The sequence below is a fragment of the Natator depressus genome, chromosome 3 (assembly GCF_965152275.1).
Source record: "Natator depressus isolate rNatDep1 chromosome 3, rNatDep2.hap1, whole genome shotgun sequence".
NCBI classification, from domain to species: domain Eukaryota; kingdom Metazoa; phylum Chordata; order Testudines; family Cheloniidae; genus Natator; species Natator depressus.
The window spans coordinates 5271917-5344005 of NC_134236.1; positions in this window are offsets into that span (position 1 = coordinate 5271917).

Consider the following 72089-nt stretch of genomic DNA (forward strand, 5'->3'; position numbering starts at 1 on the left):
TGGGAGCTGCCCCAGGACAGCGCTCCACACGCCAACCTCCTGCCCCAACCCTGAACCCCCTCCCTCATTCTAGCTCCTGGCCAGACCCTGCACCCCAACCCCCAGCCTGTTCCTGCACCCTAACTCCCTTCCAGACCCTGCACCCCCATCCTCAGCTCAGTGCAGAGATATAGCTGAAAAATCTCATCTGAAAAGTTTTCAACATAACTTGATTCCTCTTCATTCCCCAGGGGGGGCTCACAAATATGTTTGGCGCCGGGCCCACAAAAAGTTAATCCAGCCCTGGAAGAAAGGGACATGGCAGCATAGGGACAGGGGATCATAGAATATCAGGGTTGGAAGGGACCTCAGGAGGTCATCTAATCCAACCCCCTGCTCAAAGCAGGACCAATCCCCAATTTTTGTCCCATATCCCTAAATGGCCTCCTCAGGGATTGAACTCACAACCCTGGGTTTAGCATGTCAAAGCTCAAACCACTGAGCTATCCTTCCCCCCGTCATGAGGAGGGAAGGGAGGAGGGAGGAGCAGGGAGGGCAGGAGAGTGAGACTGTCTGCGGGAGATGGTGCAGAGGATGTTGCCACAAACAGCTAATCAGTAGAGAGGAAAGAGTCTCCAGAGTGCATAGGTAGAAAGCAGAATTTGGTGCCATTCTTTTGGGTCCAGGAGGCTGTGAAGATGTCTCCCCCACCATCGTCCTGGTGCTGCTCCCCCGGCTCCTGCTCTGGGGATGGGAGACCCGTGATTACAGGGGCTGGCTTCAGCCCACAAATAACTGGGAGGGGACAGTGGGGCTCTGGTTCCCTGGTCCCCCAAACCCTCCAACCCATTTCATGTGGCTACCTAAATATCCAGCCCCAGGTGTGGGGTTTAATAAAAAGCAACATACGGAAATAAGAGATGACCCTACAGTTGAGATCTGAGGTTGGGGAAGAGCCATCAAATGGGGTTAAAACCCCCTAATTCATAGGACTAAGGTTGTTCAGAGTCATGGTAAGGGATCCTTTCAGCCGGGTTTGTACATCATTCTGTCTCTGCAAAAATCAAATCCAATTAAAAGAGGGTTAGTCGTTTCCAGAGGAGTGTATTAAAAGCAGGAGTTCGGGGAGTGACGCTTTGCTTTACCTATTACTCTTTTAACATAGCGATAAATATTATTTCTCCACCATGGGCAAAGCAGACAAGTGTGGGTGTTGTCCTGGTGTCAGCTGACGGAGGTTCTGCTCTAGCTTAAGGGGTGGTGTTTTGTGCTGCAGGGCTCCAAATCAAGCACCCAGTCCTGGATTTTCCTCAACCCGTGGACAGTCCAGAGAAATCATTTGGTTTGTTTCTTCCTTTAAAGACACCAAAGCCCTTCACAGCTTATTAACTTAACTGGGGGTAACTAGACTCTTCCCTTGAAACGCAGCCCTGAGTTTAGGGTAAAACTGAAACGAGTCTATTAACAAAACCTATATAGGAGTCATCGAAGTCAAGTATAAGGAATGCAGATAGAAAGAGTTACAGGTAAAACAAAACAAGCAACACTTTTAAAGGTCTGAAACTTAGTCTAGCTAGACACAGGCTCCGTTCAAGATGGTTTCTCTCATCCACAGTCCCGCGGCAAAATGGGGACTGGCTCTCCCCTTGCTCAGGCTCTCTTCCAGGGGCCCAAAGGTGCTGGTGTTTTTCTTTTCTTAGGTGAAAGAATGTGGGGTTGTCTGCCCCTTCCTTTTATAGTCCATTGACTCTTGGAAGTTGATTCTTCAAAGCAGTAGTTTAGACAGGGGTACGGGGTGGACAGAGGTCTGCTTGGGAATACAGCAACTCCTGCAGATATTTGCCTTGTTTTCCAGCAGGCTACATAAAAAGCACGAGCGAAATAAGTACAAACTAACATTTCGTACAGACAAAAGGAGAAAGTCAGCAATTTTTCAGTAAGAGTGTGCTGTGACACATCTGTATTTTATGTCTGATTTTGTAACCAAGTAGTTTCGAAGTGAGGTGAAACTTGGGGGTACACAAGACAAATCAGACTCGGGAAAGGGGCACAGTAGACGGAAAAGGTTGAGAGCCACTGTTCTACAGTACACCCCTCAAAGGAAAGTTTATCCAAGCTGTGAGGAAGGCGACCTGAAGTCTGGTGGTGAAGGCTCCATGTGTAACTCACACACCTCCTGGGTGAGGTGTCCTGTCCCATCTAGTGGCACCAAGACCACTTACTGAGCGAGAGATCAAATGAGTCCGCGCTACAGCCTCAGCTCAGAGCCAGTCGGCTTTTAGCCCATGCGGTAGAGACTCATGCAGTATGTTCCAGAGGCCCTAGGTTCAATCCCGCTCGCCGCCAACAGGGGTCTGTCAAGGGTACAAGTGGGGGCTCGTCTGGGATTTCAACCGGGAAGTCTCTGAGCTCGGGACGTGCTTCCTCAGCGAGGGGAAGTATGTAACCCGCACGCCTCCTGGGTGTGGTGTTCTGTCCTATCGAGTGGCACCGAGACCATTTAGAGACAGTGAAATGAGTCTGCTCTACAGCCTTAGCTAACAGCCAGTCGGCTCTGAGCTCATGCGGTAGCGGCTCCTGTACTAAGCTCCAGAGGTCCCAGGTTTGATCCTGCCTGCCAATAACCAGGGTCTGTCAACGTTACATGTGCTCTTCTTTCCCCCCCCCCACTTGTGTTTGCTGAAATGTAAATTGCTCTGTTCTGCACCATCTCCTTCCTCTGCTGTCTTGAGGACCCTGTTTGCTGCTTGTATAAACCCCCACTCCTTTGCTTAGGACAGACATCTTTCACAGCGTTTGCCAAGGAGGGGCTGTCGAGTTTTCACAAGTAATGTCGTAGAGGGGGAACTCATAACTCTATATGTGATGTTGCAACATGATCTTATTGACCAGAGAGTTGTTCCTTTTCAAATGGTACCTCACAAGGCATATTTCGTACAAAGATTCTTACCATAGCATGTAGGGTGTGAATAGAGGGCTGCTTTGGGTCACACATGCTCAGTAGGGCATCTCCAAGGGCGGAGGGCCAATTCCACTCCCAAATTGAAAAAAAGGGGGGTGCCAACCTGTTCCGCCAGTTCATCCAGCGCCAGAGGGAGACAGCCGTATCGGAGGGGCAGTGAAGATCCCTGCCCTGAGGGCTGATGTTCGCAGGCCTGCTTTGACTACCTGCAGCAAGCAGAGAACTGCCAGGAGAAGGATCCCAGCCCATTCAAAGAACAGGGTGCTTGCTGCTTGCTCAGCTCAGGAGGGTGTGAGGACATAAATGCCAAATAAGCAGCGCATGCTTCAAATGCATAGGCTTAGTGGCCCGTGTACCTTTCAGTACTGAAGAAATCTGTTTGCTGGATATTATTATTTTTCTTTGACCGCTAGGTGCTGTATTGCTGTAATGATAAGAGCATGTTTAGATTTATGAGGCGTCTTAGTTAACCCACAGATTTTCTTCTTAAAAAGGGATGGATTTTTTTGTTTAGTCTGAGCAGCTTTACTACACTGTGGTGTCTTTCCTCCAAATCGGAGCAACTCAGGTGACTGGCATCCCCAACTGCCCCAATTGGCATATTTGTGTTGTTCTCCACAGGTGGGAGTTCCGCTGTCAGAACAGACTGAACCTGCTCACTAGCCCTGCACTAAAGTGGAATTATTATGGGTACGGGTGTAATAAAGTTTGGTGGGTTACACTGAGGCCAGGCCCTTGTCTCCGGCTCTTTAACGGAGCACTGACTCTGCTCTCCCAGGAGCCCCTCTCTGCCTGAACACAGGTTGCTCTTACAGGCCCAGCTCACGAGGTGACATCTCCCCTGTCTTTCCACCCAGACTCCATGGAAGGCTGGAGAACTGAGCAGGATTATGACATCACAGGTATCAAGGAGACTGAAGAGCTGTAACAGAAGAACGGCCACGCTGGGTCAGACCAAAGGTCCATCGAGCCCAGTCTCCGGTCTTCCGACAGTGGCCAATGCCAGGTGTTTCAGAGGGAATGGACAGAACAGGGAATCAGCAGGTGATCCATCCCCTGTCGCCCATTCCCAGCATCTGGCAAACAGAACCTAGGGACACTCAGAGCGTGGTGTGGCATCCCTGCCCATCTTGGCTAATAGCCATTGATGGACCTATCTTTCATGAAATTATCTCATTCTTTTTTGAACCCTGTTATAGTCTTGGCCGTCCCAACAGCCTCTGGGAAAGAGTTCCTTGGGTTGACTGTGCATTGTGTGAAGAAATACTTCCTTTTGTTTGTTTTCAACCTGCTGCCTCTTAATTTCATGTGGTGACCCTGAGTTCTTGTGTTATGAGAAGGAGTAAATAACACTTTCTTCTTTACTTTCTCCACACTAATCATGATTTGGAAGACCTCTATCATATCCCCTGTACTTGTCTTTTCAAAAATGAAAAGTCCCCACTATTTACCTCTCTCCAGTGTGAGAATGGATTATTTATTCCTACCCTTTGTTTCCTATGTTTCAACCAGTTACTGATCCATGAGAGGACCCTCCCTCTTATCCCATGACAGCTTCCGTTGCTTAAGAGCCTTTGGTGAGGGACCTTGTCAAAGGCTTTCTGAAAATCCCAGTATGTCAGTGCACTGCAAGGCCTTCAATGGCTTCTAAACTTTCTCATGGGGACATCGGAGACATGGTCCAGTTAACTTGTGTTCAGGCAGAACAAGAACTCAGATGCAACCTGCTGTGAGAAACTCGTTTTAATAATGATACCCCTGTGCCAGCACAGGTCACAGGTCAAAATGTGTAACTTCAATAACAATTTCAGAGTAACAGCCGTGTTAGTCTGTATTCGCAAAAAGAAAAGGAGTACTTGTGGCACCTTAGAGACTAACCAATTTATTTGAGCATAAGCTTTCGTGAGCTACAGCTCACTTCATCGGATGCATACTGTGGAAAATACAGACGATGTTTTTATACACACAGACCATGAAAAAATGGGTGTTTATCACTACAAAAGGTTTTCTCTGCCCCCACTCTCCTGCTGGTAATAGCTGATCTAAAGTGATCACTCTCCTTACAATGTGTATGATAATCAAGGTGGGCCATTTCCAGCACAAATCCAGGTTTTCTTCCCCTCACCCCGCCCGGTAGATGGAACTCAGAAGGCTTAAGTGCTAGTCCTGGCTCTGCTACTGTCTTTCTGCGTGACTTTGGGCAAGTCACTGCTCTTCCCTGTGCCTCAGTTTCCCATCTCTAAAAGGGGGCTAATGTTCCAGGCCTCCTTTGTAAAGAGCTTTGAGATCTACTGATTGAATATGTTAGATAAGAGGTAGGGCTCTTTATTATCTTATGATAGAGGGTGCTTTTCCTAAAGCTTCCAGTCCTGGAGTCAAGTGAATTATTTGAGAATCTCTGCTTTTTATTTTATTTGTTAACCATTTTCAAGCCCTCATGGCTGGAAAGAGAAGCTGGAGAACGTGAATTGAATGCACCCTAGCAGCTCAGACACCAGCAGGCAAATGAAGAGTTCCCCAGAGGAATTTTTTTGGAAAATCTTACTATTTTGAAAACAATCTCATGATTTTGGTGGGGCCTAACTCATGGTTTTGGAATGCTTGGGCTGGCGATACCGTGAAAGTTTGTCTGCACTCGTCGCGCTAGATAATCACTTCAGGGCTGCTTCTCGCTTCAGGCTGGGAGATTCTGCCTCAGTCACAGGGATTTTATGAGTTCCCACAAGTAGGGAAAAAATGTCCCTTGCCTAGGGGCTTGAGAGTCGTAAAGCTCGGAAAAGACCCAGGGTTATCCTGGGAAATCGGATGCCCTCTCTCCTGCCTTATTCTGAGCTCAGCAGCTCAGCCCCCTGGGGCGGTTGCCCCATCCTATCTCCTGATGTAAGTATGGCATTGACAGCTCACAGGCGAGAGGGGGATTGCAGGAGGGCAGGCCCATTCTGACCTAGAGACGACATCAGCGCCTGCCTGATGCCAGAGCAGCAAGCTGCAGTCAGGTGTAGCCTGGGTGCTTGTTGCTGGTTTGAGAGTGTCTTTGGTTCTTAGTGTATGAGCCCGGGGAAATGAGTTCACTCCTCCTATATTTCAACTGGGCTTCCTGCCTAAGCATCCTGAGATGCACGGTGCTGTTTCTCGTCTTTCATGCTGTGATGAGCCTCGCCAGATCTGAGGTGAGTGAGAATCCGAGAGAGATGGAAAGGCTGGATTGATGCCAGTTGAATGCAGGAACCAAACATAAGTATTATTGAATCAGCAGGCTCAGATTATCTACACCCAAGAGTCCTCAAAGAACTGGCTCAGGAGGTTATTGGCCTACTGACAGTAATTTTTAACAAATTTAGGATAACTGAGGAAATTTCAGAAGGCTGGAAGTGTGCTCATGTTTTGTCAATATTCAAAAAGGTACGGGAGGTTGACCCGGCTTATGATAGGCCAGTTAGCCTGAAATAAGGAAAAATTGATATGGGATTCAATCACTAAAGAATTAAAGGATGGGAGTATATTTAAAGCAGGTTAACAATGTTTTATGGAACATGGGTCATGTCAAACATAGATGTGACAAACTTAGACTTTTGTAAGGTGTTGTTTTTCACAGATGCCAAGGCAAGATGGGCCCATTGTGATCTTCTAGTCTGACCCTCCTGCATAGCACAGGCCAAAGAACTTCCCCACAGTAATTCCTAGAGCATACCTTTTATCAAAATGTCCAATCTTGATTTTAAAAATTGCCAGTGATGGAGCATCAATCCACCAGGACCTTGAAAATTGTTCCAGTGGTGAATTACTCTCACTGTTAAAAATGTACGCCTTATTTCCAGTCTGAATTTCTCTAGTTTCAACTTCCAGCCATTGGACCATGTTAGACCTTTCTCTGCTAGATTGAAGAGCCCATTTGTAATTATTTGTTCCCCATGTAGGTATTTATAAACTTTTAATCAAACCACTCTTAACCTCTTTAAGCGACATTGACTGAGCTCCTAGAGTCTATCACTACAAGGCATGTTTTCTCATCCTTTATTCATTCTTATGGCTCTTCTCTGAACCCTCTGCAATTTATCAACATCCTTCTTGAGTGTACTATACAATATCACTGGAGCACAGGTTAAATGGATTGAGAACAGGCTAATGGCTAACTGACAGATCTCAAAAAGTAATTGTCAATGAGCTCCTTGAATGTGGGTGTTTGTAATGTGGCTCTGCAGGGATCAGTACTCGGTCTGATGCTACTCACTATTTTTATCAATGGCTTGGAAGTAAATATAAAATTGCTGCTGATAAAAATTTGCCGATGAGCCGAAGATTGGCAGGATGGTCAATAACGATGAGGACAGGGCAGTCACACAGAGAGTTCTGGAGAGTTTGTTTGAAAAATGGGGCCCATTCAAACAAAATGTGTTTTCATACAGCCCAACACAGAGTTACACATCTAGGAACAAGGACGGCATATTCAGCTTTGCATTTAACTAGCTTTAGTTGTGTATCATCTGCTAATTTGGCCACTTCACTGTTTCCCCCCTTTTCTAGATCATTTATGAATATGTTCAACAACTCTGTTCCCAATACAGATCCTTGGGGGATCTTGCTATTTATCTCTCTTCATAAACTCACCATTTCTTTCTACCTTTTGTTTCCTATCTTTAAACCAGTTACTGGTCCATGAGAAGATCTTCCCTCTTATTCCGTGATAACCAACTTACTTTGCTTAAGGGATCTTGTTCAAGGCTTTCTGAAAGTTCACGTCCACTATATCCACTGGATCACCCTTGTCCACATGCTTGTTCACCCCGTGACATTACGTCCCATATTCTTCATAGAAATATTGTTATATGAATATGGCATAAGTAAGATATGTTTTATGCAAGATGGGTCATGTGAGATATCATTGGAAAGGTTATGATTTACTGAATGTGATTATCCTATTTGTATGGATGTATCATTTCTGTATCCGAAGTCAGGAACATGGGCTATGTATCAATTACAGAAGTGCTTGCACCAGGGGAATGCCCACCAAATAGTAGGCAGTCAGCCTGGATGGGCTATTAGGAAGGTGTCAAGGTTCCTTCCCCACCCTGAACTCTAGGGTACAGATGTGGGGACCTGCATGAAAACCTCCTAAGCTTACTTTTACCAGCTTAGGTTAAAACTTCCCCAAGATACAAAATTATTTTACTCTTGGATTTTCACTGCCACCACCAAACTTTATCTGGGTTTACTGGGAAACCTAGTTTGGACACGTCTTTCCCCCCAAAATCCTCCCAACCCTTGCACCCCACTTCCTGGGGAAGGTTTGGTAAAAATCCTCACCAATTTGCATAGGTGACCACAGACCCAAACCCTTGGATCTTAGAACAATGAAAAAAGCATTCAGTTTCCTTACAAGAAGACTTTTAATAGAAGTAAAAAAGAATCATCTCTGTAAAAACAGGATGGTAAATACCTTACAGGGTAATTAGATTCAAAACATAGAGAATCCCTCTAGGCAAAACCTTAAGTTACAAAAAAGACACACAGTCAGGAATAGTCTTTCTATTCAGCACAGCTATTTTCTCAGCCATTTAAAGAAATCATAATCTAACACATACCTAGCTAGATTACTTACTAAGTTCTAAGACTCCATTCCTGTTCTATCCCTGACCAAAGCATCATACAGACAGACACAGACCCTTTGTTTTTCTCCCTCCTCCCAGCTTTTGGAAGTATCTTGTCTCCTCATTGGTCATTTTGGTCAGGTGCCAGCGAGGTTACCTTTAGCTTCTTAACCCTTTCCAGGTGAGAGGATTTTTCCTCTGGCCAGGAGGGATTTTAAAGGGGTTTACCCTTCCCTTTATATTTACGACAGAAGGAAGATTTTGAGCCATGGGAGAAGTCCTTGCTCACAGAAAGAAGCGCACTCAGTCTGGGCCTGGGTTGAGAATACTTGTGCTACAGAAAGGACCTAGAGCTGAGCAGACTGATGCTCTCTGAAGTCAGGGTGCTTGGTCCTCTTAGCACTGTCTTAACAGTCCCCGGTCAACCAGGGACACTTTGTTGTGAGTTAATGCCTCAAGAGGGTGAAATAAGACCTGCAGTGGGTATGTAGCGAAGTGTTTGAAGCCTGAAGTTGGCAGACCTTCATCAGCCCTGTGGGGGCTGGCAGGTGTGGTGCCAAGAGTGGGATCTACAAGGCACCATATCCCAATGACTGCTGCTGTGCTGGGCAGAGAACCAGACCCAGCAACAGCACTGTTATTCCTTTGACAAATGGCATCTCGGCAGCGTCGGGGGGCATGGATCAATGTTCACATTGCACTCCCTGACCCCAGCAGTACCCAGGCCGGGCCGGGGAAGCCAATGATCCAACCAACAGACCAAATTCATTGATGAATCCTGGTCACGTGCCACTTCAGTCACGTTGTGCATACTCTAAGAAGAAGAAGCAGCAGCCTTAAATGTGAGATAGCAGCTTTCTCCAGCCTCCGGGTCAGATGACACCCCAACCTGCAGGACTAGCCTAGGACTGGCCACCAGAACCAGCACCACTGACCCAAATGGTCCTGATCATGATCCTGAGGTCACCATCAAAAGCGCATCAGTGCTCAGCAGCTCCCAGGCAAGTGGGCTGAACTCACGCCAAACTGTTTTCTTTTGGTGTAAAACAGCTGCCGTTTCAGGATGATATCGGGGTTATATCAGCACTTGTTTGGGAGGATTTCTATAACCCACTCCTGGCTTCACCACTCAGGAGTAGCATGGCCATCCCAAAAGCATGCAGATAAAACCCCTATATCATCCATTCCCTAAATATGGAAATAGGAAACACTGTTGTCCAGATGTCGGATTTCTCCCCCATGGTCTGAATTCAGGGGCTGGTATCTGTGGTTCGTTGCATACCCTGCAGTCCTTAAACCTGCAGAGTTTTAGAAGCTCTGCAGGAAAGAAAACTTTGCAGGCTCTCTCCTTCAACGCTGATAAACTCTGCAGGTTTAACTCTCCTGGTACCAGCAATCCCTGTTTCTCCAACCCCTCGATGATTCCAGTGACCCCTGTGATGGGTTGTGCTGTGTGCCCTATATGGGCTGAATCATAGGAAAGCTGAATGCCTACCCATGATGCCTCAGAGTGCAATACTCTCCCACAAGGAAAAACTTCCCTCTGGCCCCACATGGCAATCCCCTCTGGCTCCTTGTTATCCCAGTTTTATTGAGGAGTTCTCTCTAACCCTGCTGCTTTTTCTGTGTGTGGCAGGCTTCTCAGAGGAAGATGAGGCACAGACACAAAAAGAAGAAAAAGAAAGGTAAGCAGTCCCTGACCCCACAGCTGTGGTGGCAGACTCGGGCCCCATGCAAAGCAGAGAAATCGGGTCTATTCCCCCACTTGCCTCTCCTCTTCCTGCGAAGGCACAGACATGCCCAGAGTCGTGCAGAAGCACTGGCTGGGGCTCCATTCACATGCTGACCCTGAAATCTGGGGCTCTGGGGTGCTAGGAAGCAAAGGGTGCCCAAGCAGCTCAATGTCTCCTTGATGTCTCACTTCTGGCAGCTTTTGGAAGTCGTTACAAAGAGTTGGAAGAGGCTTGTGCATCCCTAGAGACATGGTAAGCAATGCCCCCCTCCATAAATCTGCAGTGGGTCAGTCCCCTCCTTTACCATCACACAATTCATCCCCACCCAGGGGCAGTAGCCCTAGTAATCCCTCCCCTGCCCCAACCTATATACCAGGCAAGCAACTATTCTCCTTTAGAATAATGCAATTCATTCTCACCCAGCAGAAGTTGCCCTCTCTAATCCACCTCCATGCATCCTACAGCGGGTCATTCCCTTCCTCTAGCATCATGGGGCTCATTTAACCTGGGGTGGGGGCGGGGCGGTAGATTGTGTCGACTGGACTGGACCATCCTCCCCTCCCAAGAGGGGGAGAAAACATTTTATGGGAGCAGCCCCATGTACACCAGGGAGGGGAGAGTTCACTGAGGAAGGCTGGCCTTTCTGGAACAGTGAGTAGGGTGAAAGGGATCCGGCAGCACTTGTGTAATGGCCCCTCCTCCACCCCCGACTCCAGTCCCCCAGCATGGGTTCCCAGTAGGATTTGAACCCTGGACCTTCAGCTCTGCAGCATAAAACACCCCTTTGAGCTAAAGAGGTAGCTGCATTAGTTGGTAGCTGGAGTAGGCCGTTATCCTATATGTTGATTAGCTTGTGCGGAAGGGACATGACCCACACGCTGCCAGCAGGACACACTCTCACCTTCTCAGCACTAGACAGGGATCACCTAATCATAGAATCATAGAATCATAGAATATCAGGGTTGGAAGGGACCTCAGGAGGTCATCTAGTCCAACCCCCTGCTCAAAGCAGGACCAATCCCCAATTAAATCATCCCAGCCGGGGCTTTGTCAAGCCTGACCTTAAAAACTTCTAAGGAAGGAGATTCTACCACTTCCCTAGGTAACGCATTCCAGTGTTTCACCACCCTCCTAGTGAAAAAGTTTTTCCTAATATCCAACCTAAACCTCCCCCACTGCAACTTGAGACCATTACTCCTTGTCCTGTCATCTTCAACCACTGAGAATAGTCTAGAACCATCCTCTCTGGAACCCCCTCTCAGGTAGTTGAAAGCAGCTATCAAATCCCCCCTCATTCTTCTCTTCTGCAGACTAAACAATCCCAGTTCCCTCAGCCTCTCCTCATAAGTCATGTGTTCCAGACCCCTAATCATTTTTGTTGCCCTTCGCTGGACTCTCTCCAATTTATCCACATCCTTCTTGTAGTGTGGGGCCCAAAACTGGACACAGTACTCCAGATGAGGCCTCACCAGTGTCGAATAGAGGGGAACGATCACGTCCCTCGATCTGCTCGCTATGCCCCTACTTATACATCCCAAAATGCCATTGGCCTTCTTGGCAACAAGGGCACACTGCTGACTCATATCCAGCTTCTCACCCACTGTAACCCCTAGGTCCTTTTCCGCAGAACTGCTGCCTAGCCATTCGGTCCCTAGTCTGTAGCTGTGCATTGGGTTCTTCCGTCCTAAGTGCAGGACCCTGCACTTATCCTTATTGAACCTCATCAGGTTTCTTTTGGCCCAATCCTCCAATTTGTCCAGGTCCCTCTGTATCCTATCTCTGCCCTCCAACGTATCTACCACTCCTCCCAGTTTAGTATCATCCGCAAATTTGCTGAGAGTGCAATCCACACCATCCTCCAGATCATTTATGAAGATATTGAACAAAACCGGCCCCAGGACCGACCCCTGGGGCACTCCACTTGACACCGGCTGCCAACTAGACATGGAGCCATTGATCACTACCCATTGAGCCCGACAATCTAGCCAACTTTCTACCCACCTTATAGTACATTCATCCAGCCCATACTTCTTTAACTTGCTGACAAGAATACTGTGGGAGACAGTGTCAAAAGCTTTGCTAAAGTCAAGAAACAATACATCCACTGCTTTCCCTTCATCCACAGAATCAGTAATCTCATCATAGAAGGCGATTAGATTAGTCAGGCATGACCTTCCCTTGGTGAATCCATGCTGACTGTTCCTGATCACTTTACTCTCCTCTAAGTGCTTCAGGATTGATTCCTTGAGGACCTGCTCCATGATTTTTCCGGGGACTGAGGTGAGGCTGACCGGCCTGTAGTTCCCAGGATCCTCCTTCTTCCCTTTTTTAAAGCTAACCCAAAACCAGAACATCCAAGGCTGGGTATTGCAGGGGAGGAGGTTGCCTCAGTGGAGCATGGGACAGGGAGCCTTTCAGTGCCGCACCCCTGGGTGAAAGAGGGCCTGAGGGCAGGGCCTGCCCTCAACTATCTGCTCTCTCTGTTCCGCAGCTGCCGTGTGCCCCTGGAGAAGCTCACCTTGGCTGACAGCCTCAGGCTGGTTGAGAGGAGGACAGAGTACGTGGCCAGATACCTGGATGAAGTTCTGATACTGTAAGGCAACTGAATGGGGGGCACCAGACTGGGGTCTGCGTGGGAGGGGATAGTGAATGTAGAAAGGAGGGAGCAGAGAAAACCAGACACTCCAGGATCCTAAAATAACAGGGAAAAAGCGACTAAGAGGGTTTCGCTTCAAAGGTGAGGTACCAGTGAAAGCGAGGTGAGGGATTGTCAGAAATTAAATGCAGAGAATACAAGATGGGGTTGTGAGTAGGAACAAATCCTTCTGTATGGCAATATCTCCCAGCAGACGACTGTCTAGAATCTTCCCCTGCTATGTTTGAAAGAAAAAGCAATCAAATGACACCCTGTGATGGGGTGTCCAGCCTACATAGGACTGGAAGGGGTTAAGGTGGGCAGCTAGCCCTATTAACTCCACAGGCTGCATCTGGAGGAAGAGTCAGAGAGCAGGGAATTGATTGCAGGCAGGCTCAGCTGGGCAGCAAGAGGCCAGGCCTATACAGCCAGGAAGCTGGCAACAGACAGGGGCTGCCGCTGGGAAAGGGCAGTCCCTCCCTGGGAAGAGGGGGGAGTGTTTGGAGCTTGTACACCCAGCAGGGGAATGAGGAGTAACAGGAAGCAGTGCAGGGAAGAAGTGGTGAGGCTGGGAGAGGAAAACCCAGAACTCCTGGATGGAGGGTCCCTGGACTGGAACCCGGAGTAGACGGCAGGCCCAGGTTCCCCTACCAGCTACTGAGGGCGTGGCAGAGACTGGCGAGACAATGAATGGGAAGCCTGCCTGGGTCACTGTGAGAGTGATAGAGAATTGAAGGACTGTATCCCAAAGGGGAGAAACGCTGAGTGACAGGGCCAGCGGGCTGAGTCATGAAGACTGAGGTTCCTGAAACGAGAGAGGAGCTGCACACCCAAGAGAGAGACGGAGTGATGGTGTGCGACATGGGAAGGGGTATTGACCTCGAGTGCTAATCCTCGGAGTGACCAGGAGGAGGCACCAGAGAAGCAATGAGGGGTGTCCCCCGTGACAATGTGGTGGGAAATGCGGGTACTCGGTCACCTCTGTGGGAAAGGGATTGTGCAGAGGACTGTAAACCAAACCAGCCCCTGTAATCACGGGTCTCCCATCCCCAGAGCAGGAGCCGGGGGAGCAGCACCAGGACGATGGTGGGGGAGACATCTTCACAGCCTCCTGGACCCAAAAGAATGGCACCAAATTCTGCTTTCTACCTATGCACTCTGGAGACTCTTTCCTCTCTACTGATTAGCTGTTTGTGGCAACATCCTCTGCACCATCTCCCGCAGACAGTCTCACTCTCCTGCCCTCCCTTCCCTCCTCATGACGGGGGGAAGGATTGCTCAGTGGTTTGAGCTTTGGCCTGCTAAACCCAGGGTTGGGAGTTCAATCCCTGAGGGGGCCATTTAGGGATATGGGACAAAAATTGGGGATTGGCCCTGCTTTGAGCAGGGGGTTGGACTAGATGACCTCCTGAGGTCCCTTCCAACCCTGATATTCTATGATCCCCTGTCCCTATGCTGCCATGTCCCTTTCTTCCAGGGCTGGTTTAACTTTTTGTGGGCCCGGCCCCAAACATATTTGTGAGCCCCCCCTGGGGAATGAAGAGGAATCAAGTTATGTTGAAAACTTTTCAGATGAGTTTTACAGCTATATCTCTGCACTGAGCTGAGGATGGGGGTGCAGGGTCTGGAAGGGAGTTAGGGTGCAGGAACAGGCTGGGGGTTGGGGTGCAGGGTCTGGCCAGGAGCTAGAATGAGGGAGGGGGTTCAGGGTTGGGGCAGGAGGTTGGCGTGTGGAGCGCTGTCCTGGGGCAGCTCCCATTCGGTGCAAGGGGTGCAGGTGGGTATGTGGGGGGGAGGTGGGAGAAGCTCCCGTTTGTTGCTCAGGGTGGGGGGGGGAGATGTGGAGGGGGGTGCAGGAGTCAGGACTGCGGGCTGGGTGTGTGTGAGGGGGTGCAGGAATCAGGTCGTGGTGTTTGGGGTGGCTGGGTATGTCTGGCGATGCAGGAGACAGGGCTGGGGTTCTGGATGCATGCAGGAGTCAGGGCAGAGGGCTGGGGGGCGTGGGGGGGACGGGAGACAGGACTGGGGGCTGGGGGTAAGGGAGGGGGTGCGGGAGTCAGGGTGGAGGGTGGGGCAGGGGGATGCTGCAAGACCCTGGCCCTCAGTGGCCCACGGCAGGGGGCTGGAAGGGATATGCCCCGATTCCACCCCCTTCCCAAAGCTCCCCGCTTCTCCTCCCTCACCCCACCTCGCGCGGGCATACAGCAGATCGGTGGCAGGAAGGGCGGGGGTCACAGTGCGCTGGGGGAAGAGACGGCGGGCGGGGGGAACTTGGCTGCCACGTAGCCTGCCCGGCTGTAGCAGGACAGAGCCCGCGGAGCCGTGGCACCAAAAGAGCCCCCTATTCCAACCCCTTCCCCAAATCCCCTGCCCTGCCTCCTCCCCCGCGCCGTGCTGGGGGCCGCGTCTCCTTCCACTGCGCATTCGACACACACAGCTCGCGGAGAAGGAGAACAAGGGGGGAGAGAAAAATCAGACAAAGGAGACGTCCTCCCAGCCCAAGGCCGGGCAGACGAGACAGGCCTCAGCTGGAAACACGGCCTGTTCCAATCCTCACACCTGCGGATCAGCGTCCATCTCGAGCGCTGCCCTCCAGCGCTGCCTTTTCTCTTGCATGATGGGGAAGCTGGTTAATTCGCGCCAGGGTGGCCAGAGGCTTCCTGTTATGTCACAGAATAGCAGCTCCACGTAGGAGGTCACTCTACGCGCTGACACTCACCTCTCCGGGCCCTTGGCGATCGGGTCTTAGGCATGACGGAGCAGCCCGGGACCCCGCTATGAAAAGAGGCTGCGGGGCAGCGTGGTTGGGTGTCTGGAGCCAGACCCTCCGTTGGCATAAAGCAGGAGAACTTCATTGGTGTCACTGGAGCTGGGCTGATTTACATCAGCTGAGGATCTGACCCATCGTTACCAGGCTGAGCGGTCTCTGGGCCGCTGGTTCTGACCCACGTTAGGCTGGCAGTGAAGGGAGTTTAGGCCCAACTCTTCCAAAGTGGCCCCTGGTTTGCGGGGGGCTCTTCTCTTTTCTATGCCCCGCTGAGATTCCTGCAGGCCACTTTTCCAAGATGCTGAGCACCAGGGGCTGCCGTAGGAGACAAGTGGAGTTGTGAGTTCTGAGTGCCCAGCACCTCTGCAGTTAGCTCCAAGGTGTAGCATGTTGGATGCCCAGAAACAGGGACGCCCACCAAGCGGGGGTGCTTGGGGGACATACAGGGCTGAGGGATTATCGGCTTCCTTCTGAGCACCCAGATTTCCTATTCGTTTCTCCTTTGAAGAAGAGGCCAGAGGATGTAGGATGACATATTTCTTTTAGTTCAGGCCACGGGGCTGTTTAGGAGCAGTCAGAGGTGACCAGGGACACTGGGAGCCTGACCTGAGACCCTGATTCTCACCCTCACTCCAAAAATTAGATCCCTTTAAGGAGAGCCAATCTGGGCCCTCAGAAAATGGAGGCATCTGAAATCACTAGGCCCGGCTGAAGATCTTGGCTCGGAGGATGAGAGTTAACATCTTGTGAAAGCCCCAGAAGTCCTAGCATGTAGCACGCTGCAGGCCAAGAACGCGGGCGGGGAGATCTGTTGTGGTGTTTAGCGGCCACATTGCAGCCTATGCTCATGCTTCTCTCGGCCACGTGTAACTGGTGCAGATTTGCTTTTGCTGAAGTGTTTCTGCCTAATTCCACTCGTCCAGGTTCCCCCGGTCTGTTTTCCCTCGGAGTGAATAATAAGCCCGCTCCTTTGCTCACCACCCTGCCTTTCCTAGGGCGGCTGAAATACCTACTTCCCAAACGCTGGCCTTTGGTCCTGACTGCTCCACGCCTGAGCACATCCCCGGCCTCCTACAACCTAGTGCTCAACACACGCCAACGCCAGCTGCTTTCGGGTACAGGGTCTCTGTGCGATCGGCCCAGAGCGACTTCTCCAGGCCCTGAGCAGAGCCGTTCTGGCTCCTGACAACTCACATGGGAAGCTCACCTGGCAGAGCCGCTACCTACAGGCTACGAGGATCCCAAGTGCTTTGGGAAACTGAAAAAAAAAATCAGACCTCCCCCATGTATGCCTTGCTGACCTTTGGGAGATGCTTATAAACATAGTGATCTCTGGTGGTAACTGGCTGGTGGCCCACTGAACTGCCCTCCTCCTGTGGGAGAGGGCGGGTGCCTGCCTCCTGGTTTTGCCCTCTGGCCCACCTGGGGCTCTGACTTCCTGCTTGCTAATGTGGCCTGACTCCTGCTCTGATCACTAAGTTAGACGACCCATGCCCTGCTCATGACAACAAGTGGTCCATACTGGAGGGGGAGGGAACTGGCGTAGGGCAGACAAGTGATCAAAGGCTTCACAGAAGAAGTGAGTTTTTGCTCTGCACATACAGCACCTAACACACTGGGGCCCTGATCTGTGACTAGGGCTCCTAAGTGCTACCAATATACAAATAATAATAATGCCTAGAATCCAGAGGTGCTGAAGGCAGAAAGGGCTACCCCACCTACTCCCAGTCTGAGCCTTGTCACCGAGAGCCCACTGATCAGGCAGGATGAGGGGCCGATGCAGACACAGCCAGGGGACAGTAACTCTTCATCCTTAGCTGAGCGATCTCTGCACAGTCTGCTTCCTAGAGCTGCTGTTCTTGTGAGAGCCAGGCTGCCTCATGAGTGCATCAAGCAGAGTCAAAAAGGGTAAAGTTTACAGTGTGAAGGGAGAGGAGGAACCCAGTGGTTCCTGGTCTTGTTGGCTGCCCCTGTTGCCGGCACCCAGTGCCGAGAGGCTGAACAACAGCTGAGGTTGGTTCGCTACCCGGTGTGCTACACCCAAGAATCACAACGGGGTGGAGAAGCAGAAAAGTTTATTTGCAGCTGCAAAAAGGTACAGGGAGAATAGAATCTCAAATCCTGCACCCAGAGCAGGAAGTTACACAGGCTTTTATACATCCTTTTTCCCAGCATACTTATCCAATAGCAAGATGCCCTAAGTATCCATATAGCCAGCCAATCCAGTTCCCAGCTAGTTCCCTTCTTCTCTGTATCATTTGTTAAACCATACATAAAGCTGCTTTATTCAGCATTGTTCTTCCATATCTGCCCTGTTTGGCCTTGTTTAGTTTCAGGCAATCTGACTCTGCAACATATTGTTGCAGATCCTCAGCATAACTGCTGCGAGTGCCTCCAGGTCGGGGGGCCAAGGACACTTGGGCCTAGTACGCAGAGCTGCTGCGAGTGCCTCCAGGCGGGGGGGGGGCAAGGATACTTGGGCCTAGTGCGAGGGGGCTTCATCGACACTCGTGGTCTTCCATCCCCTCGAGTTACCTAGTGGCCATGCCCCAGTGTCCCCAACACCCCCAAGGAAATCTTTCAGAGCGATTTCTGTGTGAACCTGTGTGGGTAACTCTCTGCCTTGCCCTGTTCCCTGGCTTTGCTTCTTACTTCACATCCACTTAGCCCCTGAGCCAGGCTGCTCCCCACCTGTCTCTTGCTGTGTTTGCCCAGCCCTGCGGCCCTTCCCTCCCTCCGCACCGGCCCTTCCCTGAGCCCTGGTCAGTGCATTGAGTTCACACCAAAGACAATGTATTAAACAGCAACGGTGAGGAGAATAAGGAAAAATGGAAGAGGGTGAAGGGGAACAAGGGACCCGCCCTGTGGGCTCGGGGGCACCACCACCGGCGTCTCCGGGACGTAGGGAAAGTTCACCGGCTCTTCCTCACACCCCCAGCCTCCCTCCCAGGCCCGGGCTGGGCGCGGTGACACCGCGGGTCGCACCCGGCTCTGGCGCTGGCCACGGGCCCTCAGGCGCGAGCTGGCCGGGCCCCCGACGGCGCGGCTGGTCTGCACGGCCCCAGCCCCCGGCTGCCCCGGCTCCCCCAGCTCTGGCCCCGCTCCGGCTGCTGCTCTGCCCTTAGCTCGGCCCCGCTCCCCTCCGCAGCTCCCCTCACACGCAGGACGGGACCCCAGGCTCCGGCTCCCTCGTGGGCTGGCCTGCCCTGTCAGTCGGGCTGAGCTGGAGCGTTGGCATCTCCCCGTTGGCCTGGGGACTGTTAGTCTCAGGACCCTGATTTCTCTCCCTCCATTCCCCTTTCTTTGGGGACTGGGAGAGGCCAGCCAGAAACACCTCTGAGGGTCAGTGGGGGCCAGCAGCCCCCTCCCGCCAGCCTGGAGCCAATCTCCAGAGCAGGCCCCATGGACTGAACCGGAAATCGGGTTCAAAACGCACACAGGGATCCCCTGAGGCTTGGAGCTCCAAACAGTCCTTCGATCTGGGGGAGGTTCCCCCTTCCAAGCTCTTCATCCACCCACCCTCCAGTCCCTCTTCCGACTGCACGGGAAGCCCGGGGCTGCCCTGAAAAACCTTCAGCACATCTGCCAGGGACCGGGTTGGAACGGTTCCCATCCCATACAGCTTGATATCAGTCTGTTTGCCCCGGGGGCCTCTGTCTGGGCTCGGTTGTGGTGGGTTTGCTTCACTGTGGAAACCAATGCAGATTGCCCCAGCGCCTCCTGTCTGAAGCTCAGGCTCCCCTGGGACATGGGGTTTACTGCAGGCGAAGGGGGGATGCCCCTCGATCACACAGTGGCCCAGACTCCCTGACTGGACGCCTAGGCACTACCACAGTGGGCTCTATCCAGAGCTAGAGCTGGGCAAATAATGGATATTTCCGTTCAGTGCCACTTATGAGAAATACATTCTTTTGTTTGGGGTCAAACTGAATGTGAAACTTTTCAGTGACTCAAGGACAGGCTGTGGTGGGTCTATTCCAGAGCAGAGATTTGAACTGCTGTCTTTTACAGCAAGGGGAAATGCACCCGAACCACTGGACTAAAGACAGTGCAGTTGCAACAATACCAGGGGAACCACGTTTCTCCTTCTCTCCTGGCCCTTTTGGGACTGGCCAAAACTGTGTGTGTCAAATGCGCTATTCATTTCAGGTCAATCAGAAGTGCATTTTTCATGTAATAATCCTCCTCATCCAAAGAATGACACCCAGTTTTACACAGAACACCAAGAGCTAAATTCACAATGGACTGAGGTGCGGTGACGCTGAACGTCACCATGCCGATCTTTTGGATGATTCACAAACCCTGCGTTGGTGCCTGGGCTCCCTGTAGAACAACTGGAGAGAGACAGGCACCTGAGAAAGGGAATCACAAAAGCTGGTGATGGAGAGGACTCCAGATGGAAATCCCACCCTCTAGCTGAGGGGAGAAGAATTTGAATGAGGATCTGCCACCTGTCAGGTGAACACAGTGGGCTTTGGGACAGCCTGACAGGGGCTCCCTCAATCACTCCCGTTGAAGCTATTCCATCGTGGGGGAAATAAGTAAAAAAAAGCCTTGGTTCAGGGAGATTGGAGATTGGGTCTTTCACCTCTCCATCCTTCCTTCAACCTCTGTAAGCTCACTTAGAGGAGCCTGATCGGGCTCCACAGCCAAATTAGGTGGCAAACTCCTACCGTCCCTGGTGTGGGTGCTCAGAAACACAGATGCCCTGTGAACTTTTATTACAAAAAATGTTTCGGACCCTGCAGTGGTGAGCAGCAGCTGAGCGGGGGGTTGGAAATCCCAGTGGGGCCTGATTCTGGCAGTTAGGTGCCTAAACGAACAGTTAGGCACTGAAGCCCTTTGGTGAATCTGGCCCCAAGAAGGAGGCAGAGCTGGGAAGAGATATGAGCTCATCGGAAGAAGAAATCACAACTGGGAGGGGCTCAAGAAGGTTAGGGGCTTACTACCCGGTATCCCCTCGGAGCCATTCCCATCTTTTGGAAAGCAAAGAAATTCCTCCTAGACTTTAAGGCCAGGAGGGACCATTGTGATCATCTAGTCTGACCTCCTTCACCATGCAAGCCAAAGAACCTCACCCATCCCCTCCTTTAATAGACCCATAACCTGCCCGGGCCCTTATGGCTTGGGGCAAACCAACCAGGACTTGGTTTTGTCATCAGTTGATCTCATCAGGTTCCTTGGGCTAGATACCTCAATAATCCCCAGGCTTCAGAAGCTCCTTGTAGAGGTATCAGCTACAACACCTTCCCTGGGCCCTAGTGCCACCCCATCCAGCCTCTCCCCACGCCCACTGATGCTGAGGATGGCTAGCCAATGGGTTGCCTGTACTTGAGGTTTGTATCCCTTTAAGACCGGAGAGTCCTGCTGTAATAGTACCTGCCTCTCTCAGAGGGTTAGCAGAACCTTATCTCCAGCCACTTGTCTGCTCCCAGACACCAGGTAGATGGCCCACGTTCTGCTCTCCAAACCTTGGCCTTGCTATGTCCCTGTGCTGCAGGTCATTGAGCCCAGGAAGCTCAGCTAATAAGTGCAATGCAGGCACAGTGGACTGGGGTTTAAGTTGCAGGGCACCTCAATTATCCAAGCCTCAGTTCTTGAGATCTCTGTTTTTCCACAGCTTGGCCGTGGCCATTCATTATGCTCAAGCCCCCTTTAATTATTGGTATCTATCTCCCCAGCTCCGACACCCCAGGCCCATGACATCTCAGCTCTTGGAAGGTGTGATGTAGAGAGGGGAAATGGGGGTTGGTCATCACTCCAGGTGGATGGCACTCCCCTCAGGTCTGTGGCAGATCTCTCCTTCTTTCTCTCTTTGGTTCAAGGGCCTCACTTCCTGCCTACCCCAGCCCCTCCCTAGGGTTTTGGGTCTGCCACCTTGGAAATTCCAAACTCTGTCTTTCCATCACCCCAGGAAAGACCTGCCCTTTATCTCCCAGTAAGTTTCTCTTCTGAGCCCTGTGCAATCTAAGTGCCCCATGGAGTCCCCTGCTTTCCACCCTGTAGCATAAACATCTCTGGGGCTTTCCCCCCACTGCTACCACCCTTCCATGTCTAGCACCAGGTCAGTTTCTGAAAACTTGGAGGGTTTGCTCTTATCCTCCTCCATGGATTTGTGGCTTTTCTTCACACTTGTGGCCAAAACATCTGAAAGGACGAGACTTTGGCCATGAATCTGCAAAGGAAGGATTTATTCTCGAACTAAATGAGGTAACGTAACAAATCTAGTGAGCTATTCACACCCTCAGTCTCATCCAAGCCCCAGGCCTGCCTTTCACCTTGGAATCTGGGGTTAAACGTCATACCCCAAGGACAGTCTCTTATACACCGGTCTCTGTGTCCCAGGACAACATGCAATTGTTCTCAGCCACTTTGGTCCATGCTTACCAGGCCCGCTGGATGCGAGGGAGATGGTGGAATTTGTGGGCCCCTTCTGTGAGTGGGAATGCTGGCAGGGTGGGATTCAGTAATATGGAAACTGGAAGTAGTAGAAGGGCCCTACTGTCAAACAAACCCTAACCCCGCCCCTTGTCCCCTGAAACCCCGCCCCTTAACCCCTTAAGCCCCAACCACCTGTCACTGGAAGTCCCACCAATGGGGAATATTACTACCGGGATGAAGGCGGACGTATGACCGGATGCAAAATGTGTCATGTGACCCCTCTAAGAACTCCTCCCACTGCCCTCTACCAGTCAGGATGGGTTTCACCCCGATACGCCCGCTGCAAGAGGAGATTTGACCAATCAGTGGTGTTCCAGGGCAGGGTGACCCATCTGGAAGTGGTTCGTGTGACCCCTCTAAGACCTCCTCCCACCGCCCTCTACCAGTCGCGATAGGTTTCAGCCGCATAGGACCACCCCGAGAGCAGATGTGACCAATCAGGGGTGTACAGGGGCGGGTGACCCGCACCGAAGAGGGCCACGTGACCCTTCAAAGAACTCATCCCAGCGCCCTCTGCCAATCAGAGCACAGCACCATCACCCCATAAGTCCCAGCGCAGGGGCAGAAGAGGGAACCTTTTACCAAGAATGCGTGCTTTAGAAATCGTGGAAAGATGGACTCCTTCAGCACCCCCGTGAGAACTTTGGAGTTTGTTTTAGCCTCGAGGGCCTTTGGACCTATGTGGAGAAAGCACTACATCAGGGACAGGTCCGACGACGGCCCTTTGACTCACCCGTTGATGGATACGCCAGAACCTGAAACCCAAACTCTTCTGAGGCACCCCGAGGATCATGATGGTCTCTCATTGTCAGCCCCCCGAGAGGTGGAAGGCAAACGTAGCTCGGGGGAGTCACCGGAGGACAAGGTGAATGGAAAAGACGTCGCTCAGGAAATGAATGATTAAGAAGTGATGGCTGATGATGGGGTGTAATGGGGTTAGGAACCGGGGGGCTGTGTAAATCTAAAAACAAGCAGTGGGGTGCTTACACTGTTTCTTTTCTGAAAATCTCTCAACAGCTCGACGATGCCTTTCTAGAGGCCTTTGAGAACTTCTACAGCGGTTGCCCCGTGGGAGTAAATATTTCATGCATCCACTGGTTTTGCTCATGTCTGAGACACAGATCTCAAGAGGAAAATCCAGAAAAGGACAAAATGGAAGAATCACTCCCTTATGGTAGGGGTCATGGTGTCCATTTTTACAGGGGGCTGTAAAAGGTCATGTTAAACCAGGCGATTAATAACACTTTGTTAAATGTGTCAATATGAATGTGTTCCCCTTCATATTTGTGTGAGTAAAAGACGGTACCAGTAAGAGTCATGTCTACACAAGCAGCTCTGTGTAAGAAAATATATTTGACCCCCCCAGGGAAGTTGGGAGCTTCGGCAGGGTGAACCCTCTTTTTCAAGTGGCCAAAAAGCAGAGTAAAACTTTAAATGAAGACGGGTAAGAGCTTGGCTTTCAGACCAGGATGCTTACACTTGACACAAACCGGCTCGAATATGTTTTAAAAGAAATAAGACCATTGTTTCAGGTGTGGATGTGTAATGGCAGGCAGATTTGATGGATATGCACCGGTCCTCCAAACGCAACAGTGGTTTTAAGTCCATCTTAACAGTCGTAGACATTCTATCCAAATATGCCTGGGCCTTCGGCCTAAAAGACAAGATGAGCGGTGAGGTATCCAAGGCCTTTAAAGCTATTTTCAACAAAGGTCGCGTGCCTCAAAAATTAGATTCCAATCGGGGGAAAGAATTTTTAAACAAACCTTGAAGGAGACTGTTAAAGCGGCATGGAGTTCACCATATTGTTACTAATACTGAAGTCAAAGCAGGGGTTGTAGAGCGATTGAAGAAAACTTGAAAAACTAGGATGTGGAGATATTTTACGAGGGTGAGACAGTTACTGGATCTTTTTACCCTAAAGAATTACAAAAAGTAAACCCCAAACGAGACAGGATTTACAGGGTTGAAAAAGTGCGAGCGGCGAAAGGAAAAGGGAGAAAAAAGCAGCTACTGGTGAAATGGTTGGGGTGGCCCGATGAGTTTAACAGCTAGGTGAAAGCTTTTCAACTCTGTGACACTTAGACCCAAACAGAGAGAGAGAGAGGGAGAGAGAGAGAGAAATGAGGGACGGCGGGTTTTACATTACTTTGCCCAGCAATGCCAGCTCTGCAGCTTTTCCTCAACACACCAGCTCCAAGGTTACAATAGGACTAATTAAGCCCTTGGATCTCCCGGGTGCCTGGGAGGTGGGGTTAGTGGAAACACAATACCCGCATAGCTGGAACACTATCCATGAAGACACCCCTTTCAAAATCACCTTTGGAGATATGACATGGAATTTCATCCTACAACGAGGTTATTACTCGACCATACCCGAATGACTGGATCATATGAACAGCACCGTGGCTCGTCATTCTGCACCACCTGAGGTGGTCATGAACTACGACCCTGTGGGTATGAAATTGAGGCTTAAATCTGCCAATTTTACGTCCATGTTTTCTACCAGCGGGGAGCTAGCTAACATTCTGGGTTTGGGCCTCAAGCGCAGCGCCCCAAAATTTCCCATCACAGCAGACATCACAGGGGGTTTCAACTCCTTGTATCTGTACACAGATATCATACAACACCAGTTTGTGGGGGACTTTTCTGTTGCCCTGTTATGCTGCGTCCCCGTTCGAGAAAGGAACAACGAGTTTCTCACCATCACTTATGATAAACCTCACTACGTCCCTGTCAGTAAAGACCACATTGACACCATCACCACTGAACTAAAGACAGATCAGAACAGACGCGTCTCATTTTGCTTCGGCAAGGTGATCATCAAGCTGCACCTGCGTCCGCGGAGAGAGCGAGGTTTCTAAAAAGCAAACTACTATTTTGGCGATCCTAAAAAATTACGGTGACCCCGCAATCAACAGGAACTATTACAAAGCCCAGGCTGGATACGCCCTTCCTGGATGTCATGGGGCCCCCGTGATATACGGGGTTGGTGTGGGTGGAATATTTCGTAGCCTCTTTTGAAAAGCTGTACCACTTTTGAGGAGGGGGCTAGAGATTATTAAAGTCCACGTAAAAACCGTTGCTCAAAACATAGCTACAGACGTGGTAGGTCATGTCTCCCACACTGTTCTGGAGAAAGTGGGGAATACAGTTTCACAGGAAGGATTGGGGCTGATGTACATTAAAAGGAGCAAGAGCATGAGAAATGTGTCATACCCGCAATGCTCAGGTCCCCCAAAACCCTTTAAAAGAAGGGCTTTGACCCGCAGGGCCAGCCACAAGTGAAAGTCCAAGAGGAAGCCTGGGTGAAAGAGGAGACGCTCTCCACCTGGTGAAAGAGATATATTTGAATTAACATGGCTTTTGTTCACTGCGGGTCTGAAGAGTGGACCACATCCGAACTAGACTTGTTCCAAATAGCCCCTACGCAGACCAGCATTGAGAAAAGCATCTACATCGAGGTGCCGCCTCTGTCGGTCATTATGGAGTCTGCCCCCATTGACTTTTTTGTAGCAGGGAATGGTGTAGATTGTATGGATTTAAACAACCCGCTGCTGGAGCTGTGTTGCAAGATTGTAAAAGGAGATGAAACTGAAGTCACTGTGGACGCCGAGGTGGGCCTGGTGAATTATCCCGTGGCCTCTATTTTTAGTCAGTGCGATGTCACGCTGGGAGACCGCCTTGTAAGCCAAAGCAACAACTGTTACCCTTACAGGGCCTTTATAGAATTCGTGCTCAATTACAGTGACGACACCCTGGCCACGCAATTTTCCACCGTCCTGTTTTACAAAGACACTGCCGGACAACACGAAGAAATTTGAGTTGGACCGAGGGAATCTAGGGTTTGTGAGGTGTGCAGAGTTGATGGCCCAGAGCAGGACAGTGGAGCTGCTGGGTCATCTGCACAGCGACCTGTTTTTTCAAGAAAAACTTTTGTTGAACAGAGTGGATGTGAAAATTAAACTGACGCGCAGTAAAGACGCTTTCTGTTTAATGGGCAGTGCGGCTGAAGGCTTTAAACTGTGCATTGTATCACTGTATCATTGTATCAGCGTCCCTTTTTGAAGGAAGTACGGGTGTCCCCGAGTGTCGCATTTGCTGAGCGAGTGTAGAGATTTGTAATTTATCCCTGGGGTTTTTGAACAGAACCATGTACTTTGTGTTTAGGTTAATCTTGCGACTCTTTTTCCCCTGACAAAATAGGCTTTGAACTATAAACATAATGCTCTGGTTTATGTGATGCACGTACTTGGTAAAGCCTTCCTCGATTTCACTGCTTTCACAAGCAGAGTTCATCAGATCGTTCATCAGATAATCGTCTTTACTTTACTGGTAGGAAACAAACGGTCATCGTCACAAGCATCAGGCAGCCCCTCCACAAAACTGATAAAGGGATATTTACAGAGCAATTCTGTATACAGAGGTTGCCAACAACTGTAACACCACACGATATTCTCAGGCACAACAGACAGCGTTTGTTGGGCATTATCCAACACAATTTTTATAAAGTAACTTTTCTGGCAGTTGCTAGGCCCCGCGAGAATTGCAGAAAGGGGTGTTTCGAAATTATCCATTTTTAAAAACCATGGGGCAGGGTTTTAAACCCTCTCCTTGACCTTCTTGTTGTAAACGACTTTCTGTGTTTGTTTTCTGAAGGGTTTTTGTCCCTATTTGCCACTGATTTTTGTTCCTTACGATAGAGGGCTGCTGCACCTCTGTCTTTTTTGAGGTGTTTTCTCGCAGGCCCGTGCAATAGTCCAGAACTCGATCTTTCATACTGTCAAAGTTGATCTTTTCACAGTTTGCTACGTTCGGGGTAATACCTTTGACTTTCCTAAGGCCTTTCCTCCCGACAGCTTATACCCATATGTTTTTGGGCCTTCCGACACAAAGTCGGTGATGTGTGGATCAGGCGGGATCTCGCTTGTGAGGTCCCCTAAATAACCCCCCAGAGAGGGATTCTAGTCACGCTCCCTTTTCACAAATGTCACCAAGTCAGTGTCGTGGTACAGACACCGCTCTTGCAACCTGTCTAGGAGGTTGTATAGTTCTAAGTGGGCATAAGCGGTGGTGAAACAGGCTATGAAGACTGGTATTGCCAGAGACAGAGTGCAGGTCTTTTGCGTGCTTCCAAGACACACACGCGGTTTCATCCTCGATAAACTCGCAGGGTGAAACCTCGTAATTGGGGGAAAACAGGTTCTGAAAGAGTTTGTCAGGATCTCTCACGATGCTGGTGTTGGGTAGGTTTGTTCTTTGGCCAAACTGACCCCACAGAGATTTTAAAAACAGTTTAGCGATTTGGCATTTAGCGGAGTTCGACCTGATCTCGTGTTGGCGTAAAAGCACGCCTTCTTGCTGGTAGAAATCGTTAATGTACTTATTTGGTTTTTCTTCCTCTGTGCACCAGCTGGGATACCCTGAAGCCTCTTCTTTCTGGCAGAGGTGTAATTTTATGTACGCTGAAAAGAGTTCATCAGACTTTTCATTAAAATGCCACATTTCATAGATTTTAGCCACCGCGTACCCCTTCGCTATGGCCGCGTTCAATTCCACCGTGCACCAAGTTCCCAGGATGGCCCTCTCCTCCTCAGTGTGGGTGCACCTCTCCCCCTGCTCGGTTTCCGCACAGGTTCGGCATAGGAGGAACAGAAGCTTGCCACCCACTCTGACAGGTAACAACGGGAAAAAGAGGCTTTGCAGGGGGTACACTTTAACTTTTGCAATTCAAAATAATTTGCAAGGGGTCCAAATTTGTCGTAAATTATATCAGGGTGTCCGATGGGGTATTCCTTGGTTTTGTTTACAAAAGGGTACAGGCGGGTAAAATCATAAGAGTGGATTCCTTCCCCGGGGTTCGGTTTGTAATACAGACGGAAAGCGTTTGTCCTCCCCCCATAAAGTGCATCCCTAGGCAGGAGAGGCAACTGGGCTTGGTTTAGAAGATCTGCAAGCTCCCTGTCTGTTTCTTTCATCACCTCCCACTCCTGCTCCCAGAGAGTCCTCACTACAAAAACAAGTCTTTTCAGATAGTCGGGCTTGAGCTGCGTCTTGTAATAAAGAAACTCAAAAGTTGTCCCCGTCATAGGATTTTGTGCTTTTTCACAATAATAGGTGACAACACCGCAGAAAAAACACCCATGAAACTCAAAGGCCACGCTTACCCCATCAACATTGGCATAACCGTCTAAAAAGTAGGGGCCTACCTGTAGTTCCCCACCCTGTAAAGCCTGCCGAATCTGTATATTTTCTTTGTGAGAGGTATACAACAGCCACTGAATAGATGGGGTTGAATATCTCTTTTTCTACCTGTGATCGTTGTCTGGAGGGAGAAGAGCTACCGTGTTAGGCTCCAAAACCAAAATCCTGTACATAGCCATGGAGACAGATGCCAGGATTATGTACCGGAATGGATCTATACGCAGTTTGATCTCGGTGAATTTACCAGGTTCTTTCTCTACTATATCTCCCATCTCTGTCATTTCCATAATCTCTTTTCTGTAGAGGATACAAGCCTGTCTCCAAATTTTGACATCCTGCTGACAGGAATACGTGAGCTCATTCTGCAAGTCAAACATCTCATATCTGTGGTCCCGACACTAGTCGAGAAACTCTGCTTTCTCCCTGGGCATCATGCTTTCCACACCAGAGTGCTCCACACCGGGCATAGGCCCCATGTAATTTTGATTTTCTAAAGTGTTAAAAAGAGGTGGAAAAACACCCTTTGCACCCTTCAAACCCCGTCGCTTGCAGGAGCTTGCTAAGCTTCATGGGCAAGAAGTTTGAAAAGAGTCTATCAAACGAATGCCCAGGGCTTTCACTTCCACACACATTAGTTTACTACCCTGAGTGATCAGATCTGTGCACATCTTTTCCCTCAGTAACTGTCTCACGATGAAGTACGTATCATAACCTTTGAAACTGAGCGCTAGGAATGTGTAGTCCTGGAACTCTTTGCCAATAAAGGTCTAAACAAACAAAGAAAGACACTTGTCACCCTTAAATTCCCAGGACTTTTCAGGCTTTCGGGACATAGCAAAAATATAATTGGGCGTGTGCAACCCAGTCTTCTGTGTGCATTCAAAATCATAAAAAATATATACTTTTCTGAGGATTCGGGCTTTCGAATGCTCTCCAGAAAACACAGGTGACTGTCTACATCACCAGCGATCAAACCCTGACCCTGCTTACAGCGCCTCCCTTCACACCTGTGCCGCTTGTCCACACAAGACTGACACTTATCACACAAAGTTTTAGACAGGCATTCGACTCGCTTTTTCGATGCACAGTCGACGTGTCTGTCTAAACGCCCTTTGGACCAACAACACAGTCTACAGCTAGGAGACCTCAGCTGCACGCCCATGCTGTCCCAGCACGTTACGCTCAAACGGAGCCGGCAACGATACCTGCAAGAGTGGTCCTGACTGTACCCTGTGTGGCAAAACTCACAATAATTTTTCTCACCAAACAACTTTTTCACGTCCAGAACCCCATAGTAATGTTCATCATGCAAGAGGATGAAAAAAGTCTTCGGGGACATGCCCCCCCCCCATTTTAAAGAAGCCCCGTCCGCCTTTCGCCGCAGACAGTACCACCTGTATGGTGACTCCTCAACGCTCTTCCAACGTTGCTACGGCACTGAGCAGAACCGTTTTTGGATCTGACCACCCCAGTTTCCCATGCAACTTTCTCGCCCCCGCTAACGATTCCGCGTCCGTAGGTTTACGGTCGGACAAAACGGCCAAGAGCCCACCCGCAAAACCGGTGTAAGTCAGGTCTACTAAGCACTGTCTCTTTATATGCATGATTTGACTACTGAGGATAGAATTTAAAACTCTACGAGCGCCACCACCCCTGTTTGTTCCAATTGTCACAACGTCCCATCGAGATGCAACTCTCTCTTGCTCTGTAGCAGCTTTGAGGCCTGATTTAAAAAATCCTTAGCAGGCAGCTCATCCCTAGTTCTTCTGACTGCAAACAAAGGGTTAGTTAAATTTCGCCTCTCTAAAAGCAACTGAACAGAATCATCAGGGCCTACCCTACCATTAACCTCATCCAGAACTAACTCTATTCCACTGTGTATGGCTTCAACAACCTGCTGAGCTGAATTTATTCACTCAAGATTGACAAAACGAAATTCCTCACAATATACCGACCCCCCAAATCTGGGTAATTCACGTTGCCAACTTCTCACTCTCTCCATCTACACCTCTGCATTTTCAGGGTTACTTGGGGGCTTCCTCTACGGGACCATCAGCGGTATCTTCTACATCAGAGGCTATTTGAGAGTCAGACTCCGAGGAGCCTCCGGGAGGGTCATCAAGAGTAGACGGGGACCCTTCTAGAGAGCCCTCTGGGGAATTTTCTAAATCAGACTCTGCCTGAGAGTCGGGTTCTGCCTCCCCATTTTCAGACAAGCCAGTTTGAGAGCCTCCAGTAGGGGGCATCTCTTTCTGGTTCTTTTTCCTCATTACCTCTTTAGCCTTTTTAAAACATTTTACAGTGACCGTGGCCTGGAACTCTTTGGCAGCCATTTGTTTGTCCACCAAGAGCGGGCCCCCCTTTTCTGAACACCTGAGCTGATGTGTACCCTTGAGGGTGCCCTTTTTACCCAGGCCCCTTTCCACAGCTACTCACAACTGCTCAGAGCCACCTTTTGGAAAAATTGAAGTATTTTTCAAAAAGTCACCATCACCAGAGCTTTTGCATTTTGATGTCGTTTCCAGCCCTCCTTTCTTTTAGGCCCCCGAGGATAGAGCAGCCACCAGTATTCTGAACAAAGCCTCATATTTCCCCCAAATCTTCATCATTTTCTGAATGCAGCATCATACTTTTCCCAAATACTAGAATATGGGGGAGGTGTGATGAGCTTATGGTGTTGGGAGAATGGTTTGTCAGTCCTGAGTTTTTTATTCACAACCCTTAGAGCGTGTGCTCCGGGTTTGTGAATGTGGACGTTTTCGCTCACAGTTTTCTCAGGGCTTGGTGTGGTGGTGGCCTCTGAGGAACTGGAGGGGTGTTTGCGTGGTTGATTTTGTTTTGTCCTTGGGTTTGACGTCTAGGAGGTTTCGACTGCCCTGATGCTTCATCTGCACCCTTGTGCTGTTTTGCGTTAGCCTTCTTAAAGGTCTCAACGCAGATTCCTGGTTCTTTGGCCGTTCTGCTGGAGGTGTCCCTGTCGCTTCGACTACAGCATTGTCAGGAAAGCTGCCCATGCCTATGTGGCGGGGAAAGACATTTTACAAAACCGAACGTTACCATCTTTCTCACCCACACCTATGTATATACTTCAAATACAAAACCTCATAACACAACCAAACCAATAAGCAAAATATATTTACTGGGCTTCATCCATCCTTCAGTCACTGACGCTGGTCAATTTTCCTTTTCAGCTGGCTCTTTTCCTTTGTCTTTTCTGCTTGTTTACCCTCTCATGTTTTCACCGTACTGTGAAGCGAACAACATTATAATAAAACACATGGAACTGTCTTGTAAACTTAAACAAATAAAATATTCATTCGGATGTTTTTCTATTTAAAAAGTCACAGCTTTAAAGCAAAATAATCCCTTTCAGGCTGTACAACAAACACAGGTTTAGAGTTGATTTCTACCAATTGAAACAACTAACCCACAAACATTTTTTTAAAATACATCTCATTTTGCAAAATAAAAACCAAACTGCTTTTAAAATCCATTCTAAAACCCATTTTGCACAAAAACCCTTGTTAGTTTTAAAAACACCATTACCATCCGTTTGCAACCAAATACTTTTGAAAAAACCACCCCATCTCTCTCTCTCTCTCTCTCACACACACACACAAACAAACAGCAGCTTCATAAACACATCAAACCAGGTTTGCAACCAAAAACTCAGACACACATACACACACACTCCAGCAGTTGAAAAACACCAACAATTTGCAATCAAATACTTTTCAGTAAACCCACATGCATTTAAAAGGCACACGGTTGTTCTGTTTCCCCGCCCCGCCCCGATGTGTGTTTGGGCCTTCAGGTTAAAGAACAAGCAAAAATGTTAAGTTAGGATTACTCTCTATACAACCTGTGTAATACCTGAAGTTTGGTTTTTGTCTGTTTGTTTTTTCTGTTTTTTTAATATAACAGTATTAAGCACAACTATAGTTAAAATGGTTTTTACCTTGGCCTGGTGGTGAAATGCAGCTTAAAGTTACCGGTTCCACGCTAAACAGATCACACTGCAATAAAGATAGGCACCATTATTTACGAAGACAGCATGGCCAAAGAATGAACTTATAGAATATATTTTTTCAGAGTTAAAAACAGGGAGCATACCTCCTCTTGCAGTCCAGCAGCAATTCAAGAGAGTTTCTGTTGAAAGAGACAGTCTCCAAGCTACCTGAGGCTTTTATACCATCGTAACTCTTTGTTTCAAAATAACTAGCAGGGTGATTGGATCCCCCCTCCCTAGCATTCCCTTTTGTGATCTGGGGTGGGGGAATAAGTTGTCTGCGCAACTGGGCTGCTTTTCTTTTCTTTTCTTTTCTTTAAAAGACATACAGCTCCGTGAAAAGAAACCAAGGGCCAGAGACCTTCTAACAGAAACACAGATAGTCACAAAGCCCTTTTTTTCTTTTTCTTTTTTCAATTTACAGCTACCAAGTTTTATGTCGCTGTTTGACCCCTCACCATTTTCTAACTTAATCCTTTTTGATTTCTTACAACTGGTCTTTTTCTGAAGCAGGGTTCTGTAACTTTTTGTGCAGACCAGACGGTCAATGTAACGCTGGAAGCAGCATCTTCCGGTTTGGTCATTTTCTTTCAAACACAGTCAGGGTCTGCACGAAATTGCACAGCATTTATCAAGGTCACCCCGTGCGCTAAATGTTCTTGGGTGAGACACAGACATTGCACAGCTTAACCTATGGCAAGAACAGTGTTTAATAGGCTTTCCAAACACAGCTCAGCACACCGGCCCCGGAGCTGGCAGTTTATATCCACTGAAGTCCAAGTCACACAGCCATGGTGCCGTTAGGCTGGCACACCCATGACACAGCCCTCACATCTTCAAACAGTTTTTCCCGAAGACAGCGATTAAGGACAGGAGAAACAGCAACCCGTACAATAGTCCGCATGACTTTTTTACGCTCACGACGTGGCACTGCCTCAGTTGGTTCCATGCCAAACCTCCTCCTAAACGCCTCCTAGTCGTCATCCTTGGAGTCCTCTTCAACAATTTGGATCGGCGCTGAGCAAAAACAAGGTGGGCCTTGTTCATCTTCGATGCTTGATGCGACGCTGTCTGGGGCCTCCGGGGCCTCTGGAAAGACATCGTCGAGCTGTCGAGAGATTTTCAGAAAAGAAACAGTGTAAGTTCCCACTGCTTGTTTTTAAATTTACAAAACTCCCCTGCCCCTCCGGTTCCTAACCCCATTTCACCCCATCATCAACCGCCACTTCTTAATCATTCATTTACCTGAGCGATGTCTTTTCCATTGACCTTCTTCACCGGTGACTCCCCCAAGCTGCGTTCGCCTTCCTCCTCCAGGGGGGTGGACAACAAGAGGCCACCACGCTCATCGGGGTGTCTCCACACAAGTCCAAAGGCCTTTGGGGCTAAAACAAAGTCCCAAGTTCTCACGGGGGTGGTGAAGGAGTCCATGTTTCCACGATTTCTAAAGGACGCATTCTTGGTAAAAGATGGCCTCTTCTGCTCCGGTGCTGGGACTTATGGGGTGATGGTGCTGCACTCTGACTGGCAGAGGGCACTGCGAGTAGTTCTTAGAGGGGTAACACAACCCTCTTCTGGGCGGGTCACCCCACCACGGAACACCCCCGAAAGGTCAAATCTGCTCTCAGGGCGGTCCTATGCAGCCAAAACCCATTGCGATTGGTAGAGGATGGTGGGAGGAGGTCTTAGTGGGGTCACACGAACCACTTCCGGATGGGTCACCCTGCTCTGGAACACACCCAATTGGTCAAATCTCCTCTCGGGGTGGTCCTATGCGCCTGAAACCCCTCCTGATTTGTAGAGAGCGGTGGGATGAGTTCTTAGTGGGGTCACACGAACCACTTCCGGATTGGTCAGCCCGCCCTGGAACACCCCCAATTGGTCAAATCTGCTCTCAGGGCAGTTCTATGAGGCTGAAACCTCTCCTGATTGGTCGAGGGCAGTGGGAAGTTTCTTTGAGTGGTCACGCAAACTACTTCCGGATGGGACACACCACTCTGGAACACCCCCGATTGCTCAAATCTCCTCTCGGAGAGGCCTATAGGGGCAAAACTGAGCCTCATTGGTAGAGGGCATTGCGAGGAGTTCTTCGAGGGGGTCACATGAGACACTTGGCTTCCAGTCATGTGTCCGCCTTGACTCCGGAAGTAATACCCCCCATGGGTGGGACTTCTGGTGACAGGGGGTCGGGGTTTAAGGGCTCAAGGGGCGGAGTTTAAGGGGTAAAGAGGCGGGCTTAGGGTTTCCTTGACGGTAGGTCCCTTATACTACTACCAGACACCCTTAGAGGCCCTTGCCTTTCAAAAGGGTGGCTTTGTAAATTTAGGATCAGGTGTTCTTGAACGAGAGTCCTTGGACATTTGGGACTTCACTTTCTTTTGAAGCTTGAAGAAGGTTTCCTTCAGGCACACTAAGATCCCTTTGAGAACTGGAACTTTGTTCCTTGAAGGGGATGATGTCCTAGCTCTGGAGGCCTTTGGTGGCTTTGGAGGAGAAGCGTCAGGACTCCCAGTTGCTTTCTCCCCTGCTTGCGAAAGCCCTGTTGTACTTGTCGCAATGGACACCATCTTCGTTTGCTTGGGCGGAGCCCTTTTCCCCATTCCATCCTGCCTCTTGCTCCTGTCTGCTAGAAGGAGCCACACCACTGGCATCTTGTTGTGGTTGGATGATGCCGTAGAGTCCCCTGGAGTCCATCGCTGGGGAATTCCATGGGACGTTCTGGGCAAGTCTGCACCTGCAGAGCCAGCTGGTCTCTTCTGTAGAACCTTTCCACACTTCTTGCAGACTCTGATAGGCTGCTGGTCCCTGAAGAGCTTTGAATTCACAGTTCCATCGAACTCATGTGGAGCCGGGATGTCTCGAAGACCATGCAGCTCAGCAGATTCTTGTGTCTCCTCCTGAGTTTTCTTACCCTTCATCTTTCCTCGAAGTGCCTTGCGGCACAGCTGGCAGACTGAGACATGGCCCGCCAAGGGGCGGGAGCTGCTCAACATTTCCATCAGGTGCTTGATCTTCAGGTCGTGTGCAGCCTGCCCAGCAATGAGAGAGTCAAGAATGGATCTTGGTAGCTGCCCAGAGCCTGGTGCCTCTGGGGCAACCTGATGGCATTGGGTCCTGGGAAGATCTGTCCTGCTCTCACCAGCCTGTGCCTCTGGCCTCAGGCAGGAGCCTTCTCTGGAGATAACCTTCCTCTCCATGTGCAGCTCCAGCTTCTCTTCAGTCCCTTTGGTGTCATTCAAACTGGGAAGGGGCTTTCTCAACTCACTCCTATCAACATAGAGTATCGCAGCGAGCGTCTCTCTTAATGCGGTTCCTGGAGGCGGCGATGTCAGATCCACCCCTGCTGGCAGAGTGCAGCGATCTGGGTTAGTCTGGTTTCCTGCCGTGCCATCACTGCTGCCCGTCTCCATGGTGGTATCTTCCACTGGCGTTGGAGGACGTGTGGAACAAGAGGAGCTTGTGCTTTGCTTCCCTGTCTGCGATGCGCTGTGATGGTCTGGGCTCCCTTTTGATGCTACTGCCCCAGGATGCTTCCAGGAGTAAGAGCTGGCCATTTGCTGCCTTCTGTCAGTGGGTAGAGCATGTCCATCCTCCAGCCATCTCTTACTGGGGGCCCTTAGAGGCAACTGAATAGATGGAGCCTTCTTGGAGCACAGCTGAAACGGTGACAGGTAGGGAGTCGCTGTGCCCCCACACGTAGGGTGAGAGATCCGGCCTCTCTCCTCTGGGGAAGGAGACATGAAACTCCTTCGGGAATCCTGGATCCTCATGGGCAGTCCCCATCTTTGCTGCACTTGCATCTTTATAATGTGGAACGCCAGCTGCTTCTTAACGTCCCCTCCAAGGAAGGGCAGCTCCCCAAGGATGGGAACCACCTCAACCTCGGGCATTGCCTTCAGGGAGGACAGCTTGGGAACCGGGGGTAGGAAAGCCCTCAGGGATTGACACACGGCATCCGGCAAACCCCACTCCTGCTGCAGCTTCTTCCGCTGCAAATGCCAGCCCAAGTTCTCCCTGACCTCATCAAGCAGGAAATCAGTCTGCATCTCGCTGAACTCTACACCAGCTCCCATGGCTGGGATGGCATGAGGCAGGTTTTCCGGGGACTCTGGGTCCAGGGTGAGCAGCCCCCACTGCATGACGAGATGCTTAGGGCTCAGGTGGAGTTCCATGGGGTGGGCAGGTTGTTGTCCCAGTGTTGGGAATGCCGCTGGCCTGTGCTTCCCTGGCTCCCCAGGGGGGCAGAGTGGCCCAGGCAGGGCAGTCTCTCTCAGGAGGGGAGCATTTCTGGGTGACTCTCTCACGATCTTAGGAAATGCCTTCATTTGGATCTCCAAGCATTTCTGAGCCACATGATCCTGCAGCTTGACCACCGCTGTGGGCACAAGCCTGGCCAGGATGGCATCAGGGGATTCTCTGATGCTAGGGGCATTTTGGGGCAGGGATCCCGAGGGGCACACACATGGCTCCCGGATCTCCTCTGCACACTGAGGGCTGGCATCAGATCTCATGGGCTTTGGGACCTTTGATGGAAATCCACATCTGGGCTGATCTGGGCTTAATTCCCATTGCTGCTTGGTCTCATGCTCACCCAGCAATGGCTCCCCCGGGATGCGGATTTGTGGAGTTGGAGGCAGAAGAGCTGTGTGAGGTTTCTGGGGGGTGAGGGGTAAGCCCTGCTCATGCTGGAGTCTCTTTGTGTGGAAGTGACAGTAAAGCTCCTCCCGGACTTCAAGGCTTCGGAAAGGGACCCTGCTCACATTGAACTTCACCCTGGGGCCTCTGTCTGGTGGGCGCAGAGCAGTGGCATTAGGGATCGTCCTGGCCAGCCACTCTGTGTATGCGGTAGGTGCCCCCGGTTGACTCTGCAGATGATTCTGTCTAATGTTGAAGTCTAAGGCATGGGCTGACGTCTGGTCCAGACCCGTGATTCGCTCTCGCCGGTCTCGTCTGCTGTGGACAGCAGGCCTGGGGAGAGGCTGGTCTTGGATGGGATGAGTGGATCCTTCCCAGCTCGTGACAGCCATGATCTCCCTTGTGTGGTAGAGGGGCTCAGACCGAGCCACGGAGGCTTCTCTCAGGGAAAAGGAGGTGGAGATCCGGAGGAAAGAGGTGATGGAATCCACAGAGGAATAGGAGAACTGGCTCACGGAAAATGTCATCACACATGGCCTGTGGGAGAGAGCAGACAGGGACAGATGGGACATGGCCCTGCTGAGCAAAGGCAAGCCTTGGGAACAGCCTTCCAACTGTACTGCAATGGGGCAGTGTCTAGGCATGCATGGCACACCACGCTCTGACACAAGGACATCAACTGGAGAATGAAGGACTGCGAGGGGGAGCTGGCACTCATTTTATCGATAACAATTACCCCTTCATCGCACGCACAGGTGCAGCACCTAGCACAATGGGGCTTGAGCATGATTGGGGACCGAGTGCTCTTTTAATAGAAAGATTAGCTAAGAAAAATTGGTTTGGGTGAGGAAGATGTGAGCATGTGTATGTTACCCTTGCCAGAGGATGTTGTGAAGGCCAAGACCATAAACAGGGTTCAAAAAAGAACTAGATCAATTCCCCAATGGTTATTAGCCAGGATGGGCAGGGATGGTGTCCCTAGTCTCTCCCTGAAGCTGGGAATGGGTGAGAAGGGATGGATAACTTGATAATTACCTGTTCTGTTCATTCCCTCTGAAGCACTTGGCATTGGCCACTGTCGGAAGACAGGATACTGGGCTAGATGGATCTTTGATCTGACCCAGTATGGCCGTCCCTAAGTTCTTATGTTCTAACCCCCTGGAAAACTGTCCTCGTCGAGTGGCTGATGCACTAGAGGATAACCACCTACTACTGATACCAGTTAATGGAGTTTCTTCTGTAGCTCCAGTGGTGAAGGTCTGTGCTATTGTCCTGAAAGTCCTGGGTTTGAACTTGATGACTCAAGTTTGGGGTGTGTCACTGGGTGCACCGCTCACTTCTTGTCTAGTACCTCCTCCTGGTCACTCCGGGGATTAGCGCTCGAGCTCAATGCCCCTCCCCATTGCCACACGTGATCACATCATCTCCCTCTCGGGTCTATAACCTCTCTCTCTTCCCCGACAGCAGTGTCTTCTTCTTGACTCAGCCACGTGACTTGGCCAGTCAGCATTTCCCCCTCTTCCAGGGTACAGTCCTTCAATTGCCTCTCACTCCCACCGTGACCCAGACCGTCTTCCTTTTCACTGCCCCACCCATCTATGCCATGCCCTCGGTGGCTGGCAGGGAAACCCGGGCCCACACTTTTCACCTGGTTCCAGGCCAGGGACCCTCAACCCAGCAGTTCTGGGCTTTGCTCTCCCAGCCCTCACCACTTCTTCCCTGGACTTCTTCCTGTTACTCCTCATTCCCCTGCTGGGTGTACAAGCTCCAAACACTCCCCCCTCTTCCCAGGGAAGGACTGCCCTTTCCCAGGGGCAGCCCCTGTCTGTTGCCAGCTTCCTGGCTATATAGGCCTGGCCTATTCCTGCCCAGCTGAGCCTGCTTGCCATCAACTCCCTGCTCCCTGACTCTTCCTCCAGATGCAGCCTGTGGAGTTAATAGGGCTAGCTGCCCACCTTAACCCCTTCCAGTCCTATGTAGGGTGGACACCCCATCACAGGGTGTCATTTGATTGCTTTTTCTTTCAAAAATAGCAGGGAAAGGTTCTAAACAGTCGTCTGCTGGGAGATATTGCCGTACAGAAGGCTTTTCCCTGTTATTTTAGGATCCTGGAGTGTCTGGTTTTCTCTGCTCCCTCCTCTCCACATTCACTATCCCCTCCCACCCAGCCCCCAGTCTGGTGCCCCCCGTTCAGTTGCCTTACGGTATCAGAACTTCATCCAGCTGTCTGGCCACGTACTGTATCCTCCTCTCAACCAGCCTGAGGCTGTCAGCCAAGGTGAGCCTCTCCAGGGGCACGGGGCAGCTGCGGAACAGAGAGAGCAGATAGTTGAGGGCAGGCCCTGCCCTCAGGCCCTCTTTCACCCAGGGGTGCGGCACTGACAGGCTCCCTGTCCCATTCTCCACTGAGGCAACCTCCTCCCATGCAATACCCAGGCCTTGGATGTTCTGGTTTGGGGTTAGCTGGATTGTTCGGTGATCCCTGTGCAGTGCTGAGACAGTGAGAGTGTGTCCTGCTGGCAGAGTGTGTGTCATGCACCTTCCGCACAAGCTAATCAACATGGAGGATAACTGCCTGTGACAGCTACCAACTAATGGAGCTCCCTCTTGGACTCTAAGGGGTGCTTTATGCTGCAGGACTGAAGGTCCAGGGTTCATATCCTACTGGGAACCCATGCTGGGGGACTGGAGGTGGGGGTGGAGGAGGGGTCATTACAAAAGTGCTGCCGGATCCCTTTCACCCTACTCACCGTCCCAGAAAGGCCAGCCTTCCTCCCTGAACTCTCCACCTCACCTCCCAGGTGTGCACGGGGCTGCTCCCAGAAAGCATTTTCTCCCCCTCTTGGGAGGGGAGGATGGTCCACTCCAGTCAACACAATCTACCATCCCCCGCTCCCCCCCCCCAGATTAAATGAGCCTCATGGTGCTAGAGAAAGGGAATGGCCCACTGTAGGATGCATGGGTGGCTTAGAGATGTCAACTTCTGCTGGGTGAGAATGAATTGCATGATTCTAAAGGAGAATAGGTTTTAGAGTCGCAGCCGTGTTAGTCTGTATTTGCAAAAAGAAAAGAAGTATCATAGAATCATAGAATATCAGGGTTGGAAGGGACCTCAGGAGGTCATCTAGTCCAACCCCCTGCTCAAAGCAGGACCAATCCCAATTTAAATCATCCCAGCCAGGGCTTTGTCAAGCCTGACCTTAAAAACTTCTAAGGAAGGAGATTCTACCACCTCCCTAGGTAACAGATTCCAGTGTTTCACCACCCTCTTGGTGAAAAAGTTCCAGACCCCTAATCATTTTTGTTGCCCTTTGCTGGACTCTCTACAAGAAGGATGTGGAAAAATTAGAGTGTGGGGCCCAAAACTGGACACAGTACTCCAGATGAGGCCTCACCAATGTCGAATAGAGGGGAACGATCACGTCCCTCGATCTGCTGGCTATGCCCCTACTTATACATCCCAAAATGCCATTGGCCTTCTTGGCAACAAGGGCACACTGTTGACTCATATCCAGCTTCTCATCCACTGTCACCCCAGGTCCCTTTCCGCAGAACTCCTGCCTAGCCATTCGGTCCCTAGTCTGTAGCGGTGCATTGGATTCTTCCATCCTAAGTGCAGGACCCTTAGTACTTGTGGCACCTTAGAGACTAACAAATTTATTTGAACATAAGCTTTCCGTGAGCTACAGCTCACTTCATCGGATGCATTTCGATGCAGTGAGCTGTAGCTCACGAAAGCTTATGCTCAAATAAATTTGTAAGTCTCTAAGGTGCCACAAGTCCTCCTTTTCTTAAAGAAGAATAGTTGCTTGCCTGGTATATAGGTTGGGGCAGGGGAGGGATTACTAGGGCTACTGCCCCAGGGTGGGTTATGAATCTATGAATGATTTTACACATCTGGCATGTTCCCTCTTGAAATAGTCCCAGTCTTTTCAATCTCTTTCTGTACAGAGGAGTCTTTCCAGGCCTTTCATCACTTTGGACCCTCCAATTTCAACACATGACAGGGTGCCCCACCCTTCCCCACTGCCCCCGGAAGAGGAGGTTAAAGTGCTTTGGAATGCAGGAAAAGTACCTTCCACAACCCAAAGGGATGGTCCCTGATGACAGCTGGGTCTGGGGAAGAAGCTTCTTAAAAGGAAGATTTTGAGCCATGGGAGAAGTCCTTGCCCACAGAAAGGAGCACACTCAGTCTGGGCCTGGGTTGAGAAAACTTGTCCTACAGAAAGGACCCAGAGCTGAGCAGAGTGATGCTCTCTCAACTCAGGGTGCTTGGTCCTCTTAGCACTGTCATAACAGTCCCCGGTCAACCAGGGACACTTTGTTGTGAGTTAATGCCTCAAGAGGGTGAAATAAGACCTGCAGTGGGTATGTAGCGAAGTGGTTGAAGCCTGAAGTTGGCAGACCTTCATCAGCCCCATGGGGGCTGGCAGGTGTGGTGCCAAGAGTGGGATCTACAAGGCACCATATCCCAATGACTGCTGCTGTGGTGGGCAGAGAACCAGACCCAGCAACAGCACTGCTATTCCTTTGACAAATGGCATCTCGGCAGCGTCGGGGGGCATGGATCAATGTTCACATTGCACTCCCTGACCCCAGCAGTACCCAGGCCGGGCCGGGGAAGCCAATGATCCAACCAACAGACCAAATTCATTGATGAATCCTGGTCACGTGCCACTTCAGGCACGTTGTGCATACGCTAAGAAGAAGAAGCAGCAGCCTCAAATGTGAGATAGCAGCTTTCTCCAGCCTCCGGGTCAGACGCCACCCCTACCTGCAGGACTAGCCTAGGACTGGCCACCAGAACCAGCACCACTGACCCAAATGGTCCTGATCATGATCCTGAGGTCACCATCAAGAGCGCATCAGTTCTCAGCAGCTCCCAGGCAAGTGGGCTGAACTCACGCCAAACTGTTTTCTTTTGGTGTAAAACAGCTGCCGTTTCAGGATGATATCGGGGTTGAATGAGCACTTGTTTGGGAGGATTTCTATAACCCACTCCTGGCTTCACCACTCAGGAGTAGCATGGCCATCCCAAATGCATGCAGATGAAACCCCTATATCATGCATTCCCTAAATATGGAAACAGGAAACACTGTGGTCCAGATGTTGGATTTCTCCCCCAAGGTCTGAATTCGGGGACTGGTATCTGTGGTTCGTTGCATACCCTGCAGTCCTTAAATCTGCAGAGTTTTAGAAGCTCTGCAGGAGAGAAAACTTTGCAGGATCTCTCCTTCAATGCTGATAAACTCTGCAGGCTCCTACTACAAGCAATCCCTGTTTCTCCAAGCCCTCGATGATTCCAGGGACCCCTGTTATGGGTTGTGCTGTGTTCCCTATATGGACTGCATGATAGGAAAGCACAATGCCTACCCATGATTCCTCAGAGTGCAATACTCTCCCACAAGGAAAAACTTCCTCTGGCCCCACATGGCAATCCCCTCTGGCTCCTTGTTATCCCAGTTTTATTGAGGAGTTCTCTCTAACCCTGCTGCTTTTTCTGTGTGTGGCAGGCTTCTGAGAGGAAGACGAGGCACAGACACAAAAAGAAGGAACAGAAAGGTAAGCAGTCCCTGACCCCACAGCTGTGGTGGCAGACTCAGGCCCCATGCAAAGCAGAGAAATTGGGTCTCTTCCCCCACTTGCCTCCCCTCTTCCTGCGAAGGCACAGACAAGCCCAGAGTCCTGCAGAAGCACTGTCTGGGGCTCCGTTCACATGCTGCGCCTGAAATCTGGGGATCTGGGATGCTAGGAAGCAAAGGATGCCCAAGCAGCTCAATATCTCCTTTACGTCTCACTTCTGGCAGATTTTGGACGCTGTGAGGAAGAGTTGGAGGAGGCTTCTGTATCCCAAGAGACATGGTAAGCAATGCCCCCCTCTATAAATCTGCAGTGGGTCAGACCCCTCCTTTAGATTCAAAGTAACCCTTGCCACAGAATGGTGTGAAGGCCAAGACCATAAACAGGGTTCAAAAAAGAACTAGATCAATTCCTCAATTACTATTAGCCAAGATGGACAAGGATGGTGTCCCTAGTCTCTGCCTGAAGCTGGGAATGGGCGACAGGATGGATCACTTGATAATTACCTGTTCTGTTCATTCCCTCTGAAGCACCTGGCATTGGCCACTTTCGGAAGACAGGATACTGGGCTAAATGGATCTTTGGTCTGACCCAGTATGGCCGTCCTTAAATTCTATGTTCTAACCCACTAGAAAACTGTCCTCGTCGAGTGGCTGATGCGCTAGAGGATAACCACCTACTACTGCTATCAGTTAATGGAGTTTCTTCTTTAGCTCCAGTGGTGGAGATCTGTGTATGGTCCTGAAAGTTCTGGGTTTGAACCCAGCTGATGACTCATGTTTGGGGCGTGTCACTGGGTGCACTGCTCACTGCTTGTCTGGTACCTCCTCCTGGTCACTCCGGGGATTAGCACTCGAGGTAAATGCCCCTTCCCATTCTCACACGTGGTCATATCATCTATCTCTTGGGTCTGCAGCTCCTCTCTCATTCCGAGAACTACAATCTTCATGACTCAGCCCGCTGGCCCTTTCACTCAGCGTTTCTCCCCTTTGGGGTACAGTCCTTCAATCTCTATCACTCTCACAGTGACCCAGTCAGGCTTCCCATTCATTGTCCTGCCAGTCTATGCCACTCCCTCAGTAGCTGGTAGGGGAACCTGGGCCTGCCCTCTACTCCGGGTTCCAGTCCAGGGACCCTCCATCCAGGAGTTCTGGGCTTTCCTCTCCCAGCCGTCTCCGCTTCTTCCCTGCACTGCTTCCTATCACTCCTGGTTCCCCTGCTGGGTGTACAACCTCCCAACACTCCCCCATCTTCCCAGGGAGGGACTGCCCTTTCCCAGCGGCAGCCCCTGTCTGTTGCCAGCTTCCTGGCTTTTTGGCCTGACCTATTCCTGCCCAACTGAGCCTGCTTGCAATCAATTCCCTGCTCCCTGACTCTTCCTCCAGATGCAGCCTGTGGAATTAACAGGGCTAGCTGCCCACCTTAACCTCTTCCAGACCTATGTAGGGTGGACACCCCATCACGGGTGTCATTTGATTGCTTTTTCTTTCAAACATAGCAGGAGAAGGTTCTAGACAGTCGCCTGCTGGGAGATATTGCCGTACAGAAGGATTTGATCCGACTCCCAACCCCAGTTTGTAGTCTCTGCATTTAATTTCTGATAAGCCCTCACCTCACTTTCACTGGTGTCTCACCATGGAAGCTAAAGCCTCTTAGAGGCTTTTTCCCTGTTATTTTGGGATCCTGGAGTGTCTGGTTTTCTTTGCTCCCTCCTCTCTACATTCACTATCCCCTCCCACCCAGCCCCACGTCTGGTGCCCCCCGTTCAGTTGCCTTACGGTATCAGAACTTCATCCAGGTATCTGGCCACGTCCTGTACCCTCCTCTCAACGAGGCTGAGTCTTTGAGCCAAGGTGAGCGTCTCCAGGGGCACGCGGCAGCTGTGGAATAGAGAGAGCAGATAGTTGAGGGCAGGCCCTGCTCTCAGGCCCTCTTTCACCCAGAGGTGCGGCACTGACAGGCTCCGTGTCCCATTCTCCACTGAGGCAACCTTCTTCCCTGCAATATCCAGGCCTTGGATGTTCTGGTTTTGGGTTAGCTGGATTGTTCGGTGATCCCTGTGCAGTGCTGAGAAGGTGGGAGTGTGTCCTGCTGGCAGCGTGTGGGTCATGTGACTTCTGCACAAGCTAATCAACAAGTAGGATAACGGCCTACTCCAGCTACCAACTAATGGAGCTCCCTGTTTCGCTCGAAGGGGTGCTTTATGCTGCAGAGCCGAAGGTCCAGGGTTCATATCCTCCTGGGAACCCATGTTGGGGGACTGGAGGTGGGGGTGGAGGAGGGGCCATTACACAAGTGCTGCCGGATCCCTTTCACCCTACTCACCGTCCCAGAAAGGCCAGCCTTCCTCCCTAACTGGTGGACACCCCATCACAGGGTGTCATTTGATTGCTTTTTCTTTCAAACATAGCAGGAGAAGGTTCTAGACAGTCGCCTGCTGGGAGATATTGCCGTACAGAAGGATTTGATCCGACTCCCAACCCCAGTTTGTTGTCTCTGCATTCAATTTCTGATAATCCCTCACCTCACTTTCACTGGTGTCTCACCATGGAAGCTAAAGCCTCTTAGAGGCTTTTTCCCTGTTATTTTGGGATCCTGGAGTGTCTGGTTTTCTTTGCTCCCTCCTCTCTACATTCACTATCCCCTCCCACCCAGCCCCCAGTCTGGTGGCCCCCGTTCAGTTGCCTTACGGTATCAGAACTTCATCCAGGTATCTGGCCACGTACTGTGTCCTCCTCTCAACCAGCCTGCGGCTGTGAGCCAAGGTGAGCTTCTCCAGGGGCACACGGCAGCTGTGGAACAGAGAGAGCAGATAGTTGAGGGCAGGCCCTGCCCTCAGGCCCTCTTTCACCCAGAGGTGCGGCACTGAAAGGCTCCCTGTCCCATTCTCCACTGAGGCAACCTCCTCCCCTGCAATACCCAGCCTTGGATGTTCTGGTTTTGGGTTAGCTGGATTGTTCGGTGATTCCTGTCTAGTGCTGAGAAGGTGGGAGTGTGTCCTCCTGGCAGCGTGTGGGTCATGTCCCTTCCGCACAAGCTAATCAACATATAGGATAACGGCCTACTCCAGCTACCAACTAATGCAGCTCCCTCTTTAGCTCAAAGGGGTGTTTTATGCTGCAGGACTGAAGGTCCAGGCTTCAAATCCTACTGGGAACCCATGCTGGGGGACTGGAGGCGGAGGGGGTGGAGGGGCCATGACACAAGTGCTGCCGGATCCCTTTCACCCTACTCACCGTCCCAGAAAGGCCAGCCTTCCTCCCTGAACTCTCCACCTCACCTCCCTGGTGTGCACGGGGCTGCTCCCAGAAAACGTTTTCTCCTCCTCTTAGGGGGGAGGATGGTTCAGTCCAGACGACACAATCTACCGCCCCTCCCCCCGCCAGGTTAAAGGAGCCGCATGATGCTAGAGGAAGGGAATGACCCACTGTATGATGCATGGGGGTGGATTAGAGATGGCAACTTCTGCTGGGTGAGAATGAAGTTCATGGGTCTAATGGAGAAGAGTTGATTGCCTGGTATACAGGTCGGGGTAGGGGAGGGATTAGTAGAGCTTCTACCCCTGTGGCAAGGGTTACTTTGAGTCGAAAGGAGGGGACTGACCCACTGCAGACTTATGGAGGGGGGCATTGCTTACCATGTCTCTAGGGATGCACAAGCCTCCTCCATCTCTTCCTCACGGCATCCTAAAGCTGCCAGAAGTAGACAGAAAGGAGACATTGAGCTGCTTGTGCACCCTTTGCTTCTCAGAACCCCAGAGCCCCAGATTTCAGGGGCACCATGTGACCGGAGCCCCAGCCAGTGCCTCTGCACGACTCTGGGCATGTCTGTGCCTTCGCGGGAAGAGGGGAGGCAAGTGGGGAATAGACCCGATTTCTCTGCTTTGCATGGGGCCCGAGTCTGCCACCACAGCTGTGGGGTCAGGGACTGCTTACCTTTCTTTTTCTTCTTTTTGTGTCTGTGCCTCGTCTTCCTCTGAGAAGCCTGCCACACACAGAAAAAGCAGCAGGGTTAGAGAGAACTCCTCAATAAAACTGGGATAACAAGGAGCCAGAGGGGATTGCCATGTGGGGCCAGAGGGAAGTGGGCTGAACTCATGCCAAACTGTTTTCTTTTGGTGTAAAACAGCTGCCGTTCAGGATGATATCGGGCTTAAATGAGCACTTGAGGCTGTTGCTGCTTCTTCTTAGCGTATGCACAACGTGCCTCAAGTGGCACATGACCAGGATTCATCAATGAATTTGGTCTGTTGGTTGGATCATTGGCTTCCCCGGCCCGGCCTGGGTACTGCTGGGGTCAGGGAGTGCAATGTGAACATTGATCCATGCCCCCCGACGCTGCCGAGATGCCATTTGTCAAAGGAATAGCAGTGCTGTTGCTGGGTCTGGTTCTCTGCCCACCACAGCAGCAGTCATTGGGTTATGGTGCCTTGTAGATCCCACTCTTGGCACCACACCTGCCAGCCCCCATGGGGCTGATGAAGGTCTGCCAACTTGAGGCTTCAAACACTTCGCTACATACCCACTGCAGGTCTTATTTCACCCTCTTGAGGCATTAACTCACAACAAAGTTTCCCTGGTTGACCGGGGACTGTTACGACAGTGCTAAGAGGACCAAGCACCCTGACTTCAGAGAGCATCACTCTGCTCAGCTCTAGGTCCTTTCTGTAGGACAAGTATTCTCAACCCAGTCCCAGACTGAGTGCGCTTCTTTCTGTGAACAAGGACTTCTCCCAAGTCTCAAAATCTTCCTTTTAAGGTGCTTCTACCCCAGACCCAGCTGTCATCAGGGACCATCCCTTTGGGGTATGGAAGATACTTTCCCTGCATTCCAAAGCACTTTAACCTCCCCTTCCGGGGGCAGTGGGGAAGGGTGGAGCACCCTGTCATGAGTTTTAATAGGAGGGTCCAAAATGATGAAAGGCCTGGAAAGACTCCTCTATACAGAGAGAGATTGAAAAGACTGGGACTATTTCAAGAGGGAACATGCTAGAGGTGTAAAATCATTCATAGATTCATAGCATTTAAGGCTAGAAGGGACCATTCGATCATCTTGTCTGACCTTGTGTATCACACAAGTCAGAAAATTTCATCCTGTATCGAGTCCTATCACTTGAGTTTGACTCAAAGAATGGTTTCGAGAAGGCACTCCCTATTCACCCTCGAGTACTGCAGGAATTCGGATATGAAATTGCAGAACTTCTAACTGTGGTATTTAAGCTATTGCTTAAATCATCCTCTGTATGAGATGTCTGAAGGGTAGCTAATGTAACGCTGATTTATAAAAAAGGTTCCAGAGACGATCCTGGCAATTACAGGCCAGTGAGCTTAGTTTCAGTACAAGGCAAATTGGTTGAAACTATAGTAAAGAACAGAATTATCAAATACATCGATGAACACGATTTGTTGGGGAAGAGTCAACACGGCTTTTGAAAAGGGAAATCCTGCTCACCAGTCTCCTGGAATTCTTTGAGGGGGTTGTGATGGGTTGGACCCCCCATTGCGGGGTGCCACCTGATGTACTGGGGTCCCAATGAGCCCATCTCTTCCACCAGCATGGGCTCCCTCACCCTGCCCTGCTACACACACAAACTGGCAGGGACACATCCACCTGCAGAATCACACAGAGTATGCTATCCGCTCTGTTTGGGAAGACTCAGCTCCGGGAGTGCCCAGCACCCTCTGGGGTGTAAACCCCAAATTATATTGTCTTGCGCTGTACAGAGGTCTATACAATGTAAGCTCATGACATTCTCTCCCTCCCTCAATGTGCAGGAAGATATGCATAGCTGCCCCCAACCCCGCCAGTTATGAATTGCACAAACTGACTTTTAGAGGAAACCAAAAATAAGTTTATTAACTACAAAAGGTAAATGTTAAGAGATTAGAAGGGATAGCAAACAGATCAAAGCAGATTACTGAGCAAATAAAACAAAACACACCACCTAAACTCAATACGCGAAATTAACTGCTTAATAGAAAGTACATTCTCACCCTAAATGTTGTTTTGTGCAGTTGCAAAGTTTCTTGAAGGTAAACTGCACTGCTTGCAGCTTAAATATCCAGCTATTCCTTTCACAGGCTAGATCTTTCTCACCTGGGCTCAGCCCCTGCCCTCCTCCCCCCCAGTTTAGTTTCTTTCTTTCTCCAGGTGTTTTCAGCAATCTTCCTTTTTGAGCAGGGAGGTGGTGGACAAGAACCCAGATTAACTCTAGTCCAAAATTCTTAAATAGGATTTGGATAGCACAGGAATCCTTTGTCTTCCAGTTTGACCCCCCACTCCCTCCTAGTGGACAAATACCACCAGTCCATAATGATGCTCAGTACCGGGTGACATGATCACATGACCCTGCAGTGTCAAAGCAGCATCCCAGGAAACTTCTCAGGAAGGAGGAAGATTTGTATCTTCCAAGTCCTATTGTCCTTCCTAATGGCCCATCCAGGCTGTCTGCCTACTGTTTGGTGGGCATTCCCCTGGTGCAAGCACTTCTGTAATTGATACATAGCTCATATTCCTGACTTCAGATACAGAAATGATACATCCACACAAAAAGGATAATCACATTCAGTAAATCATAACCTTTCCAATGATATCTCACACGACCCATATTGCATAAAACATACCTTAGTTATGCCACATTCATCTAACAATATTTCTATGAAGAATATGGGGCATCACAGGGGTGAAGAAGCATGTGGACAAGGGCGATCCAGTGGACCTAGTGGACCTCAATTTTCAGACAGTTTTTAAGCAAAATAAGTTGTTATGGGAGAAGAGGGAAGGTCTTCTCATGGACCAGTAACTGGTTTAAAGATAGGAAACAAAAGGTAGGAAGAAATGGTGAGTTTATAAAGAGAGATAAATAGCAAGGTCCCCCAAGGATCTGTACTGGGACCAGAGATGTTCAACATATTCACAAGTGATCTAGAAAAGGGGGGAAACAGGGAAGTGGCCAGACTGGCAGATGATACAAATCTAAAGCTAGTTCAATCCAAAGCTGAATATGCCCTCCCTTTTCTAGATGTATAACTCTGTTTTGGGCTGTGTGAACATTCATTTTGTTTGAATGGGCCCCATTTGCCAAACAAACTCTCCAGAACTCTCTGTGTGACTGCCCTGTCCTCATCGTTATTCACCATTCTGCCAATCTTCGGGTCATCAGCAAATTTTTATCAGCAGCAATTTTATATTTACTTTCAAGTCATTGATAAAAATAGTGACTAGCATCAGACCGAGTACTGATCCCTGCAGAGCCCCATTAGAAACATCCACATTTGAGGAGCCCATTGACAATTACTTTTTGAGATCTGTCAGCTGGCCATTAGCCTGTACTCAATCCATTTAACCTGTGCTCCATTGATATTGTATAGTTCTAATTTTTTAATCCAAATGTCCTGCGGTACTTGAATGCATAAACAGGGGAATCTCAAGTTGGAGGAGAGAGGTTAGAATCCTGTGTCCAGTTCCGGTGTCTAACATTCAGAAAGGATGTTGCTAAATTGCAGAGGGTTCAGAGAAGAGCCAAAAGACTGATTAAAGGATTAGAAAACATGCCTTGTACTGATAGACTCTAGGAGCTCAGTCAATGTCGCTTAAAGAGGTTAAGGGTGGTTTGATTAAAAGGCTATAAATACCTACATGGGGAACAAATAATTACAAATGGGCTCTTCAGTCTAGCAGAGAAAGGTCTAACATGGTCCAACGGCTGGAACTTGAAACTAGAGAAATTCAGACTGGAAATAAGGCGTTCATTTTTAACACTGAGAGTAATTAACCATTGGAACAATTTCCCAAGGTCCTGGTGGATTGATTCTCCATCGCTGGCAATTTTTAAAATCAAGATTGGATATTTTGATAAAAGGTATGCTCTAGGAATGACGGTGGGGAAGATCTTTGGCCTGTGCTATGCAGGAGGGTCAGACTAGAAGATCACAATGGACCCATCTTGCCCTGGAATCTGTGAAAAACAACACCTTACAAAAGTCTAAGTTTGTCACATCTATGTTTGACATGACCCATTTTCCATAAAACATTGTTCACCTGCTTTAAATATATTCTGGTCCTTTAATTCTTTAGCGATTGAATCCTGTATCGCTTTGCCCATTATTTCAGGCTAACTGGCCTATAATAAGCCGGGTCAACCTCCCATACCTTTTTGAATATTGACAAAACATGAGCACACTTCTAGCCTTCTGGAATTCCCTCAGTAATCCTAAATTTGTTCAAAATTAATGTCACTGGGCCAATAACCTCGTGAACCAGCTCTTTGAGGACTCTTTGGTGTAGATGATCCAAGCCTGCTGATTTAAAAATACTTATGTTTGGTTCTGCATTCAGCTGGCATCAGTCCAGCCTTTCCCTCTCTCGAGGATTCTCACTTACCTCCGATGTGGCGAGGCTCATCACAGCATGAAAGGCAAGAAACAGCACCGTGCATCTCAGGATCGTTAGGCAGGAGGCCCAGTTGAGATATAGGAGGAGTGAACTCATTTCCCAGGGCTCAGACACTAAGAACCACAGATACTCTCAAACCAGCAACAAGTACCCAGGCTACACCTGACTGCAGCTTGCTGCTCTGGCATCAGGCAGGCGCTGATGTCGTCTCTAGGTCAGAATGGGGCTGCCCTCCTGCAATCTCCCTCTCGCCTGTGAGCTGTCAATGCCGTACTTACATCAGGAGATAGGATGGGGCAACCGCCCCAGGGGGCTGAGCTGCTGAGCTCAGAATAAGGCAGGAGAGAGGCCATCCGATTTCCCAGGATAACCCCGGCTCTTTTCCGAGCTTTACGACTCTCAAGCCCCTAGGCAAGGGACGTTTTCCCCCTCCTTGTGGGAACTCATAAAACCCCTGTGACTGAGGCAGAATCTCCCAGCCTGAAGTGAGAAGCAGCCCTGAAGTGATTATCTAGCGCTACGAGTGCAGACAAACTTTCACGGTATCGCCAGCCCAAGCATTCCAAAACCATGAGTTGGGCCCCACCAAAATCATGGGATTGGCTTCAAAATAATGAGCTCTTCCAAACAAATTCCTCTGCGGAACTCTTCATTTGCCTGCTGGTGTCTAAGCCGGTAGGGTGCATTCAATTCACGTCCTCCAGCTTCTCTTTGCAGCCATGAGGGCTTGAAAATGGTTAACAAATAAAATAAAAAGCAGAGATTCTCAAATAATTCACTTGACTCCAGGCCTGGAAGCTTTAGGAAAAGCACCCTCTATCATAAGATAATAAAGAGCCCTAGCTCTTATCTAACATGTTCAATCAGTAGATCTCAAAGCACTTTACAAAGGAGGCATGGAACATTAGCCCCCTTTTAGAGATGGGAAACTGAGCCACAGAGAAGAGCAGTGACTTGCCCAAGATCACCCAGCAAGACAGTAGCAGAGCCAGGACTAGCACTTAAGCCTTCTGAGTTCCATCTAGTGCTCTATCCACGAGGCCACAGTGCATTTGAAGTAAGGGGTCATAGTCAGTACATTCCTGTGGTGCTTAGTTTGGGCTCTTCCAATCACCATTGTTCTTGAAGTTACACGTTTTGACCTGTGACCTGTGCTGGCAGAGGGGCATCATTATTAAAATGAGTTTCTCACAGCAGGTTGCATCTGAGTTCTTGTTCTGCCTGAACACAAGTTAACTGGACCATGTCTCCGATGTCCCCATGAGAAAGTTTAGAAGCCATTGAAGGCCTTGCAGTGCACTGACATACTGGGATTTTCAGAAAGCCTTTGACAAGGTCCCTCACCAAAGGCTCTTAAGCAACGGAAGCTGTCATGGGATAAGAGGGAGGGTCCTCTCATGGATCAGTAACTGGCTGAAACATAGGAAACAAAGGGTAGGAATAAAGAATCCATTTTCACAGTGGAGAGAGGTAAATAGTGGTGCCCCCAGGGATCTCTACTGGGAACAGTACTGTTCAACAGATTCATAAACGATCCGGAAAAAGGGGTAAACAGTGAGGTGGCAAAATTTGCAGATGATACAAAACTACTCAAACTAGTTGAGTCCAAAGCAGACTGCGAAGGGATCTCACAAAACTGGGTGACTGGGCAAGAAAATGGCAGATGAAATTCAAGATTGATAAATGCGAAGGAATGCACATTGGAAAGCATAATCCCAACTATACAGCTAAAATGATGGGGCTGATCAGCTGTTACCACTCAACAAGAGATCTTGGAGGCATTGTGGGTAGTTCTCTGAAAACATCCACTCAATGTGCAGCGGCAGTGAAAAAAGGAAACAGAAAGTTGGGAATCATTAGGAAAAGGATAGATAACAAGACAGAAAATATCATCTTGCCCCTCTAAGAATCCATGGTACAGCCAGATCTTGACTACTGCATGCAGATGTGGTCTCCCCACCTCCAAAAAGATATATTGGCATTGGAAAAGGTTCAGAAAAGAGCTACACAAATGAGTAGGGGTATGGAACAGCTTGCATATGAGGAGAGATTAATAAGGCTGGGACTTTTCATCTTCGAAAAGACAAGTCCAGGGGATATGATAGAGGTCTACCAAATCATGATTCGTGAGGAAAAAGTAAAGAAGGAAGTGTTATTTTCTCCTTCTCATAACACAAGAACTCAGGGTCACCACATGAAATTAAGAGGCAGCAGGTTGAAAACAAACAAAAGGAAGTATTTCTTCACACAATGCACAGTCAACCCAAGGAACTCTTTCCCAGAGGCTCTTGGGAAGGCCAAGACTCAAATAGGGTTCAAAAAAGAACGAGATAATTTTAATTTCATGAAAGATAGGTCCATCAATGGCTCTTAGCCAAGATGGGCAGGGATGCCACACCACGCTCTGAGTGTCCCTAGGTTCTGTTTGCCAGAAGCTGGGAATGGGCGACAGGGGATGGATCACTTGCTGATTCCCTGTTCTGTCCATTCCCTCTGAAACACCTGGCATTGGCCACTGTCGGAAGACCGGAAACTGGGCTCGATGGACCTTTGGTCTGACCCAGCGTGGCCGTTCTTCTGTTACAGCTCTTCTGTCTCCTTGATACCTGTGATGTCATAATTCTGCTCAGTTCTCCAGTCTTCCATGGAGTCTGGGTGGAAAGACAGGGGAGATGTCACCTCGTGAGCTGGGCCTGTAAGAGCAACCTGTGTTCAGGCAGAGAGGGGCTCCTGGGAGAGAGGAGCCAGTGCGCGGTTAAAGAATCATAGAATCATAGAATCATAGAATATCAGGGTTGGAAGGGACCCCAGAAGGTCATCTAGTCCAACCCCCTGCTTGAAGCAGGACCAATTCCCAGTTAAATCATCCCAGCCAGGGCTTTGTCAAGCCTGACCTTAAAAACCTCTAAGGAAGGAGATTCTACCACCTCCCTAGGTAACGCATTCCAGTGTTTCAGAGCCGGAGACAAGGGCCTGGCCTGAGTGTAACCCACCAAACTTTGATTACACCTGTACCCATAATAATTCCACTTTAGTGCAAGGCTAGTGAGCAGGTTCAGTCTGTTCTCACCGCAGAACTCCCACAAATATGCCAATTGGGACAGTTGGGGATGCCAGTCACCTGAGTTGCTCCGATTTGGAGGAAAGACACCACAGTGTAGTAAAGCTGCTCAGACTAAACAAAAAAATCCTTCCCTTTTTAAGAAGACAATTTGTGAGTTAACTAAGACGCCTCATAAATCTAAACATGCTCTTATCATTACAGCAATACAGCACCTAGCGGTCAAAGAAAAATAATAATAACAGATTTCTTCACGACTGAAAGGTACACGGGCCACTAAGCCTATGCATTTGAAGCATGCGCTGCTTATTTGGCATTTATGTCCTCACGCCCTCCTGAGCTGAGCAAGCAGCAAGCACCCTGTTCTTTGAATGGGCTGGGATCCTTCTCCTGGCAGTTCTCTGCTTGCTGCAGGTAGTCAAAGCAGGCCTGCGAACATCAGTCCTCAGGGCAGGGATCTTCACCGCCCCTCCGGTACGGCTGTCTCCCTCTGGCGCTGGATGAACTGGCGGAACAGGTTGGCACCCCCCTTTTTTTCAATTTGGGAGTGGAATTGGTCCTCCGCCCTTGGAGATGCCCTTCTGAGCATGTGTGACCCAAAGCAGCCCTCTATTCACACCCTACATGCTATGGTAAGAATCTTTGTACGAAATATGCCTTGTGAGGTACCATTTGAAAAGGAACAACTCTCTGGTCAAAAAGATCATGATGCAACATCACATATAGAGTTATGAGTTCCCCCTCTACGACATTACTTGGGAAAACTCGACAGCCCCTCCTTGGCAAACGCTGTGAAAGATGTCTGTCCTTAGCAAAGGAGTGGGGGTTTATACAAGCAGCAAACAGGGTCCTCAAGACAGCAGAGGAAGGAGATGGTGCAGAACAGAGCAATTTACATTTCAGCAAACACAAGTGGGGGGGGAAAAGAAGAGCACATGTAACGTTGACAGACCCTGGTTATTGGCAGGCAGGATCAAACCTGGGACCTCTGGAGCTTAGTACAGGAGCCGCTACCGCATGAGCTCAGAGCCGACTGGCTGTTAGCTAAGGCTGTAGAGCAGACTCATTTCACTGTCTCTAAATGGTCTCGGTGCCACTCGATAGGACAGAACACCACACCCAGGAGGCGTGCGGGTTACATACTTCCCCTCGCTGAGGAAGCATGTCCCGAGCTCAGAGACTTCCCGGTTGAAATCCCAGACGAGCCCCCACTTGTACCCTTGACAGACCCCTGTTGGCGGCGAGCGGGATTGAACCTAGGGCCTCTGGAACATACTGCATGAGTCTCTACCGCATGGGCTAAAAGCCGACTGGCTCTGAGCTGAGGCTGTAGCGTGGACTCATTTGATCTCTCGCTCAGTAAGTGGTCTTGGTGCCACTAGATGGGACAGGACACCTCAACCAGGAGGTGTGTGGGTTACACATGGAGTCTTCACCACCAGACTTCAGGTCGCCTTCCTCACAGCTTGGATAAACTTTCCTTTGAGGGGTGTACTGTAGAACAGTGGCTCTCAACCTTTTCCGTCTACTGTGCCCCTTTCCCGAGTCTGATTTGTCTTGTGTACCCCCAAGTTTCACCTCACTTCAAAACTACTTGGTTACAAAATCAGACATAAAATACAGATGTGTCACAGCACACTCTTACTGAAAAATTGCTGACTTTCTCCTTTTGTCTGTACGAAATGTTAGTTTGTACTTATTTCGCTCGTGCTTTTTATGTAGCCTGCTGGAAAACAAGGCAAATATCTGCAGGAGTTGCTGTATTCCCAAGCAGACCTCTGTCCACCCCGTACCCCTGTCTAAACTACTGCTTTGAAGAATCAACTTCCAAGAGTCAATGGACTATAAAAGGAAGGGGCAGACAACCCCACATTCTTTCACCTAAGAAAAGAAAAACACCAGCACCTTTGGGCCCCTGGTAGAGAGCCTGAGCAAGGGGAGAGCCAGTCCCCATTTTGCCGCGAGACTGTGGATGAGAGAAACCATTTTGAACGGAGCCTGTGTCTAGCTAGACTAAGTTTCAGACCTTTAAAAGTGTTGCTTGTTTTGTTTTACCTGTAACTCTTTCTATCTGCATTCCTTATACTTGACTTCGATGACTCCTATATAGGTTTTGTTAATAGACTCATTTCAGTTTTACCCTAAACTCAGGGCTGCGTTTCAAGGGAAGAGTCTAGTTACCCCCAGTTAAGTTAATAAGCTGTGAAGGGCTTTGGTGTCTTTAAAGGAAGAAACAAACCAAATGATTTCTCTGGACTGTCCACGGGTTGAGGAAAATCCAGGACTGGGCGCTTGATTTGGAGCCCTGCAGTACAAAACACCACCCCTTAAGCTAGAGCAGAACCTCCGTCAGCTGACACCAGGACAACACCCACACTTGTCTGCTTTGCCCATGGTGGAGAAATAATATTTATCGCTATGTTAAAAGAGTAATAGGTAAAGCAAAGCGTCACTCCCCGAACTCCTGCTTTTAATACACTCCTCTGGAAACGACTAACCCTCTTTTAATTGGATTTGATTTTTGCAGAGACAGAATGATGTACAAACCCGGCTGAAAGGATCCCTTACCATGACTCTGAACAACCTTAGTCCTATGAATTAGGGGGTTTTAACCCCATTTGATGGCTCTTCCCCAACCTCAGATCTCAACTGTAGGGTCATCTCTTATTTCCGTATGTTGCTTTTTATTAAACCCCACACCTGGGGCTGGATATTTAGGTAGCCACATGAAATGGGTTGGAGGATTTGGGGGACCAGGGAACCAGAGCCCCACTGTCCCCTCCCAGTTATTTGTGGGCTGAAGCCAGCCCCTGTAATCACGGGTCTCCTATCCCCAGAGCAGGAGCCGGGGGAGCAGCACCAGGACGATGGTGGGGGAGACATCTTCACAGCCTCCTGGACCCAAAAGAATGGCACCAAATTCTGCTTTCTACCTATGCACTCTGGAGATTCTTTCCTCTCTACTGATTAGCTGTTTGTGGCAACATCCTCTGCACCATCTCCCGCAGACAGTCTCACTCTCCTGCCCTCCCTGCTCTTCCCTCCTCCCTTCCCTCCTCATGACGGGGGGAAGGATAGCTCAGTGGTTTGAGCTTTGGCCTGCTAAACCCAGGGTTGTGAGTTCAATCCTTGAGGGGGCCATTTAGGGATATGGGACAAAAGTTGGGGATTGGTCCTGCTTTGAGCAGGGGGTTGGACTAGATGACCTCCTGAGGTCCCTTCCAACCCTGATATTCTATGATCCCCTGTCCCTATGCTGCCATGTCCCTTTCTTCCAGGGCTGGATTAACTTTTTGTGGGCCCGGCGCCAAACATATTTGTGAGCCCCCCCTGGGGAATGAAGAGGAATCAAGTTATGTTGAAAACTTTTCAGATGAGTTTTACAGCTATATCTCTGCACTGAGCTGAGGATGGGGGTGCAGGGTCTGGAAGGGAGTGAGGGTGCAGGAACAGGCTGGGGGTTGGGGTGCAGGGTCTGGCCAGGAGCTAGAATGAGGGAGGGGGTTCAGGGTTGGGGCAGGAGGTTGGCGTGTGGAGCGCTGTCCTGGGGCAGCTCCCATTCGGTGCAAGGGGTGCAGGTGGGTATGTGGGGGGGAGATGGGAGAAGCTCCCGTTTGTTGCTCAGGGTCGGGGTGGAGATGTGGAGGGGGGTGCAGGAGTCAGGACTGCGGGCTGGGTGTGTGTGAGGGGGTGCAGGAATCAGGTCGTGGTGTTTGGGGTGGCTGGGTATGTCTGGCGATGCAGGAGACAGGGCTGGGGTTCTGGAGGCATGCAGGAGTCAGGGCAGAGGGCTGGGGGGCGTGGGGGGGACGGGAGACAGGACTGGGGGCTGGGGGTGTGGGAGGGGGTGCGGGAGTCAGGGTGGAGGGTGGGGCAGGGGGATGCTCCGAGACCCTGGCCCTGAGTGGCCCACGGCAGGGGGCTGGAAGGGATATGCCCCGATTCCACCCCCTTCCCAAAGCCCCCCGCTTCTCCTCCCTCACCCCACCTCGCACGGGCATACAGCAGATCGCTGGTAGGAAGGGCGGGGGTCACAGTGCGCTGGGGGAAGAGACGGCGGGCGGGGGGAACTTGGCTGCCACGTAGCCTGCCCGGCTGTAGCAGGACAGAGCCCGGGGAGCCGTGGCACCAAAAGAGCCCCCTATTCCAACCCCTTCCCCAAATCCCCTGCCCTGCCTCCTCCCCCGCGCCGTACTGGGGGCCGCGTCTCCTTCCACTGCGCATTCGACACACACAGCTCGCGGAGAAGGAGAACAAGGGGGGAGAGAAAAATCAGACAAAGGAGACGTCCTCCCAGCCCAAGGCCGGGCAGACGAGACAGGCCTCAGCTGGAAACACGGCCTGTTCCAATCCTCACACCTGCGGATCAGCGTCCATCTCGAGCGCTGCCCTCCAGTGCTGCCTTTTCTCTTGCATGATGGGGAAGCTGGTTAATTCGCTCCAGGGTGGCCAGAGGCTTCCTGCTATGTCACAGAACAGCAGCTCCGCGGAGGAGGTCACTGTACGCGCTGACACTCACCTCTCCGGGCCCTTGGCGATCGGGTCTTAGGCATGACGGAGCAGCCCGGGACCCCGCTATGAAAAGAGGCTGCGGGGCAGCGTGTTTGGGTGTCTGGAACCAGACCCTCCGTTGGTATAAAGCAGGAGAACTTCATTGGTGTCACTGGAGCTGGGCTGATTTACATCAGCTGAGGATCTGACCCATCGTTACCAGGCTGAGCGGTCTCTGGGCCGCTGGTTCTGACCCACGTTAGGCTGGCAGTGAAGGGGGTTTAGGCCCAACTCTTCCAAAGTGGCCCCTGGTTTGCGGGGGGCTCTTCTCTTTTCTATGCCCCACTGGGATTCCTGCAGGCCACTTTTCCGAGGTGCTGAGCACCAGGGGCTGCCGTAGGAGCCAAGTGGAGTTGTGAGTTCTGAGTGCTCAGCACCTCTGCAGCTAGCTCCAAGGTGTAGCATGTTGGATGCCCAGAAACAGGGACGCTCACCAAGCGGGGGTTCTTGGGGGACATACAGGGCTGAGGGATTATCGGCTTCCTTCTGAGCACCCAGATTTCCTATTCGTTTCTCCTTTGAAGAAGAGGCCAGAGGATGTAGGATGACATATTTCTTTTAGTTCAGGCCACGGGGCTGTTTAGGAGCAGTCAGAGGTGACCAGGGACACTGGGCGCCTGACCTGAGACCCTGATTCTCACCCTCACTCCAAAAATTAGATCCCTTTAAGGAGAGCCAATCTGCGCCCTCAGAAAATGGAGGCATCTGAAATCACTAGGCCTGGCTGAAGATCTTGGCTCCGAGGATGAGAGTTAACATCTTGAGAAGGCCCCAGAAGTCCTAGCATGTAGCACGCTGCAGGCCAAGAACGGGGTGGGATCTGTTGTGGTGTTTAGCGGCCACATTGCAGCCTATGCTCATGCTTCTCTCGGCCACGTGTAACTGGTGCAGATTTGCTTTTGCTGAAGTGTTTCTGCCTAATTCCACTCGTCCAGGTTCCCCTGGTCTGTTTTCCCTCGGAGTGAATAATAAGCCCGCTCCTTTGCTCACCACCCTGCCTTTCCTAGGGCAGCTGAAATACCTACTTCCCAAACGCTGGCCTTTGGTCCTGACTGCTCCACACCTGAGCACATCCCTGGACTCCTACAACCTAGTGCTCAGCATACACCAACACAAGCTGCTTTCGGCTACAGGGTCTCTGTGCGATCGGCCCAGAGCGACTTCTCCAGGCCCTGAGCAGAGCCGTTCTGGCTCCTGACAGCTCACATGGGAAGCTCACCTGGCAGAGCCGCTACCTACAGACTACGAGGATCCCAAGTGCTTTGGGAAACTGAAAAAAAAAATCAGACCTCCCCCATGTATGCCTTGCTGACCTTTGGGAGATGCTTATAACCATAGTGATTTCTGGTGGTAACTGGCTGGTGGCCCACTGAACTGCCCTCCTCCTGTGGGAGAGGGCGGGTGACTGCCTATCCCTGTTGGAATTACCGTTCAGCCTTTCTGCCCCAAATGAGATCAAGAGCCCCCGCTGCATCCGCATAGCGAGCGACTCAGTCATTGCCCCGCAGAGCTTGCAGTCTAAGTGTTGGGGAGCGGGGTGTGGGCAGTGTGGTCTAGTGGTCGCAGCAAGCATCAGGAGCAGGGAAATCAAATCCAGAGTCAGAACCAGAGTTAGAGGGCAGATGCCAGAGCCAAGGATCAAGCCAGAGACAGAACCTCAGGAATTGTAGCCCAGTGTCAGAACCGAAATCAGGGGTCGAATGCCAGGCCAAGGGCCAAGCCGAAGTCCGAGTCCGAGGCAGGGACTGGAGCTGAAGACCAGAATGGGGGTCCCTGGAGTCAGGGAAGGCAGGAGAAGGGCTGGGTCCAAGGCAGCAGCAGCAGCCCTCAGCTGGTCTCCTTAGAGCAGATCTGCTGATCCCCTCATCCTACAGGCGGTTTGGCCAATCAGGTGGCTCAACTAGGGCCCAGCTGGATTCGTTAGGCTGGAGAGTTTAAGCAGGCTGCTGTGGGTCCTTATTCCTGACACTAAACACACAGAATGGGCAACAGGCAGGAAGGCAACCAACCACAGGGAGAAGCAAAGTGACTTGCCCAAGGTCACAGAGCAAGTCAGTGGCGGAGCCAGGAAAACCCACTCCATCTCCTGCCTCTTCATCCACAAACCAGGCCGCTCTGCCACACACATATGATCAGAGTACCTCACAGCCATTAATTAATGCTCACATCCCCTCAGGTGAAACCCGTAACCCCTCATGCATGCCGCACCCCATGGCACCAGCCCGGAGACCCTTCCTGCACCCCATACCCCTCATCCCCCGGCCTCACCCCAGAGCCTACACCCCTAAAAATCACTAGCACCCTGCCCTGGATATGCCCAATCTACAGTTCTTCCTTGCCTCCTGTGAGATGTGTGCCCACGCCAAGATGCCAAGCTACAAGCCTCCCAACCCGGCCACCTCAGACCTGTTGCAGCAGATTGGTGAGGCCCAGGAAGAAATGAAGAAGCACCTGGAAAAGGCAAGAGTGAATTATAAGCAGTATGCAGACAAGCATCAACAGCAAGGCCCCACTGATGCAGTGCGACAAAAGCTATGGCTCCCCACGGAGCATCTCTGCACGGGCAGACCTGCTCACCAGCTGGACTTTCGGTTCCTTGGCCCTTTTCAGATCCTGCGGCAGGTTAATCCAGTCATTTCTGAGCTCCAACCACCCCGCTCTCTGCAGGTCACCTGGTGCTTCACGTATCACTTTTGAAACCCTACCCAGAAAACCCTTTTCCTCACAGGACCCAGCCACCTCCTCCAGTGGTACAGGGCCACGAGGAATACATGGGCAACAAAATCCTGGACTCGAAAGGTGACCGTGGCAGGCTCGGGTGTCTTGTTGACTGGGAAAGGTATGGTCCTGAGGAGCGCACCTGGAAGCCTGTGGAAAACATAGATACTCCTACCTTTGTGCAAACGTTCCATAGGAATCACCCTGAAAAACCTGGTCCCACGTCACTCTGAGGGTGCCCCTCAGCAAGGGGCTGATGGCAGAGACTGTGCGTCTTGAACCCTTGTCTGTACAGGCCATAGGCACTAGTGTGGTCTAACCTGCCATGCAGTGACCATCTAACAGCTGCTGGAATAGGAGCTGAACTCTGAGAGAGACTGTCAGTTCTGTCATCTGATTGACAGGACTCTGGGGATCCTGATTGGAGCACAGCTTCCATATAAACCCAGCAGAGGAGCAGGAAGTTATCCATGCAAGTGGGATCCACCTACCCCTGCGTGACTCCTGGTTTTGCCCTCTGGCCCACCTGGGGCTCTGACTTCCTGCTTGCTAATGTGGCCTGACTCCTGCTCTGATCACTAAGTTAGACGACCCATGCCCTGCTCATGACAACAAGTGGTCCATACTGGAGGGGGAGGGAACTGGCGCAGGGCAGAGGAGTGATCAAAGGCTTCACAGAAGAAGTGAGTTTTTGCTCTGCACATACAGCACCTAACACACTGGGGCCCTGATCCGTGACTAGGGCTCCTAAGTGCTACCAATATACAAATAATAATAATGCCTAGAATCCAGAGGTGCTGAAGGCAGAAAGGGCTACCCCACCTACTCCCAGTCTGAGCCTTGTCACCGAGAGCCCACTGATCAGGCAGGATGAGGGGCCGATGCAGACACAGCCAGGGGACAGTAACTCTTCATCCTTAGCTGAGCGATCTCTGCACAGTCTGCTCCCTAGAGCTGCTGTTCTTGTGAGAGCCGGGCTGCCTCATGGGTGCATCAAGCAGAGTCAAAGAGGGTAAAGTTTACAGTGTGAGGGGAGAGGAGGAACCCAGTGGTTTCTGGTCTTGTTGGCTGCCCCTGTTGCCGGCACCAGTGCCGAGAGGCTAAGCAACAGCTGAGGTTGGTTCGCTACCCTGTGTGCTACACCCAAGAATCACAACGGGGTGGAGAAGCAGAAAAGTTTATTTGCAGCTGCAAAAAGGTACGGGGAGAATAGAATCTCAAATCCTGCACCCAGAGCAGGAAGTTACACAGGCTTTGATACATCCTTTTTCCCAGCATACTTATCCAATAGCAAGCTGCCCTAAGTATCCATATAGCCAGCCAATCCAGTTCCCAGCTAGTTTCCTTGTTTTTTGTATCATTTGTTAAACCATATGTCAAGGTTTCTCCCCCACTCTGAACTCTAGGGTACAGATGTGGGGACCTGCATGAAAAACCTCCTAAGCTTATCTTTACCAGCTTAGGTCAAAACTTCCCCAAGGTACAAAATATTCCACCCTTTTGTCCTTGGATTGGCCGCTACCACCACCAAACAAATACTGGTTACTGGGGAAGAGCTGTTTGGACACGTCTTTCCCCCCAAAATACTTCCCAAAAACCTTGCACCCCACTTCCTGGACAAGGTTTGGTAAAAAGCCTCACCAATTTGCCTAGGTGACTACAGACCCAGACCCTTGGATCTTAAGAACAATGAACAATCCTCCCAACACTTGCACCCCCCCCCTTTCCAGGGAAATGTTGGATAAAAAACCTCACCAATTTGCATAGGTGACCACAGACCCAAACCCTTGAATCTGAGAACAATGAAAAAGCATTCAGTTTTCTTACAAAAAGACTTTTAACAGAAATAGAAGTAAATAGAAATAAAAAAAAAATCCCCCCTGTAAAGTCAGGATGGTAAATACCTTACAGGATAATTACATTCAAAACATAGAGAACCCCTCTAGGCAAAAACCTTAAGTTACAAAAAAGATACACAGAGAGAAATAGTTATTCTATTCAGCACAATTCTTTTCTCAGCCATTTAAAGAAATCATAATCTAACACGTACCTAGCTAGATTACTTACTAAAAGTTCTAAAGCTTCATTCCTGGTCTATCCCCAGCAAAGACAAAATATAGACAGACCACATATACCCTTTGTTTCTCTCCCTCCTCCCAGCTTTTGAAAGTATCTTGTCTCCTCATTGGTCATTTTGGTCAGGTGCCAGCCAGGTTACCTTTAGCTTCTTAACCCTTTACAGGTGAGAGGAGATTTCCTCTGGCCAGGAGGGATTTTAAAGGGGTTTACCCTTCCCTTTATATTTATGACACCATACATAAAGCTGCTTTATTCAGCATTGTTCTTCCATATCTGCCCTATGTGGCCTTGTTTAGTTTCAGGCAGTTTGACTCTGCAACATATTGTTGCAGATCCTCAGCATAACTGCTGCGAGTGCCTCCAGGTCAGGGCGCCAAGCACACTTGGGCCTAGTACGCAGAGCTGCTGCGAGTGCCTCCAGGCGGGGGGCGGGGGCCAAGGACACCTGGGCCTAGTGCGAGGGGGCTTCATCGACACTCGTGGTCTTCCATCCCCTCGAGTTACCTAGTGGCCATGCCCCAGTGTCCCCAACACCCCCAAGGAAATCTTTCAGAGCGATTTCTGTGTGAACCTGTGTGGGTAACTCTCTGCCTTGCCCTGTTCCCTGGCTTTGCTTCTTACTTCACATCCACTTAGCCCCTGAGCCAGGCTGCTCCCCACCTCTCTCTTGCTCTGTGTTCACCCAGCCCAGTGGCCCTTCCCTCCCTCCGCACCGGCCCTTCCCTGGCTGCTGGTCAGTGCATTGAGTTCACACCAAAGACAATGTATTAAACAGCAACGGTGAGGAGAATAAGGAAAAATGGAAGAGGGTGAAGGGGAACAAGGGTCCCGCCCTGTGGGCTCGGGGGCACCACCACCGGCGTCTCCGGGACGTAGGGAAAGTTCACCGGCTCTTCCTCACACCCGCAGCCTCCCTCCCAGGCCCGGGCTGGGCGCGGTGACACCGCGGGTGGCACCCGGCTCTGGCGCTGGCCACGGGCCCTCAGGCGCGAGCTGGCCGGGCCCCCCGACGGCGCGGCTGGTCTGCACGGCCCCAGCCCCCGGCTGCCCCGGCTCCCCCAGCTCTGGCCCCGCTCCGGCTGCTGCTCTGCCCTTAGCTCGGCCCCGCTCGCCCCCGCAGCTCCCCTCACACGCAGGACGGGACCCCGGGCTCCCGGCTCCCTCGTTGGCTGGCCTGCCCTGTCAGTCGGGCTGAGCTGGAGCGTTGGCGTCTCCCCGTTGGCCTGGGGACTGTCAGTCTCAGGACCCTGATTTCTCTCCCTCCATTCCCCTTTCTTTGGGGACTGGGAGAGGCCAGCCAGAAACCCCTCTGAGGGTCAGTGGGGGCCAGCAGCCCCCTCCCGCCAGCCTGGAGCCGATCTCCAGAGCAGGCCCCGTGGACTGAACCGGAAATCGGGTTCAAAACGCACACAGGGAGCCCCTGACGCTTGGAGCTCCAAACAGTCCTTAGATCTGGTGGAGGTTCCCCCCTTCCAAGCTCTTCATCCACCCACCCTCCAGTCCCTCTTCCGACTGCACGGGAAGCCCGGGGCTGCCCTGACAAAACCTTCAGCACATCTGCCAGGGACCGGGTTGGAACGGTTCCCATCCCATACAGCTTGATATCAGTCTGTTTGCCCCGGGGGCCTCTGTCTGGGCTCGGTTGTGGTGGGTTTGCTTCACTGTGGAAACCAATGCAGATTGCCCCAGCGCCTCCTGTCTGCAGCTCAGGCTCCCCTGGGACATGGGGTTTACTGCAGGCGAAGGGGGGATGCCCCTCGATCACACAGTGGCCCAGACTCCCTGACTGGACGCCTAGGCACTACCACAGTGGGCTCTATCCAGAGCTAGAGCTGGGCACATAATGGATATTTCCGTTCAGTGGCACTTATGAGAAATACATTCTTTTGTTTGGGGTCAAACTGAATGTGAAACTTTTCAGTGACTCAAGGACAGGCTGTGGTGGGTCTATTCCAGAGCAGAGATTTGAACTGCTGTCTTTTACAGCAAGGGGAAATGCACCCGAACCACTGGACTAAAGACAGAGCAGTTGCAACAACACCAGGGGAACCACCTTTCTCCTTCTCTCCTGGCCCTTTTGGGACTGGCCAAAACTGTGTGTGTCCAATGCGCTATTCATTTCAGGTCACTCAGAAGTACATTTTTCATGTAATAATCCTCCTCATCCAAAGAATGACACCCAGTTTTACACAGAACACCAAGAGCTAAATTCACAATGGACTGAGGTGCGGTGACGCTGAACGTCACCATGCCGATCTTTTGGATGATTCACAAACCCTGCGTTGGTGCCTGGGCTCCCTGTAGAACAACTGGAGAGAGACAGGCACCTGAGAAAGGGAATCACAAAAGCTGGCGATGGAGAGGACTCCAGATGGAAATCCCACCCTCTAGCTGAGGGGAGAAGAATTTGAATGAGGATCTGCCACCTGTCAGGTGAACACAGTGGGCTTTGGGACAGCCTGACAGGGGCTCCCTCAATCACTCCCGTTGAAGCTATTCCATCGTGGGGGAAATAAGTAAAAAAAAACCTTGGTGCAGGGAGATTGGAGATTGGGTCTTTCACCTCTCCATCCTTCCTTCAACCTCTGTAAGCTCACTTAGAGGAGCCTGATCGGGCTCCACAGCCAAATTAGGTGGCAAACTCCTACCGTCCCTGGTGTGGGTGCTCAGAAACACAGATGCCCTGTGAACTTTTATTACAAAAAATGTTTAGGACCCTGCAGTGCTGAGCAGCAGCTGAGTGGGGGGTTGGGAATCCCAGTGGGGTCTGATTCTGGCAGTTAGGTGCCTAAAGGAACAGTTAGGCACTGAAGCCCTTTGGTGAATCTGGCCCCAAGAAGGAGGCAGAGCTGGGAAGAGACATGAGCTCATCGGAAGAAGAAATCACAACTGGGAGGGGCTCAAGAAGTTTAGGGTCTTACTACCTGGTATCCCCTCGGAGCCATTCCCATCTTTTGGAAAGCAAAGAAGTTCCTCCTAGACTTTAAGGCCAGGAGGGACCATTGTGATCATCTAGTCTGACCTCCTTCACCTTGCAAGCCAAAGAACCTCACCCATCCCCTCCTTTAATAGACCCATAACCTGCCCGGGCCCTTATGGCTTGGGGCAAACCAACCAGGACTTGGTTTTGTCATCAGTTGATCTCATCAGGTTCCTTGGGCTAGATACCACAATAATTCCCAGGCTTGAGAAGCTCCTTGTAGAGGTATCAGCTACAACACCTTCCCTGGGCCCTAGTGCCACCCCATCCAGCCTCTCCCCACGCCCAGTGATGCTGAGGATGGCTAGCCACTGGGTTGCTTGTACTTGAGGTTTGTATCCCTTTAAGACCGGAGAGTCCTGCTGTAATAGTACCTGCCTCTCTCAGAGGGTTAGCAGAACCTTATCTCCAGCCACTTGTCTGCTCCCAGATACCAGGTAGATGGCCCACGTTCAGCTCTCCAAACCTTGGCCTTGCTATGTCCCTGTGCTGCAGGTCATTGAGCCCAGAAAGCTCAGCTAACATGTGCAATGCAGGCACAGTGGACTGGGGTTTAAGTTGCAGGGCACCTCAATTATCCAAGCCTCAGCTCTTGAGATCTCTGTTTTCCACAGCTTGGCCGTGGCCATTCATTATGCTCAAGCCCCCTTTAATTATTGGTATCTATCTCCCCCGCTCCGACACCCCAGGCCCATGACATCTCAGCTCTTGGAAGGTGTGATGTAGAGAGGGGAAATGGGGGTTGGTCATCACTCCAGGTGGATGGCACTCCCCTCAGGTCTGTGGCCGATCTCTCCTTCTTTCTCTCTTTGGTTCAAGGACCTCACTTCCTGCCTACCCCAGCCCCTCCCTCGGGTTTTGGGTCTGCCACCTTGGAAATTCCAAACTCTGTCTTTCCATCACCCCAGGAAAGACCTGCCCTTTATCTCCCAGTAAGTTTCTCTTCTGAGCCCTGTGCAATCTAAGTGCCCCATGGAGTCCCCTGCTTTCCACCCTCTAGCATAAACATCTCTGGGGCTTTTCCCCCCACTGCCACCACCCTTCCATGTCTAGCACCAGGTCAGTTTCTGAAAACTTGGAGGGTTTGCTCTTAATCCTCCTCCATGGATTGTTGGCTTTTCTTCACACTTGTGGCCAAAACATCTGAAAGGACACGACTTATGCCATGAATCTGCAAAGGAATGATTTATTCTCGAACTAAATGAGGTAACGTAACAAATCCAGTGAGCTATTCACACCCTCAGTCTCATCCAAGCCCCAGGCCTGCCTTTCACCTTGGAATCTGGGGTTAAACGTCATACCCCAAGGAGAGTCTCTTATACATCAGTCTCTGTGTCCCAGGACAACATGCAATTGTTCTCAGCCACTTTGGTCCATGCTTACCAGGCCCGCTGGATGCGAGGGAGATGGTGGAATTTGTGGGCCCCTTCTGTGAGTGGGAATGCTGGCAGGGTGGGATTCAGTAATATGGAAACTGGAAGTAGTAGAAGGGCCCTACTGTCAAACAAACCCTAACCCCGCCCCTTGTCCCCTGAAACCCCGCCCCTTGACCCCTTAAGCCCCGACCACCTGTCACTGGAAGTCCCACCAAAGGGGTATATTACTACCGGGGTGAAGGCGGACACATGACCCTATGCAAAATGTGTCATGTGACCCCTCTAAAAACTCCTCCCACTGCCCTCAACCAATCAGGATGGGTTTTTCCCCGATACACCCGCTGCGAGAGGAGATTTGACCAATCAGTGGTGTTCCAGGGCAGGGTGACCCATCTGGAAGTGGTTCGTGTGACCCCTCTAAGACCTCCTCCCACCACCCTCTACCAGTCGCGATAGGTTTCAGCCGCATAGGACCGCCCCGAGAGCAGATGTGACCAATCAGGGGTGTACTGGGGTGGGTGACCCGCACCGAAGAGGGCCATGTGACCCCTCAAAGAACTCATCCCAGCGCCCTCTGCCAATCAGAGCGCAGCACCCTCATCCCATAAGTCCCAGCGCAGGGGCAGAAGAGGGCACCTTTTACCAAGAATGCGTGCTTTAGTAATCGTGGAAAGATGGACACCTTCACCACCCTCGTGAGAACTTCGGAGTTTGTTTTAGCCTCGAGGGCCTTTAGACTTGTGTGGAGAAAGCGCTACATCAGCGACAGGTCTGACGAGGGCCCTTTGACTCACCCGTTGATGGATACGCCAGAACCTGAAACCCAAACTCTTCTGAGGCACGCCGAGGAGCATGATGGGCTCTCATTGTCAGCCCCCCGAGAGGTGGAAAGCAAACGCAGCTCAGGGGAGTCACCGGAAGACAAGGTGAACGGAAAAGACGTCGCTCAGGTGAATGAATGATTAAGAAGTGGCGGCTGATGATGGGGTATAATGGGGTTAGGAACCGGGGGGCCGTGTAAATCTAAAAACAAGCAGTGGGGTGCTTACACTGTTTCTTTTCTGAAAATCTCTCAACAGCTCGACGATGCCTTTCCAGAGGCCTTTGAGAACTTCTACATCGGTTGCCCCGTGGGAGTAAATATATCATACATCCGCTGATTTTGCTCATGTCTGAGACACAGATCTCAAGAGGAAAATCCAGAAAAGGACAAAATGGAAGAATCACTCCCTTATGGTAGAGGTCATGGCGTCCATTTTTACAGGGGGCTGTAAAAGGTCGTGTTAAACCAGGCGATTAATAACACTTAGTTAAAAGTGTCAATATGAATGTGTCCCCCTTCATATTTGTGTGAGTAAGAGACGGTACCAGTAAGAGTCGTGTCTACACAGGCAGCTCTGTGAAAGAAAATATATTTGACCGCCGGGGAAGTTGGGAGCTTCGGCAGGGTAAACCCTCTTTTTCAAGTGGCCAAAGAGCAGAGTAAAACTTTAAATGAAGACGGTAAGAGCTTGGTTTTCACACTAGGACGCTTACACTTGATACAAACCAGCTCGAATATGTTTTAAAAGAAACAAGACCATTGTTTCAGGTGTGGATGTGTAATGGCAGGCAGATTTGATGGATATGCACCGCTTCTCCAAACGCAACAGCGGTTTTAAGTCCATCTTAACAGTCGTAGACATTCTATCCAAATATGCCTGGGCCTTTGGCCTAAAAGACAAGATGAGTGGTGAGGTATCCAAGGCCTTTAAAGCTATTTTCAACAAAGGTCGCGTGCCTCAAAAATTAGATTCCAATCGGGGGAAAGAATTTTTAAACAACCCTTTAAGGAGATTGTTAAAGCGGCATGGAGTTCACCATATTGTTACTAATACTGAAGTCAAAGCAGGGGTTGTAGAGCGATTGAAGAAAACTTGAAAAACTAGGATGTGGAGATATTTTACGAGGGTGAGACAGTTACTAGATCTTTTTACCCTAAAGAATTACAAAAAGTAAACCCCAAACGAGACAGGATTTACAGGGTTGAAAAAGTTCAAGCGGCGAAAGGAAAAGGGAGAAAAAAGCAGCTACTGGTGAAATGGTTGGGGTGGCCCGATGAGTTTAACAGCTAGGTGAAAGCTTTTCAACTCTGTGACACTTACACCCAAACAGAGAGAGAGAGAGGGAGAGAGAGAGAGAAATGAGGGACGGCGGGTTTTACATTACTTTGCCCAGCAATGCCAGCTCTGCAGCTTTTCCTCAAAACACCAGCTCCAAGGTTACAATAGGACTAATTAAGCCCTTGGATCTCCCGGGTGCCTGGGAGGTGGGGTTAGTGGAAACACAGTACCCGCACAGCTGGAACACTATCCACGAAGACACCCCTTTCAAAATCACCTTTGGAGATATGAGGTGGAATTTCATCCTACGACGAGGTTATTACTTGACCATACCCGAATTACTGGATCATATGAACAGCACCGTGGCTTGTCATTCCGCACCACCTGAGGTGGTCATGAAGTACTACCCTGTGGGTAGAAAAGTGAGACTTAAATCTGCCAATTTTACGTCCATGTTTTCTACCAGCGGGGAGCTAGCTAACATTCTGGGTTTGGACCCCAAGCGCAGCGCCCCAAAATTTCCCATCACGGCAGACATCACAGGGGGTTTCAACTCCTTGTATCTGTACACAGATATCATACAACACCAGTTTGTGGGGGACTTTTCTGTTGCCCTGTTACGCTGCGTCCCCGTCTGAGGAAGGAACAACGAGTTTCTCACCATCACTTACAATAAACCTCACTACGTCCCTGTCAGTAAAGACCACATTGACAACATCACCATTGAACTAAAGACAGATCAGAACAGATGCGTCTCATTTTGCTTCGGCAAGGTGATCGTCAAGCTCCAACTGCGTCCGCGGAGAGAGCGAGGTTTCTAAAAAGCAAAATACTATTTTGGCGATCCTAAAAAATTACGGTGACCCCACCATCTACAGGAACTATTACAAAGCCCAGGCTGGATACGCCCTTCCTGGATGTCATGGGGCCCCCGTGATATACGGGGCTGGTGTGGGTGGAAGATTTCACACCCTCTTTTGAAAATCTGTATCACTTTTGAGGAGGGGGCTAGAGATTATAAAAGTCCACATAAAAACCGCCACTCAAAACATAGCTACAGACGTGGTAGGTCATGTCTCCCACGCTGTTCTGGAGAAAGTGGGGAATACAGTTTCACAGGAAGAATTGGGGCTGATGTACAATAAAAGGAGGAAGAGTACGAGCACTGTGTCATACTCGCGATGCTCAGGTCCCCCAAAACCCTTTAAAAGAAGGGCTTTGACCCGCAGGGCCAGCCACAAGTGAAAGTCCAAGAGGAAGCCTGGGCGAAAGAGGAGACGCTCTCCACCTGGTGAAAGAGATATATTTGAATCAACATGGCTTTTGTTCACTGCGGGTCTGAAGAGTGGACCACATCTGAACTAGACTTGTTCCAAATAGCCCCTACTCAGACCAGCATTGAGAAAAGCATCTACATCGAGGTGCCGCCTCTGTCGGTCATTATGGAGTCTGCCCCCATTGACTTTTTTGTAGCAGGGAATGGTGTAGATTGTTTGGATTTAAACAACCCGCTGCTGGAGGTGTGTTGCAAGATTGTAAAAGGAGACGAAACTGAACTCACCGTGGATGCCAAGTTGGGCCTGGTGAATTACCCCGTGGCCTCTATTTTTAGTCAGTGCGATGTCACGCTGGGAGACCGCCTCGTAAGGCAAAGCAACAGCTGTTACCCTTACAGGGCCTTTATAGAATTCGTATTCAATTACAGTGACGACACCCTCGCCACGCAATTTTCCACCGGCCTGTTTTACAAAGACACTGCCGGACAACAGGAAGAACTCGAGATGGATGGAGGGAATCTAGGGTTTGTGAGGTGTGCAAAGCTGATGGCCCAGAGCAGGACGGTAGAGCTGCTGGTTCATCTGCACAGCGACCTGTTTTTTCAAGAAAAACTTTTGTTGAACGGAGTGGAAGTGAAAATTAAACTAACGCGCAGTAAAGACACTTTCTGTTTAATGGGCAGTGCGGCTGAAGGCTTTAAACTGTGCATTGTATCACTGTATCATTGTATCAGCGTCCCTTTTTGAAGGAAGTACGAGTGTCCCCGAGTGTCGCATTTGCCGAGCGAGTGTAGAGATTTGTAATTTATCCCTGGGGTTTTTGAACAGAACCATGTACTTTGTGTTTAGCTTAATCTTGCGACTCTTTTTCCCCTGACAAAATATGCTTTGAACTGCTAACATAATGCTCTGGTTTCTGTGATGCACGTACTTGGTAAAGCCTTCCTCGATTTCAGCGCTTTCACAAGCAGAGTTCATCAGATCGTTCATCAGATAATCGTCTTTACTTTACTGGTAG